The 72089-nt window shown below is 41.8% G+C and overlaps 1 protein-coding gene across 3 annotated transcripts; it reads left to right on the top strand.

Moving 5' to 3' along the window:
• Positions 1 to 13954: 13954 nt before the first annotated feature.
• On the top strand, positions 13955 to 70062 carry LOC124064908 (nuclear factor of activated T-cells, cytoplasmic 1-like). 3 transcript variants are annotated; one of them, XM_046399769.1, is made up of 11 exons: positions 13955 to 14553; positions 14674 to 14851; positions 18123 to 19215; positions 20779 to 20938; positions 29558 to 29760; positions 32711 to 32883; positions 33859 to 33999; positions 42599 to 42654; positions 44605 to 44737; positions 51126 to 51767; positions 69730 to 70062. In XM_046399769.1, exons 2-11 carry the CDS (start codon positions 14731 to 14733, stop codon positions 69783 to 69785), a joined length of 2778 nt encoding a protein of 925 aa, XP_046255725.1. In that variant the 5' UTR covers positions 13955 to 14553; positions 14674 to 14730; the 3' UTR covers positions 69786 to 70062. The 3 variants fall into 3 exon arrangements, with proteins under 3 accessions (XP_046255725.1, XP_046255724.1, XP_046255726.1); XM_046399768.1 differs by having other exon boundaries at positions 13955 to 14851; XM_046399770.1 differs by lacking the exons at positions 13955 to 14553; positions 14674 to 14851 and adding an exon at positions 16538 to 16928.
• The last annotated feature ends 2027 nt before the right edge of the window (positions 70063 to 72089 follow it).

The following is a 72089-nucleotide window of genomic DNA, read 5'->3' as shown; positions in this document are numbered from 1 at the left end:
GACAGGACAAATATTGAAAAATGAGGATGTCTTTTATCAGCAAAATCTTGACAATGTTAATTCACACTAGATTCACTTAATATTAAAGTGACAGGTAGTGAAAGTGAAATGCAATAATGACTGTGTTCCCCACCAGATTTTCCAAGGCTCACTTTTGAGATGAACCATATCAAAGTAATCTTTTTCTTCCCCTCAATGTTGAAAAAAATTTTTTTCTTTCTCTTACATTTCAGTAATAATAAAAATTTCCAGTACTCACACTATATCACAGTGACAGTACCTTTGTATCTCCTCTTGTGATATTTCTTCAATTTTCCTGGAGGCTATCAAAGTGTGTGATATACGTTCAAATAAAATAATTATTTCTAAGGAGGCAACTTGATGTTATGAACAATGAGTAAATTCTGAAAATCTTATAGCTTGCAATGAAGGGAGCAAAATAATTTAGTACATCATCAAGCCAGCAGATGGCAGCAACAACACATGAACTGCCATCACCATGTACATGTGAACCGAACTAAAGACTGACAGCCTGACATGTTTCATTTCTGTCAGACATCCGCTCTGTCAGGGCATTGCAAGGCTACGCAATCTGCAAAGTGACAGTCTGTTTAAGTTATTAACACACCATAATATTCAACAAAGGCAAGCCTGTGATAGCAGGTGAAAGGTAACAGTTGTATGTGAAAGTAAATTCAATCTTTTAACTTTTTATCTGATTATAGATTCTAAAATAGGAAATATCCTAAATTATTTTGACCAAAAGATATCCAAATGTTAATGGAGTGTACATCTTTTGAAGTCATACGTACCAGCGTCATGTTTTGCAAAATTTTTATAACAGATAAAATTTCCTGTATGGAAGCTCACTCGTAATTTTGTTTTCAGAAATGACATTGAGTCAAACAGTTCAAAGGGAATTGGGATTTGACAGGGAGTGGATACTCCTGATAGAAATTTATTTGTTATGTAATAGTGTGTGTGTGTGTGTGTATGCCTGTGTGCTTGTGTGTGTGTGTGTGCGTGTGCGTGTGCGTGCGTGTGTGTGTGTGTGTTAAAGATTGAAACAGATGTCAAGGTTGACTAAACTAAATGAAATTTCAAGAAGGAGCATCACGGATGTTTAGATTAAGGCTACAGACACCATAAAACCTGTAGAAAATATTCAGATTTTCTGAACCGGTTGGCATATTATTACAGACTCTTTACTTGGTGATTTTAAAAGATCTTGCTCTTGTTTTCTCATCTTTTAAACTTAAAATATCTTCAAATATTTATACGCTATAAGCTTGTAATAATCTAGTTTTAAAAATTGTCCCTTTTGTCAAGAGCCAGCTGTCGGTATGTTTTATTTCTTCTATGTTCCTAACAACTAGGTTAAAGTCAATGTCAAAATCTAATCATTAATCTGTCCCTCCTTCCTTGTCTCACTTGTCCTATTTGTGTTTGAGTTTGGATCATATTGGATGAATAATGCTACATTATTACACTGTAATTATTCCAGGTCTTTGAGTTATTGTTAAAGTGAACCTAAGTTCCACTGTAAATGTTAGTCCTATCCTGGGCACAATGGGCTGTCATTTGATCTGAAACTAACTCGTCGTGATGGATGGTCGCTGTGTGGCATTCATACAAGAAATCCACTAGTAAATTACTCTACCTGTATCAGTTTTGCATGGATTCAAATGCATGTTGGGTTTCTTCAAGTTTCCTCAAGTAGTTGACATAATCAAAGAATCACAGTGATGAGTACCACTTCACCACCCATACACAAGCATTGACAGTGACCAAATAAGCAAGTCAGCAATCTTAGAGTTGTACAGTATATTTACTGCACCAAAGTCAAGTTATTTTTAGGCAGTCATTTCACAACTTTACACCTTGGAAAGAGTACAGAGGTCTGGACCTCAGTGACCTCAACTGTACAGCCATGCTCTGTGCTGTGGTTATAGGAGGATCAACAATTGATGTCGCAGCTAAGTAAATAGTTTACAGAGACAAAAACAACTTTTAATGTGAAGTGGTCTTGTTTTGGATTACCCACACTGGTGGGCCCATGAGGAACTCCCTGTTCCTCAGGGGACATCAGGAGCTTCATCCCTCTGAAACCACATTATGGTACCATGACTGAGAAGTAAGAACACATTTGCTCCATGAGTTTTGTAATCATCTAGACACTTTTAAAACAGCCACTCAGCAACTAATGTGAAGTTAGGACACAGATGTGGTTAATGTGATGATATGTAAATACTTTTCGGGACTAATTTTTCCACCTTAAGGATCTTGGAACTCCATAAAGCCCATAAGACAGGACCCACACACACACATGCACAGAAACACACACACTACTAATGTGTTCCAATGGTAGAATGATCTAGAGGCCCACCGATGCAAATTGGGAAATCTCATTCGTCTGGAGGTCTCTTCAGTCATGGCCTGGCATAGCTTTCTGGGAAGTGCGGCAAGCCGAGGCAGTGAGTCACTGTAGACGATGGGTCAGGGTGGTTTCAGACTGCTGGAAGAGAGTTATGTTGGAGGGGCCAGTATGGAGTGTGTATTCTCAGCTGGGGTAACAGGGATTCCCTCTGACAAGCCTTGAGCTTTATTTTCTTATGAAGGGAAGGGGAGTTATAGGAAGGTGGGTGTGTGAGGGTGATGATGTGTGAAATTATATTGTCCAGATGAATTTATACATTCAACCACAACTGTAAGAGTAAAGAGAGCCATTATATTTGACAACAAACCTTTCTTGACATGTGTGCACACCTGTGTGTAGCATACATAGCATAGCTTTCTGTGTACAAACAATTGCTTGTGCACTTGTCCATTTCTCGGCATACTTGTGTATTTTTCTTTGGCAGCATTGTGGCTCCTGATCTCCTTTTACTGGAGGATGATTAGGGACCCAGACCATTTCCCAGAAGCCATAACAGTTACGTAGATAGAGGTAAGGTTGTGACACATGGGAGCTGCTGAGTAACACTGCCTCCTGGTGCCAGAACTGACAAGTTAACAAAGCATGAAGGCATGCAGACTTTCACAATCTTACATGTTCCACTGTGGATGATGCATCATATTCCATCATGCATGTAGATATACTGCACAGCAAGGCAGGGGCCATCAATTCCATTTGTCCAGGGGTCAGAATTTTTCAAAGCAGACAGTGTTGGGGTGCAGACTTTCAGACTGATACAGAAATCCACTTAACTAGAAAATGCTTTCGGACCGTCACCAAGGAAGCACTCAGTGCTCAATACAAACTAGACAGCTCAGCTAATGAATGAGTTACTTCAACCAAAAGCTCCACTTCGGGATCTCAGGAAGTAAGCAAAAATGCTAGTCTGAGACTTAATACCACAGTTAACCAACAAAAATAAGCCCAAGTGACTCCTTTTGGGTGTAGTAGACAAGTGTAGTGATTCTCCAACAACTTTGCAGTTAACTCCTGAAGTGCTGTGCTGTCAGCTCCAAAGAATGGTCAGCTTGGGAGCCAGGCAGTTTTGATGGTGGGTCCACAGAGAAGAAAAAATAATCTGATTCAGTAGAACGAGTGAAACATGTATTACGGACTATTTGGCCCATTGCCAGAGCTTGGCAAGCCAATTGATGAACAGGGCCTCTGTTCGTACACACACACACACACACACAAAAGCAAACACAGTTCCTGTATATCCCATCTGATGCTTTGGATAAATTAAACAAGCATTGCACAATATAATTAGTGATCTCTTATGTACACACAAATAACTACAGCCATGCCCTGTTAGAAAACACCACAGTGTGCATAGTGTAACCTGCACTACGAACACACAACTTCTGCATTTCAATAAAAACGCCCAGTGCCATGTAGGTGGGCATGCAATCCCGCCCTGCCCTTTGAAAGCCAATGCAGCTGGGGCTAATCCTGGATACACTTACTTGCTTACACAGGACAGGAGGAGAGTATCCTGTTTATTGTCTGAAATGTGCACTGCTGTTCACCTCAGCTTTAGTCTGAATGTTTTATTAAAACACAACATCCACACAACCACAGCACAATCCACATTAGACTCTTGATTTTCTTTGCAGTGTTTACTTATTGGAAAAGAATTGGGGTTCATGATTCATCACATTTTGAGTCACTCTGCAAGAAAATATGACAATGTTTTAACTGAAAATGCTGATTTTCCTGTGGGTAGCAAATATGACTTTAACACTGGCAGCCGCAAGTAAGAAACATCTAAAATGTTTGAATCCCAGAACCCAACAGTGCTAAAATATAAAATGGTAATTTGTAAATTGAGACTATTACTTACTGAACTTGTGCTTTCATTATAAACCATGCAAGTTATCAGCATGAACAGCAGCCAGTTTTCCTACTTGAGTATGTTTCCTGGAGAGGGATCCCTCATCACATGATTATACTATTTGGTTTCAGCTCAGAGGGTCCAAACTGCAACATCAGGGTATTCCTCCTAATTGGGATCACTGTCTGAGGTCAGGAACACCACTGTAGGATTCAAGTGAAAAGCACACCGCCAGATCAGGTTTCTGCACGCTTAGGGCTGCAGGCCTGAAGGGAATGACTTCAGATGGATCCACAGTGGGGCAGCATGTTCTCTCCCCAAGGAGCACCACTTTATTATGTCTGGTTTCATCTGAGCAACTGTCTTTTAATGCTGTAAAATGAGAAAAGGAAAACTGCTTCTACTCTTGAGCTGATGTGTGTATGAATCTTTTGTATGAATTCAGCCACTTGTGAGTCATTATCGACTCACACATTCAAATTTGGCCTGTGTCTGCTGTGCACACTTAACATGTGCTTTTAAATGCACGTGTGGTTGCTGTTAAAGCTTGTAAAGATCTTAAAAAGCAGAACACAGCCTGATGTAAACCTGACATCCATCAGTGCAATCGGTACACAGGTGATGTGAGGGATGAGAAGGTCAACCCTCTGCCTAGGTGGCTGTCCAGTCCAACAGTATCACACTATGTGGTTTATTACATTCTCACCCCAGCTGTATCAGAGCCCAATGGGGGTGAATCAAAGGAGAAGGCTGACTAATAACACACTGAATCACAACATTTTTACAAGGGTTTGTGTGTGCTGTCATTGCATGCACGTGTTAAACAGTGAGTAGTACCAAGTATAAGAGCACTATTTAGATGGCAGTTTAAGATGGATAAAAGGAATGCTCAGTGAGAGAGTTACAGAAGCTCTGGAAACACAGGTTAGACAAGATTTGATGTAAGAAGTTTGGCTTCCTTTAAATCTGATAAGACAAATGTGTTAGCAAACATTTGCCTATTTACACATCTAACAGACACAGAGCAACATGAGCATTCATTTGGAGTCACGCATCTGGCAACTTGCTGCTGAATGCTCCATTGTGTTCACTGGCTAGTTGCTAACTGCTAACGTTGTCTGTCTGCTGTATGGTCCTTGGTACGGTGCAGTGTGTTTTTTCAAAACGGCTGTTTCCTGCGGAGAGGGCAGTGAGAATAAATCAATGCAACAAATCAATACAAGTTGAAGATGATAAAACCAAAACCATGTGCTGAAAGACACAACAGCGGCATCAAAGAGATTATGGAGGCTGTAGAGTTGGATGATGTTTTTCTGTGGGTCTGATTTTAAGCGACACCTTGTATACAAACAACAAACAAAAAAGAAAGTATATTTTTTAAGTCATGATTTGCATGTTCAAATTCCTTTATTGTATAGCTTAGTGTATGTTACAGTTAAATAATTTTGGTTATACATTATGTTAAGGTTAAAAAGGACAACTAGCCAATTTAATACAATATGGCAGTACTTTTGCCTGTATATCAAAATGCCAACATAAAAACTGTAACCTATGCCACCCATATGCTGACCTCATAACCTTCTGACCTCCCCAGTCACACCAGTAAAAAGAAAATAATCCCTCCCAACTGGCAAGCTGCCATGGTATCCAAGCAACTCACACAAACAGCAGGAAACAGAAGAGGGGGTCCCTTCTGAGGGGCCGTGATAAAGGAAGGCATTGACTACAGACAGGAAAAGCAGAGAAAAAAGAGGAAGAAGACAGGGGTTGGTCCTTCAGTTGACCCCCCTCTGCGTAAATGTCCAGCAGGGATTATTTTTCTTGACTCCTCGGTCAGAATGCCTGTCAGCCAATCTTAGACTAGTGTGACTAGCTACAGCACTGTAAGCCAGGATCGAGCTATTTTTAATCATTTTATGACATGTCAATACCAACACCAAGGACAGGTCATGGAATCACAGTAACAGCAGTGTGACCTGCCTCGAGGTTTCTATGGGTCTGTACATGAAAGACTCAGTAAATCATACCTCTGCAGCAACACTGAAGGACCTTAAACTTCATCTGACAGCTTCCTCCTGTCAATCTGTTGTCAGACATGTGGATTCCGCAAATGGAATATACTCATATGGCTTATGTTAAACAAAACTGGTAAAGAATGCAGCACAGTTACCTGATGGATGGAATCTTGTTTCAACTTGTCCCTGAAAATCTGCTGCTGTATGAGTGCACTGCATGTCTGCTATATGACCAAGTTATAAAGGGTGCAAACACATGTAAAAGCTTGAGGGAATGTTAAGCTGATTTGACAAAAGCATCATGCAGTCTTCATTTTAGCATTGCATAAACCAGCCAAAATTTAAGGATGAAACAGCACAAGAACGAATATAGTGTGCGATATAGCATGACACCTTTAGGCACATAAATTATTAACAGGGACCAGTTACTTACTGGACTGGATTATTAGATCCTATATTACAATAGAATATATTGTGTGATTTAAAGTGGTGCTTTAAAGCATGACTTTAAACAAATCGACAAAAGAGGACAATTTTCAATTGCCGATTAGAGCATCAGCCTCCAACAAAGCCTACTTTTGAGTAAGCAAAGTGTGGCCTATTTGCAGTGCTAGGAAAAAAGGTCACCAGAATCAATAGGTTTACCCTATTGGGAGTGGTAACTCACACAGCAAATATTGTATGTTTTATTACCAAAGACTCAGGAGATATAAAGTCATTTGAAAACTGAAAGGCTGATATGGTGCCAGTAGAAGAAAGGCCATGGAGTCATCGAAATTGCCTCTTTCTTTTTTTCCTCCTGGGATAATATTGAGTGTGCCCAACAAATTTCATGCTAGTCAGATCAGTAATGACAGAAAATTTTATTTCTGCAGCCACAGATATACCTCTGCATTTTGACTACAGTAATAAAGGAATGAAATGTGATGTAAAGTAGTTATTAAAGAGTTATTATGACTATTTCCACCCCTATGAAGAAAAAAAACAACAATTTGCAGTTTTGTTAGGGGTTATATGCCCAACTATTTATTTGCTGGGAGCAGTGACTTGCTGGAGCCTGGATACCACAAGGTTAGAAAGCATCCTGTTAAGACTTAACTTGGCTTTAGTACAGATTAAACAATTAAGATAAACAAAGGAGGTGCTGATAGACAGAGTGTTATCATTAACAATTGATTCACAGCAGAGTTGTCAATAGAGGGAATGTTTCATCCTCACCTGTAAATGATGCACCAAAAATCAGAATGAAAAATATAAAGCAGTTTCATTGTGTTCAGAGTATTATTCAGTCATATAGAATGCTACATCACAAGGCAGGAATTCTCTTTGCTGATTGGAATTTGCTGAGCGCTTTGAGTTTTTCACTGTATAAAATGTACATCACTAAACCTCTTGTTCTGTCATCTTCTCGTTAAATCAGTGGAAACAGTGACTGCCTGTGACAAATCACCTCTCAGTATTTAGTTGACAAAATGATTCAAGACGCAGGGTGATTGAGCTCAGATTTGTGAGTGACCCTTTCGCATAACCAGGACCCTAGCTGTGCTGGACTATATAAATGTGTTTTAATGTAGAGCAGCCAAGCTGCAGAGCCCTGCAGTAAAAAATGGCCTTGGCATATATGCTTGGGTTTAAATCATTGTAATGGGCCTGAATGTGACAGTCATAGGCTAGAAAAATGAAACCATCCGCCCTCATAATCCCATAACCATTACTGGGATTGCAACAAAACTGAATGGATACACGTTTCGGTACAGAAAAAAAAAATAAAATAAAAAAAGATTATATCATACTGTTTTGTTTGAAACTGACAATATGGCCCTCCTCAGATGTCTTGCCTGAGTAATTATCTGTGCCAGAAATGATGTAGGAAAATGTTGTCTCATAGGTCATATGTCTTTGACCTACAGAAACTGTTATTGTCCACAGGTTTTGAATTAGCTACACATGTGGGTAAGATACAGTGCCCATGGTGGAGCTCTTATCACATCTCACTCTGTCAGCAAAAGCAGTTGTAGAGAAAACAACACTGACAGTGTGCAGTAATAGCTCATTAGTTAAAAAAACATGTGCAGATATTTCAGCCCTGGGGAGCTGTATTTAATCTAGACAATAACAAACAAGCATTATCATACTTTTATGATTTTGTTTTCTTTCATGATCACTGCAGACTTGTATTCAGGGTGTTGTATTCTGGATGTATTGATGTTTTTTTCCATAATGTCCCATCATGTTTTTGCCCTTTTTTCTCATTTTGATGGTTTTAAGGGTTGACTTCATAATAAAGCACAGTGACAGGACATCAGCCCACAGTGGTTGGCAATAGTTTTAAGTATGATATTAATCTCACTTATTGTACCAAACTTGCAACAGTGGGACTAGACCAGACAAATGTTAAACAAAGGAACTATCTGCTGTATAGCATGTAAACATCTATGACAAAGTACCAGCCTCACATTGTTCCTTCCCTATTTTCTGCCAGCACAGAATCTTAGTCAATGGCCGTGTGACAATGACGGCCCGGCTCCTTTGGTTTACGAGCCAGACATGTACGTTACTTCCTGTTCATAAGAGGAATCTCTGAAAAAAGCCAGTAGCTAAACATACAGCACTGTCCAGACATGCCTAAGATAGCTCCAAGCAGTTCTCCATTGTGAGCACTCAAGTATGCAGCTCCACGCGTCTAAATACTAACAAAGAAAAAGGAGAAGTGAGGAAGTGTGTACAACCGGTTGTGCGTGTGTGCTTCACTCATGCCAAAGGATGGAAGTGGCCGCAGCCACTCACAGCTTACCTTCATTAACCTCAGACTTCTCCATTCATCACTCATAATAGACTGCAATCAAATAAGATGACTGGTTATCACGTAGGTAGCTGCGATAGCTGCCACTGATGCTGCAGGGTTAAACACGGCTGAGTAATGAACTTGTATCAACAGAGTGTACACAAATGAGTGTTTATAGCTATTAAAATCTGCCTGATTCAAGTTATGGCTCATAGAAAAGCGTAGAAGATACATAATAATAGTGTAGGGAACTCAAGACGCCAGTGTGCACATTTCTCCGGATATGTCAAACATGAATTATATGTTGTAAAAGGAGAGGATTAACTGTGCAGCTTTGAGGGAAGGGCTTTAGTTTATAGCCTTGAATTTTACAAAGATTCACCCAGTGGTCTTCTTTACATGTCTTGTTCGTGTCAGTGTTCATATTAATATCTGCCTCAAACTTTTATTTCATACTGGTGGTATTCTTGATATCTAGACAAACAAATATGACAACACTAAGCTCACAGCTTGGAGAGCCTTAGATGCGAAAATGTGTACCTGTCAAGTTTTGGTCTGTCTTTTATGGAGAGCTTTAAAAAAAGGGTTTCTGGCCATGCCAAGATGGAGCCAGACTCCTGGGCCAAACCACTGGTAGTAAACATCGTAGAGACTGGCATTAAGTACAGCACTTGTACTGAAAAACCTACTCTTGTCACTTATTATAACATCAGCACTGTTGGCAGGCATTTCCAGTCTCTTGAGTTGCACTACACTGAGACAATATACCAGCAGGAGAAAACGAGAGGTGAATCTGAAGAAAACAGGAGTGGGGTCTGATCTCTATATTTTATGATACTGAATTTTATGTTGTTGTGTGTATCACAAATAGCCTTGGTTCATCCATCCATACATTTTCTATACCACTTATTCATCAGGGTGGTGGGGGGGCCGGAGCCTATCTCAGCTAACTATGGGCGACAGGCGGGGTACACCCTGGACTGGTCACCAGTCAATCACAGAGCCAACACACAAAAATAGACAACCACACAGTCACACACACACACACACACCTAGAGGCAATTTAGAGTAGCCAATTAACCAAATGTGCATGTTTTTGGTATTGTTGGAGGAAGCCGGAGTGCCTGGAGAAAACCCACGCAGACAACAGGGCAAACTCCACACAGAAGGGCCCAGACCGGGATTCAAAGCTGGGACCCTCTTGCTATGAGGTGGCAGTGCTGCCCACCGTGCTGCCCGCCTTGGTTCATGTGATTGGTTAATTTATTCAAGAGAAACTGCCCTTCAAACTATATGATCGACTTAACCAGAGTCAAGAAGCAAAAAATTTGCGATCTTTGATTTTGATTTTAATTTTATTTACGGTGTGTTTCAAAAACAGCATTTCCCAATTTAACGAACGAAAGTAAGTAGGATAAATTCATTCTCTGAACACTACAAAGAACCTAATGCAGGCTTTTATAACTACATGTCTACACTATTGTAATGCTGTTCTTTCTGGTCAACCAAAGAACAAAATAAATCAGCCGACAAAATGTAGCTGCATAAGTGCTGACTCAGACCAGACGGACAGCATTTCAAGCTCTACACAGTTTACCTGTACGTTTTCCGATTGATTTTGAGATTCTTTTATTAGTACATAGGGCACTACATGGCCTTGCATCAGACTATATCTTAGAAATGCTTTTAGTTTATGTACCAGGAAGGCAGATCATCTGTTCCTCTCTTTTAGCTGTTCCTCAAAGCAAAATGCAAATATATGATGATGTTGCTTTCAGTCATTACACTCCAAGCTGCTGGATCAGCCTTCCAGAGGATCTGAGAGGAGAAATATTGATACTTGAAAACATTAACTAAAAACCCATCTGTTCAGTCAAGTGTATTGTGTGTGTGTGTGTGTGAGTGTGTGTGTATACATATACATACATACATACATACATATATACTTTGAATGGCATTTAATTTTTTGAAAGATGTCTTATCAATAAAGTTTGACAGATAGATTGATTAATGTGAGAACATTAAGGAAAAAGAACAAAACACATCAGCAGCAATTAGTGTAAATGTAAAAGCAGTGTGTCTGTTTACAAGACCCAAGCAATGATCATCCTCTGTGAAACACACGAGCAAGGCGCAGGCCACTCATAAATCTGAGCACAAGACATAAAATGTCCCTGATGCTCTCCACAGACATGTTGCGGCCGCTCGGTCGTGCAATGTCACAGGGCCAGATGTAGTAGCACTATAAATTATAATCTTACATTTCCAGAGAAGATGTAAAGCAAAGGCAAGTTCTTCCAGACACTCCACTGGGCACAAACTTTACTGACAATTTTACTTACTGTAAAGATAACTTCTACAGTAGTGCTGTCAAAGAAAATATACAACACCAAAAGATAAGAGACTGGCAGCAATAGCATGAGTGGCGCATTATACAGGATACAGCATAAATTAAAGTAATTCTATAAAACCAAAATGGTGGAATACTCAAAAATCACATAGAGAAACTTCAGTGAATCACACACAGCAGGCTTATATTAGCTGGCCAACCTGTGGTGACTCTGTAACAAACAGGGAGAAAGAACCAATACCTGATATACTGTGTATTCAGGTTTCTTATTCACTGCCGTTTAGGACACACTTTGGATTTGAACCTCTGTTATGATTTGGCCCTTTCTGCATGTGCAGAAGTGTCCAACGCTGCAGGGTTTATTTTGGCAAGTCAACACAGTCTCAGTATGGATGTTGTTTTTTGTTTTTTTTTACATAAAAAATCTTACCTCATATGTAGTTAAACTGTAACAGGGATTTGAATCTTAGCCTGAAACACACTGCTAAGACACAGTCATACTTATTAACTGATCCTGAGGAGGAGGTTAAGTTACTTAAAGCACAGTTACTTCATGTGAAGCACTACGCCGTCAGGTCTTTAGCGTACACACGTCTTTTTACTGAAGCGTAGACTGCTCAGTGACCCGATGGCTATGTCTGTCGCTTCAGAGATGGTCTAAAGTGCTCTGACTGTTGTTGACAGACACTGTAGCTAATGGTACTTCACTCAGTAGCACAGAATCCATCAAGATAAGCCCTTAGACTGCCAGTGACCGACGCCACACCGCAGGGTTTTAAAATTGTTCAACAACTCGTGTGAGCCCATCCCACTGACAGTGCCAATCAGTTGTGCAGCTACTTTTTTTCCTACCGCTGGTTTGTATCATAATTCATCTCCTAAAGTATGTGATGCTGCTTTTTCATCTTCGAGCTCACACGTGCAAATCGGCCAAGCCGCAGCTGACGCCAGCTGAGCTACTGTAGGCAAAGAAAACAGAGCGTACTATTACTTTCCCCCCGTGTAGTCCTGCTTACTCTTGCCCCACAGCCAGCCTGCCCCCAAAAGGCAGTCTGCTTCTGATTATGTGTGATCATCCTCAGGCTTGCCAGCTACATTTCAGACTCTCCGGAGGTATTTTTTTTCTTCAAATCTGGCCCCCATTCAAAAGGAATTACACTGTAGCTTGTCTAAGCCGTTGTTAATTGCAGTCACGGCAGCTACCAGCACTCAGTGATATTCCTGGTCCGGTTTTTATATGGATCTTTGTACTTGTCATAGTCATTTCCATACTATTTGTGAGCTACATAATGGCGACTCTATATGCGGTGTGTTGCAGTTGAGAAAAGAGGATTTCAATGGTATACCACTCATCAGACTTTGATCATTTTAAATGGCCCATCAAGTGTCATGACACACATCATTACAAATTAAAACTTAATTCATTGTAAGCACACAGTGTCCATTATTCTGCCAAGTATGCCAGCATTACTGCTGTGTTATTCTTGCAGCTGGTGGCGCAGGATGAGTGGCGTTTTAATGCTTGGTCATGTATATCAGCACATACATGTTACGTACACTATACATGGGCTATCCAATTTAACCATATGCCAACAACTTTCCTGCATTTTCGCCCTTTTGCATCAGTTTATGACAACAAAGTCATATATATGGAAATTCTTACTGTTTTTAATGGCAATAGGAGTGCAATTGATGAAATAAGTTGAGCACAATCTTTGTGCCCGCAGACTGACTGGGGATGGACTTAATGCAAAGTCGTGGAAAGCAGTGATGAGGAACATGGTCTGTTTGTGCTGTCAGTGGTGCAGGACAGTTATTTTGGGCTGATCTAGGAAACCGTATTTCCCTCAAACACAAGGAAAACACATTTGGAAATGAAATTTGATAGCATTCGGGTTCTGATTTTTAACATGGAGATAAGCTGAATGTTTGAATAATGTTGATGATCATATAATAACATGACTGCTAACATTAATGAGCAAGGCCATTATGGTATATATCGGAGGGTGTACTTCAACATGATACTTCCTCCCCCTGCCCTATAAGTCAAAGGTCATGGTCAGTTACAAAAAAAAAAAAGAAAGAAAACATGGGGAAAATGTTATTCTTTGCTTGTACCTTAATACACAAGCAGCTGCTCAATTATACTAAATTTATATAGCAGGAAATCTAGCAATCATGCTAAAATTGTTCAGGCTTATTGATAATCCAGAGGGACTACCATCTAGTGAAAAAACAAGGCGGGAAAAACATTTAACCATATAATTTTATCCTTTAAAATCTATGTCAACAAATGAGCCACTGTGGTCATTAAAAAGAAAATTGTCATGCCTAAAATTTCATGACAACCATCATTGACAGAGTGTGCGAAGTAAAGAGTTGGAAAGTCACAGAACACAAACTAGCTTGATTTTGTTATATATTTGCATTTAAAAAAAACTTTCCAGAAACAAAGAAAAAGACAATTATATCAATAAGCCCAAGGTGGGAAAATAATAGACGAAATACCCTGCGTTGTTTAATTGATAACTTAGATCCATTTGCATCCATGTAATTTAGAATAAGACAGACTATTCCTACCAGGTGTTACGGATAGTTTAAGTGGCTGAATTACATTTTTTTTACAATGGAATTATGTCAGTGGGTGGGTGATGTAACAATCTTTTTTAAAAAGTAGAAAAAATAAACTTTGAGGCAGGGTCTCTCCCAGTTTCTTGTTGTTGTTCTTCTTCTTCTTCTTCCTCTCTCTCTCTCTCTCTCGCTCTTTTTCACGCACATACAAACACACACATCGCACGGACGCACCCACCTCCCACCTCCGTCGATGGGATCCCTGGGTGGAAGACATCATCAGGCGGTCTAGGAGGTCGCAGGAGCCGGTCGCGTCATCCCTGGAGGGGCGGCGCACTGACAGGAGGACGGAGGGTGTTTTCCAGCTTTAAAAGCACCGGAGCCGGCCCCTCTGACAAACCGCGCTGCGTCATCGACCTGGGGAGACTCTTGAAAACCTTCACTGGGCTGAAGAGATTCAAACTCACCTCAACCACGGTCCCCTCAGCAGCCTTACCTGCGCCGGTCTCCAGAATCACTAGACCAAGATTTAGCCCGGCACGATAGGTGCGCACTGGTCCGCGTTGTGGCTTCCAGTTATACACTCGCTTTGCTTTCACTTCACTGCGAATTATGCTTTTGTTTGATGGTGTATGAAGTAATCTATCAGCTTGCTTGCATTTTTAGCATCGGCGTTACTTGTTACAGTCTCGCAGCCTGAGAAAGTTGCGCATCGCTTGTTGAATGCAGGATACTTTCTGCCTCAGCGTCAATTCCAAGTTCAGCTTTGGAGCAACAGCCGGTAAGGAGCGGGGACTCCAGTTTCTCACCTTTCTCGCCGCCGATATGAAGTCCGCAGAAGAAGGTAAATCCATCGCTTCAAGTCTGATTTCATGTCTCAACCAACTCAGATATAAATATTTTTTTATCCCAGTTTACTCCTTTGAGTTTAAGATATGTTGACACCAGCTGCTGTGATCCAAACTGGTACCTTGTGCACTACTGTTCAGCCTAGGTCAAGCTTTTTGCAAGCTGATGTAGTTAAAAAAAGAGCTGCCAGTTTTGGAGTTTAACTGCAACATAATGAGAATTTTGTAAATGCTAACAACTAAAAATAAATAAATTCACCTGCAGATATCTTGGTACAAACTTGATGACTGACTGACAATATATTGTTATTTGATCACTTAAAATTATTCATTTTGAGAAAACATCTTTGAATTATTCACTGGTGTGATTGCTGTTTTTCCAAAGATGTAAGAAAATGAAGGTCAGACACCTTTTTACTTGATCTTTGCTGTGTGTCATAATCAAATTAGCACTCACTCATGTGCTGAGTGGCAAGCACCCATTTTACATCCACACCATTAGGTGTCCCCAGCTGTCTTTGCAGGTGCTTCTCATTACAAAGAATGTTGATGGGGTTATGTTGTTGCTGTTACCTGCATGACAACTTTGAATTTTGTTTTATGGTTTTAAAAAGCTCCCAACACACAGTGAGGTCAGAGGTCAGGGGTCAGCAGTAGAAAAGCAACGTCAGGAGTTGTCTAAGATTCTGTGGCTTGTTTAGGGATGCTGTAAATTGGAGGATGATTCAGCCTGGATTTATCATTAAAAGGGAGGTCTTTATTTTTTCTTTCTTTTTTGAAGTTCACTCAGCATTTATGGTAACAAAATTTGATTTGGTCCATCAGAAATCGTTGACAGTCTGTCTCTGTTAATTCACAGAGTCTTCCAGCCCTGATGTCACTGGCTTTTTGTGGATTTTGGGAATTTCATTTTGTCTTTGAGGTTTCAGACGGACGGGTGCGGGCTGTATTATTATTCCTTTCAGTCCCTCAGTCCTAGGCCTTATAATTGGTAACAGACGTATGTGTGTCTCGCTCTGTGCATGTGTGTGTGAGAGAGAGAGCGAGAGAGAGAGAGAGAAAGAGAGCTATGATCTGTGTGTTTAAGGCTGCCGAGTAGCTTTAGGGTACAGATGTGCTTAACCACACACAGCTTCAGCAAAGCTGTTGTATTATCACACCTATACAAAAAACTCAGATGCACACATATGGAAATCAAAGTGCATGCACACACACACACACACACTCACATTCACGCTATACTATGTGTTTTGCCATGGCCATGTGCGATAAATGAAACCAAGGTTCTTAGTTACAGAGGCTTCAGATGACTTCTGTGGGCGACCACCTATCTCTCCCTGAGGTCCTGTCAGTCTGAACCCAGCCTAGACCACAATCCCCGTGGACAAACCATCCATTCTTTAGTCACACTGATTTGGTTTTGGGGAGAAAATGTTTTGCTCATGATAGCATAATTGAAAAAAATTGTGGAAGACAGAATGTGCATGCTATAATCTGTGTGATAGCCTGTGTTTTCAAATTAACTCACAAACAGCTTTGAGTTGTGTGCAGTGCAAGAGTTAGTCATTTGATTTTGTTTTTTTTAATTTTTTCGCTCCACAAATTATGACCTGGTGTAATTTTGTTAGTTCAGCACATGTGATGCGTGTGACGCGGAAAAGCCGCTTCAGAGTTTCAAGATCCTGCAGCTCACAAGAGTGAAAGCCCCACTGTGGTTGAGTGGGTGTTAGAAGAAGTCAACTATGTTGCATGGTAGTGCACTGATCACTCACACATTCAAAGTGAAAAGATATAACAGCTGCAACCCTAAGCAAAGTCAGTCAGGCCTGAAGTACAGAGGTGTGTCACATCGGGTGGAGTGGGCAGGAGATTATTATCTGCACAGCAGTAGAAGAGGGTGAACCACAGGAGAAAAGCATCAGAAGAGACTGAGTCGAAGGCATACCGGTTTTTATGTTGAGAATTAGCGTATAATCACTGGGGCGGAGATGAGTTTCCAGCATGAAGAGCAAGAGTTTGATTTCAGCTATATGTTCGAGTACAGCCAAGATGTCCAGAATGAACCTGAGACAGGTGGGTACTGAACAATAATGAAAGGCTTCTTTTCTGTTTTGTATGTCCTACATACTGTATTATAGAGTGTGTGGGCACTGCTGTGTACTAGGATCAGTAACGGAAACACTTGTTTGTTTCTGTGCAAAAAGGCTGTCACAGGGTTGACAGACCATTTTTTATTATAGTGCTTTAATAATGCTCTAAAGTCTTTGATTTATGTTTTCAATGAAGAAATTAGACTTTTTCAGATATTGTGTTTGGTGATCGGCGCTGACCACTTGGAAAAGGTGTCCTAGGTCTCACTGAACTTGTGAAATATAGAACTTGTTTGAGGTGCATCACATAATCACCTCTAAAAATAGGCTCAGATAAACTAATTTTAGACAGCCACCCACATATTATGCGGTGTGTGACAGATTCATCATTTCATGTGATCCACAGTATTGTGGTTAACAAATATAGCACGCTGCATCAAGGGGAATGCCCTTTGCTGGGTTTCAGACTGAATGGGATTCATTCTTTGACCACTTTTACTCTTATTGACATTATCAGTAAAAGGCAGACATGAGGTTTAAAACTGTTGACACAGCAGCCAGCTGCTACAAGGCTAATTGAAGAGGCATATCTGCTAGGCCGCATGTCTCTCCACTGACTGAGTTTGTGTATAGTTGCACTCGTTAGCTTGTGTTGTTTCCTTGTGTGCTCCCTTGGTTTGTATGTGTGCCACGGTGTGTAATGCTGCAGCATACTCTCTTTGACTTAATCACAAGCTCAGAGCGATGTGAGTGCTGTCAGTTTTCCACAGGGGAGGGCCTAATTCACTCAGTGAGTGATTCAATCAATCAAATAAAGCATCCATCAGTGCTGCTGGAGGAATTCCTGGAGAGTACATATGACAGCAATGAGTGCCAAATAGAGCCTGAGATGAACTGATCAAACAAACAGAGTGGCTCTGCAACTCGCGACTACACAGCAACCACATACAGTAACTGCTTTGAGATAATTGCTAACCTTTTCCATATGTTTACAAAATAAAAAGGAGGTGGTCATTCGTTTTATTTCAAGATATATTGATAACATTTGTTTCAAAGCATTGTTCTGAAATGGTACAGTTAATTACCACTGTAATGTAATTGTTCTGAGCATTTGCAGTGGCATTTTGTCATATACTACACTTCCATAGACTTAAAATACGTATTTTTTTCTTTTCAGATGCATACAGCTATACTCCAAATGTCAGCTTGTCCCTTCCACTGGGCATGGGCAGCCCCTGTTTGGCGACTCAGTACCACACATTACAGTCCAGCCCAGTCATCTCAGTTTCTTCTTGTCACCAGACAGGCTACAGTCTCCACAATGATAACCACACAGCATCAGGATATTGCCTTCCCCACGGCCTGAGACCCAATGGGGCTCCAGCCCTGGAAAGCCCTCGTATTGAGATCACTGCCTATAGCCAGTATCCTGAGGATGAGGTAGAGGAAAGCAGCAATGAGGACCACATCATTAAACGAGGCGTTAACTCCATTGTGACGCTGACACTGCCGAATGCAGATGGCTACCGTGATCCCAGTTGCCTCAGTCCTGCAAGCAGCATTTCCTCTCGTAGCTGTAACTCAGAGGCATCATCTTATGAGTCCAGCTTCTACAACTATGACAACTCCCCACAGAACTCCCCCTGGCAGTCTCCCTGTGTTTCTCCCAAAGGCTCATCCTCACTGTTGTCCTGTCCACATGCCAGCGGCCCTGCAACTTCCCCTCACCATTCACCATCCACCTCCCCTCAGATAGGAGCTGTGGCCGAGGAAGGTTGGCCAGCACAACCTCGTAGCTCCAGGCCTAACTCCCCATCCTACGGTGGAGGCAGTGCAGGCAACAGCAGTGGTATGGGGAAGAGAAAGCACAGCTTCAATGGCACTCCCTACCATCAGACACCTTGCTCACCGATACAGTCACCCACTCCATCCCCACATGGCTCCCCCAGGGTCAGCATCACAGATGAGAACTGGCTCGCCAGCACCAACCAGTACACCAACTCTGCCATTGTGGCCGCCATCAATGCTCTAACCACAGATGGAGTGGTAGACATGGGGGAGGGAATCCCAATCAAGACAAGGAAGACGATGCTGGACCACTCACCCTCCATGAGTCTAAAGGTAGAGCCTGGTGGTGAAGGTCTTGATGGGGAGCTGTGCCAAGAGGACTACCCCTCCCGTCTGACCCTCAAGAAGGAGAACTACTGTGGAGGATTTCTGGATGTGCCCCAGCATCCGTACTCCTGGTCTAAACCCAAGCCTTACCTCAGGTGGGTGGAGCTGAAACACTTCAAAATCGCTGAGCCAGTCAATCTAAAATCGGCCCAGTAGTCTTGCCTCCAATTGCCTTTAGAAAACAATGAAGCATACTTATTTAGACAGATTTATGTCTTCTAACATTCACAGCGCAAAGGAAAATCAGTTCTCCCACTAACACCGTACTGTAACCCACTCCTATCTTTTGGTTTCTACATTTAGTGTTGTTTATTTATTCTAAGGACATGATTGTTTTAGTTTTTAATCTTCAGATATCCAAAGGTTGCATGCTCTGTACTTCCAAAAGAGTTCTGTTTGAAGATCTAAACTATTTCATAAATCATATTTCACAGGGAGGAGTTACTTAGCATGTGTGTGCCACCGTTTCTATAGCAACCCACACACAAACATAAGACCGCATATAGACTGAATGGCATGCATGCACGCTCAAAATTTACATATGCACTCAACTATACAAAAGATTTTTGACTTGTGTGCTTCATGACATTTTTTCCAAGCCAATAACATTCTTTCCTGTCGGAAATCAAGTGTTTGATTAAGATAGTGAGCTACAGGAAGTAATGGTGACAGGCCTGGCTGAAGGGGAAGCAGTCTGTGGGTTAATCAGCCGGCTCTCTGCTCTGGTCCGTCGCGCCATCAGCCCCTCTCTCTTCGTGTAGCTAGTCTGATGTCATGCACTGACTGCGCAGATAAAGCCCTGCGGGGGGAAATCAGTTCGTTTTGGGTCAACAAACAGCCCACAAGTTCTATAAAGATGCCAGAGATTGGTTTCAGTTGAACCACCCTGTAGGTCAGGGGTTTGCGTTTACCCGGCGTCCGGCATAGAGAAATATTGTCTTGCACATGTTTGTTTTGGTTTAGCTATCTCCAAAGCATTCACATGGGACACTCTGACTCTCCATCTCGAGAACAATGCTGTTAAGAGAGGCCAGCTGCAGCTCTGAGAAAGAGGTATCATTCACCAAGTCAGGGTGTGCTGCTGACCTTATTCCATTGTATAACTCCATTGTCTTTAATACTAGTATAGTGGGCTGTGCTTTAGAATTTTACAGTTATCAATTAGGAATGGATTGTAATAGTATCAAAGGGCAGGCTGATTTCCTGATTAGTTTTTGTGCCCAAGAACAATCTGTCATCACACTTTCACTTTCTTAATTCCTTGTGCCTGTTTCCACGTGTCACACCAAAATACAAAATGCCCTTCCATGTAGCCAGGACACATTCGTCTCTCCTTTATTTTTCACATCACGAATTCCTCCCCAGGCCAAGGAATTACATATGGCAAATCCAATGTGACTGCAGCTTTAAGGATAAAATACAATAAAACTGAGAAAGGAAAAAAGTCTCCCTCTACCTAGAGATGTAAAACACAGCACTTCCTGTTTTTCAGGAAAGAACAACCGGACACCAGGCATTTAACACAAAAATGTAGCTCATTTACAGACCAGATAAAAAGTTTGCTATTGTGTTTTACATTATATTAATCAGTAGTAGAATTAAAAAAGGAAATTTTGTGTATTTTATATTAAAAATAAAAAAGTTCTCTGTTACTGCAGCCCATCTCTGCCAGCTCTTGACTGGCAGCTTCCGTCCTGCTCCGGTCCATACAACCTGCAGATCGAGGTGCAGCCAAAATCCCACCACAGGGCCCACTATGAGACCGAAGGCAGCCGAGGGGCAGTGAAGGCACTGTCTGGTGGCCACCCTGTTGTGCAGGTATGTCACTAACGCTGTTAGCCTGTAAATGGTTTTTGAATCAGATTTGTTATATTGACTGCACACAGTGCTGTTTTACAAGAGGCAAGATTAGCCTCGTGTGTTCAAACTGTGTAATAATTTCCGATCATTACAGCATAAGTGGTAACACAGACACAAGTGCATGCTGATTAATGACACCTTTTTTCTGTCCAACAACAGGCTAGTGACATGGATGTTTGACTGTTGTTGGCTCGATGACTGCATATAGTCATAGAGAAAAGCTATGACATTTCTGAGTCTCTTAAAATGCATTTTTTTTATTGAGTAAATTAAGCATAGTTTAATTCAGAACTGGGTGATTTCCTTCCAAACCATTATCTGCAAAAGATTTACAGCTTATTCTGGAGAAACAGCAGAGTTTCCAAGTATAGTTTGCATCAGAAAATTAGAAACTGTCATGACAAGAAGCTGCAAGTCAGTTATTTTTAACGTTAAACTACTCACTGTGTCATGAGATTATCATTGCTAACCTGTCAAGTCACTTAAGCAGATCTCAAAAGCCCTCAAGCCTTTTCTGTTACTTTTGACGCCAGCACTGCAGTGTATACACATCACAGTCTATACATTTATGTTCTTGTATGCTGTATTATTAATGTTCCCTGAAGCTAAAAGTCAATCTACTGCTGCAAAAGCTCACCCTGACGGGCAGCAGTGCATGCTGACTCGATTAGTATAGAGCAGAGCCATCGCCTCTTACTATTATATTTGGCGAACACCTTAAGAGCACACGTCATTCTCACCAACTGCACAGCACAGAGCTCCTTTCTCTGCTACGCTGTCATCACACTGCATTGACATCTTGGTTTACTCAAGGTGGAGATCCAGTGGTGTGTATGCCTGTCCTCGAGATTAATGGGGTCAATTTGTCTTTAATGTCGTCAATTCAAATATAAACTATATTTAACCTAGCAATTGCAGGGGTATTCATTGCTGATAATTTTGTTATAGACTTGAAAATGTTATGTGGCACATGTTATATTTATCATGTTGACAATGCAAACACTGACCAGTACACTTTCAAGATGGTGGTCCATCCCTGTGACATACGTAGCATTGGACGCTTTTAGCGCTACAGCTGTTTTGTAAATAGATGTTGTCAGCACATCCTGGCCTGCTCAATGTCAGACTCACTTGACAGCTGTTGGCCAATGTAGTGTTATAAACAGGCCTGTCAACCTTCAGGTTTTCTCTGTAAATACAGGTAATTATTCCCCTTCATTGCAAACCTTTGTATATCGACGTGCGGGTGAATCAACATTTTACCCTCTCCGCCTCCCCATGAGGCCGACCACACTCAGCTTGTCATGCACAGCTGAGGCTGGCAGGTGAGACTAGTTCTTATTTAGTTTACACCACTTTCTGCCTTACTGCAGGGGCCAGAGTGAAAAGTCATGAGTAAGCATCCTGTATGTTTTTGCATATAGTGTTGTCCACATTTAGATTGATGACTTGGGTTGTTTTTTTCATGTAGATAGGTACTAATTCATTGCCCAGCTTGCTAGGATGTGGTAGTCATGAAGAAAATATGATGAGAGCTCCTTTAACATCACACCTCCCCCCTACTTGCATAGCTCACTCTTTACTCTTACTTTTTTGGTCGGGTGCGATTTGTGCCTCTGAGTCATTTGAGATATTTTTCATATCAGAGGAAATGACTGGAAGCATGGCAGCTGGCAGAAAGATAAATCTATAAGGATCAAGCAATGATGTGTACATACTAGAGGGTATAGAAAAAGTCAGTTGGGAGTACGAAATCTCCCATAAAACTTAACTCTCTGCTGGTCTTTCTTGTATTGTTGTGTGAAATTGTGTTGTTGTAATCTTGGAGGACAGGGCATGCTGTAGTCCCCAGTGCCCTGTGGTAACGAGTGGCAGGAGCTGCATGGGTGAGGTGCAGTCAAGGAGAATGAGTCAATAATGACACAGGGACATGGGTGTAGGAAGCAGCTAAGGAAGTGTGTGTGTGTATGTGTGTGTGTGTGCATGTGTATGTGCGCTAAAGACTGAGTAGAGTGAGTAGAGAGAAAAAGAGAGAAGGGGCAAAGGGAGTCACCAGGCAGCTGGGGCTTGGCTGCCCCTGGAGATGCTCTGTATCCTGCTGATTAGGGCCTAGGTGGCCTGAGGTTGGCTAAGCACGCCAGTGGTGGGGGTGTTGGTGTGGGGGGTGAATAGGAATCAGAATCCCAGCACACATCAGACACCACCTCCCCTTTCCATGCACCGGTGCCTCCCTACCTCCCCTGGGGACCTGAGGATGTCACTCCTTGTGAATTGTTCATCCTTCAACCATCTCCCAGACCCACACCAGCAGGGCTTTCTCAGATGAAGCCAGTCATCCACAGCTGTATTGTTTTTTCTTAGCTTAAGGGTGATCAGACACGCGCGCTGTGAGTGATGGTGACATGTGTGTTGGAAAGCAACACTGAATGAAAAACAGTAAGAAGAAAAACATGAAGGGATACACTGTCTCTACAGATTATGATGTCCTCCGGGTAGACAGAAACTGACAGATAGTCAATCCAGGATGCTCGAATGCTCATTTACAGTTGTTTTCCTGTTATTCAATAACAAGGAGAGGTGTTTTCTTGACAAACTTGAAGGAAAGTTTAACATCTATAACGTCTGACATCATCCTAAACTGCAACAGATTAACCACTTTACACTCAGTGCTGTCCATGGAGAGACCGCGGGATGGTTGGGTGGAGAGAATGGAGTGTCTATACTCCAGCCACACATGATGAAAACCTTAAGATTTGGGGTTACCTCGGCTCAGTACCCCTCTGCTACTTGCCCCAGCTCTCTGGAATTCTTGTTCGAAATCTCAGTCATTTATTCTGGACTTGAACTCTATCCTTCCCTCAACTTTTCTGCATCAACAACCTTTCAAACTCCACCAGTTGGTTCACTTTGTGACCCCCATGACTGCTTTTCCACTTTATTTACTACAGCAGACCACACCGCCATTAGGGGGATATGGTTTACTTTGTCGACTCCTCTCACACTGTCCAGACGCTCACTTCTCTCCCCACAGCAAAGCCAAATGTCTATAGGATGATGATGAGCTGTGCCCAGGGAAAAAAAAAAGCAACAACCTGGATTACTTTCACTCAGAACAGCACCGTGACATTGATTGATGGGTTTTTCCGAAGACTGGGAATAAAGTGGATTTGTGCCAAATTATTTTCATTGTGAATATAGGAAACTAAGACATGATCCGGCTCTGATCTGAAATGTGGGTTCAGTTGAAGATGTTGCAAAGGCTTTCAGGTTCAACCTCAGGAAATGCACATCCGCTAGGCCCTTAGTAATACCAGAAAGCAACACCTGTAGAATATTAAACCTATTGCGCAGCATGGAGTGCAGTCCTGCATATGGCTAGTTTGTATAGGATAATGACTGGCCTATAGGGCTTTCCCCCACATGCATACACACACTCTCACTCAGTCTCTCATTAAATCTAAAGCAGCAACAGACATGGTGTAATTTTGGCAGGATGTGGCCATCGTCCCTATTAACATGTGCGTGACTTAATACCCATCTCCCTTCCTCTGCAACTGTACGTAATACACATCAAATTTGCACCACGACAACATGAAAGACCTTGGCAAACATGTGCTCGGTTCTTTGCATGTGCGGTTTCACCTTGAGATCCGGTGTTTTCTGGCTGCGTAATGTCTCAAAAGAAATCCCTGATCCACAGCACCGTATATTGTAGCTGCTAATTGCTCATTAAATGTACCGCTGTTTCTTGTTTGATATTCAGAAGGGTTGATGTACCCTGTAGTGCTGTTAGAGCTCAGTCAGGGCTGTTATTTGTTGCCCAAAGGGGTATTTATGCCACTCTTAAATTGTGGTTCTCCATCTGCGGGGCTTCCCTTACACTGGTATTGGGCTACCACTAATTACCAGTTAATAGTAAGTGGAAAAATGGAATTTGCATCGTTTTCACTGGTTTGAGGTGATAACCAGACAGCCCACAGATTTATGAGGTTAGACGCTGGTGGTAGTTGTGTTATTCAAGGGGGCACAGCAGTTGTTCATACATCAACTTACTCAAATTCTCTGTAGGTTTGGATGATATTTCTTATGGCAGGCTGTACTGGTAACAAAGTCATTCTTTTTATATGGAATTTGGATCCTCACTGGTCTAGACATGGGCTTGTGCTTGAAACTCTGCCTTCAATGACATAACAGTTCAAAAAGTACTCAGTTCAAAATAAACTTTGAGGGATATAGCTGTTTGGTTGCTTATAAAAGGACCAGCTTTTGAAGCTATGGAAATGCAACACATATGCAAAGGATTGCATATGTTGCCTTATGCGTTCAATATGAGGCAGCATAGAAATTATCAGGGCAGGGAGGTGATGGAGTAAAGTCTGGAAGGAGAGACAACTTGGATGAGTGTACATTTAATTGGGTACAGCAGATGCTGGCTGTGTGACTGTCAGCACTTGACAGAAAGAGAGGGGAGCGTGATAATGGGAAAAAGCCTGATTCTGCTGTTGTATTTCTCCTCCCTTACTTTACTCTCCCCTCCTCCTCTGCTGCTTCCAGCCGTCTTCTCCCTCTCTTCCCCCAAACTCTCTGCGCCACGTGGACCTCTGCGAGTCATGACATTTCTCCAGGCGGTGATGAAATCACTGCAGAGGGATAGAAGGCAGCCCACTGCAAGCCTGTAGAGTGTATTCACACTCAGTTTCTATCCAGGCCAGACACATCTAATTTACCAGCAACTCATTATTAAACATTACATGTTCAAATCCTTTCTTTGAACTATTGAGGTCAGATGCATACAGCCTTGAGAATGTCACTGTTACTAAAGAAACTGAAGGATAAAATGTGCTATTAAAAATATATACTGTTTATTAATAAACTGAAAAAAACAGACCACCATTATTTCATCACAACGATTTTAATTGAGTTAAGTAAGGAAATTAAGAAAAAAAGAGAAAAAAAAAACTTTAGGGTCTGTGCTCAAGTGGTTGAAGCTTTCTACACTGATGATGGAATTGTAATGTTCAAAGCGACTGGGGGATGAATGGTGGAAAATGGATGGGATGCACCCTCCTCTCCCTTTACAGCTCGACACCCCTCCACATCTTCACAACTGATCCAGACAACGCAGCTGCATACAATTACACAATTAATACATCAGCTGCCATTATCCACAATGTTTTACTTGAGCCTCAGCTATCAAAAACGGCTCGTGCAACAGTGGCTTGCGGTAAGAGGTGTAAATGGATCTAGCTGACACAGTGGCAGAAGTTGGCACCCTGAAACAGCTGCAATTCAAGCCTTGATTCAAACTTGGTTTAGATTATCTCCAAATAAATATACAGTATGTATGCCAGAAAGACTGCAGTTACAGCTAGAAAAACTCATCTGGTCAAAATTAGCTTCACTCTGGTCCACCCTTATGGCTGCATTAGACACAAATGCAAAGCTGAGGTCACAGGTGTGTGTGTGAAACCTCTGTCATCAGCCCACACTTAAAGTTTAAAATACCCCCCCCCCCCCCCCCTCCCCCCAATCATATTCCCCCTCTGAGAATAAAATGAAGAAGTAAGTTTTGCGCTCTACTTGTGGTGTGTGTTTGAGTGAGATTCATAGGAATTATGGAGAAGCTAAGGGAGAGGGTCAGGGAGCACATATGGTAAAGGAATCGGGGGAGGTCGCTCGGGGGGTACTAGACCGCCTTCCTTTGCTGCTGGGAAGACCAGCGTCACTGAGAGGACTACCTGACCTCATTAATCACTTCCTCTTCTCCATGAGGTCACAACGACTTTCAGTGTAGACGCCACCATCATTGTGCGCTACCGCAAGATGAGAGAAGGGATAAAGACCCCAACCCCCACCCCCTCTACCCCACATCTCTTGCGGGCCTCCTGACAGCCACGTGGCAGCTGAGGTAATGGTTGGAGGTCACCATGAGATCCAAATAAGTCTACTGAGGCAAAGTGACAGACGACACGGCTTTGTAGTGCGACTGCCTGTGTTTTATTAAATCATAAGAGGACGTCATGCAATTTAACGCTCCGGTGTTTCAGATTTGTACCTCGTGCTCCGCCATAGTGCTCTCGCGAGTCAATACACAAATAACTGGTAGCATGTGTGGCTATGGATAATTACCTCTGGTGACACCATAAGTAAAATATAACAAGCAGAGTGGAGTCTGCTGGTGAGATCACCGCATAGATGAAGTGGCCCCTTGGGATGCCAAAACTTCAAGAAGCTCCTGACCTCGGCCTAACTCGCTGATGACTAGCATGTGTGACTAGCTCACAGGTCAAGACAGCTGCTAGAGACACTATGTGGAGCTGAGGAGGAAAATAGGACTGTTTGAACTGGAGATGAATGGCAGTCTTAGCTTTACCACTCCCTTTGCCCTCCCTTGATATCTGAATCAAAGACAAAGTCAGATAACTACTAGTGCTGAGATTAATGAAACATATGGATACATGCTCCACTCCAGTGACTATTCACATTCTATTTTTATTCAACTTAATTGATTCTGTAAATTCTTTTACTGGTAAGAAAAAGAACACATCCTGTTCCTTGTCAGAAATCCAACAGATCTGTCACATTACAGACTAAAGGTATTAAATCTTCAGGGTTATTATTGGGCCAGACAACTTTTAACACAAAATCCAGACAAATTTGTTCTCAAATCAAAGACATTAGGTGTCCATGAGACTGTACCACTAATTTCCACAGACTTTTAATGACGTAGCTCTCCAGCACTCCGCTAACCTTTCTCCTTCTCGGAGCCCCATCCCTGACCACCCTCAGAAAGGTAATTATAAACCCATTAATCAGATTATGTCATAGGTTACATGTGGTTTGCATTTTGTTATATGACTCAGACTGTTAGATAAACAACAGGGGTCTTTTATTCCATTTGACGGTACCACTGTTTTCATGGAGCTCAAAGAAAATTGGTCTGAAGCGATGCTCCGCTGGTGTGTGCTGGGGTAATTGACCAATTTGTGGGATTTTTCAGATGGCCGTGGCTTGGTGAGCCATACTCTAGAGCAGGGCTGATCTGGAGTAAATGATCTCTCAAAGTAAATGTCACAAGGAATCAACTAACCACCTGGGTGGATCCACTGAGGTCCACTCAATGAGATGTTAGTCCTCTCAATTTTCTTTTGGTTTTAAAGAGATGGATTCTGCATTTTCTCTTGGAGAGATTTCTAAGTCCACACCAACATCTGCCCCATGTCCATACTGCATGGCCACATTGCGCTGCAGAGAACAAGCATGGAGGTCTGCAATGTAAGACTCCACCAGAATCCACATTTGACAAACATTTGGCAAATTATTTTGGTCAGAAATCACTCACAAAGTATTAGCTGTCATTTACCACACTTTGGAATTTGCAACCCGTGTGTATATTCCTTTTTTGGGCCATTACACACTTGCTTAAATCATCAAATAATGTTTATCTAGACAGCTGTCAGAAAATGATCCAGGTATGCTGAATGCTAATTGGCAGCTACATTTATGTTTGAAGTCTCGCTGAACCAAAAGTCAACAGAACTTTTCAAACTATGCATGACTGTGGAGTTTTTCTTCTTTTTTAAAAGATTTGATCTTTTTTTATTACTCGACCAGCAGCAGCTAATGGAGGTCTTCTCAAGGAAGTGGTAGTTGTTTGAAGTGGTGGTTCTGATACAAGAGTCTCTTTCATCACAGTAGGACACAGTCTCTAAATTTTAATGGAAATCATAATGCATGTTCATAACTGCCCAAAGGCGAAGGGGCTGGATCCAATTTGCATGCCAAGCTCCATTCTTTTTTTTGGCATTATTTGCAATTGGGTGTAAAGTTTGATGAATTTCACAGCTACCATACTTATACAAGGACATTAATTGTACTCTGAATTTATGTGATGCTTGATGAAAATGGACAGAAGCAGTGGTGAACATAAGCACATGCCATGATATTTATTCAATTTTATTTACAGTAATGGTTTTAAAGTATCATCTATCAATCATCTATCAATGAATGAATGAAAATTTACTACAAGGAATTTATTATTACTCCAATTATTAGTTTCATAAACTGTATACACTGCAAGCATTGTACCTTGATGCAGACCTGAGCTGATTATCCTGATTTTGGATTTTGTCTCTGTAAGGGTCACTCTCCATTGTTGACTGCTTGCTCTGGATGTAACAACAGCACTGAGATTTTAATGAAGAGTGAAGTGATGGGAAGCCAGCTCCTTCATTGTGTCTTTATACCTAGGAGATCCTTTCCTCAGAAACATCAAAAACTTTTTTTTTCCCCTCCCCTAAAAGAATGTAGAACTGGCTGAAAAGGGAAGAGCAAAGACCATTGAAAAGGGTCTCTAACCTACAAAAAAAAAAAAAAAAAAAGAAAGAAAAGCAAACAAAAAGAAAGGGGGCTTATATTTGCAGCCCCTCTACCATGTCAGAGCTATCATTAACGCCCCTTCAACTACCAGTAGCCGATCTGCATTCAATCTCTATTTCCTAAATGAGGGGTTGCCTGAGATGGAGGTCTTAAAACCTAATGTTGCTTCTCACCTGGGTCCCTTTGTTCTCCTGCCAGCTTTATGGCTATATGGAAAGCGAGCCACTCACCCTGCAGCTGTTCATTGGCACCGCAGACGACCGCCTCCTGCGACCACATGCCTTCTACCAGGTCCACCGCATCACGGGCAAAACCGTTTCCACCGCCAGTCATGAAGTCATGCAATCCAACACCAAAATTCTGGAGATCCCTCTGCTGCCTGAAAACAACATGAGAGCCATGTGAGTGCTCTTAGTCATTTATAAGTCACCTATACATCTTTTTTTTCTTTCCACATTTTTCACTTGTAACCCCAACTTTAAAATACACCTACCCAAACACACACTCTCTCTGCACCTTCCTCTTTTCTTTATCTTTACAAACAGAATGCCTAATGATAGGTGTTGTGCAACACACCCTTTTACATAGGTCTTCAAAACTGAGATTTGTGTTTTCGCCCCAAGAGATGCATGATTTCTAAGAAAGTGAAATAAGTACACACTGACGTTATGGGTGACTTAATTTTGTCCAATGACTGCAAGGCTTACAGTTGATAAATATATATCCAACCAGAAGCCCCCATGGAAGTCAAATATTTTGCACAAATAAAAATTTAAAAAGTCATGAAACACTGAGTGTTCCATGGTTCATCATTATGACCTAGTCTCATTACGATAGGCTTGACCAATATTTGCCAGCTACTGAAAGGAATACTGCAACCCAAAACCAGGATCATAATTTCACAAATAACAGTGCCATTCAGTCCATTTGCTATACATATGCAATATTTTCCTTACTCTCTCTTTTTTTTGTATTACATCTAAGGTAATTAAATGTAAAATCAATGCGGAGAACATCAAAAATAACTGAATGACTTTTCCCAGATCTGATGGTTGTATTTGATCCTTAGTGGCCTTCTCTTGCAAGCTTAATCATTAAGCTTTTTGAGTGCAGTATATAAAATATTTTATCAAGCTTTTCAAACTTCATACAAATATAAAGTATGTGCCATAATTATGTGAAATTGCATATTTTGTATTGATAAAAATTCCCTGTCAAATATATGCACCTAATTCTTTCACAAACTTGGGGAAAACACTGGTATGTAATCATACGACTATGAGCTCATGTTAATGTTGACCACAAGATGAGCGAGCTAACAAGCTAATTTACTCTGCCAATTAGAGTGGCTGCCTACTCATTGCAAGTTCTGGAGGTCTGTGTGCTCTGTCAGACATAAACTTTGAGAAAGCGTGGTTAGGATCACATGAAGAACTCTCCTAAATATAATCTTTGAAAGCTTTGAAAATATTAGCATCCGTTTGCTAGGCTGAGCTAAGTCAGCCTTGGTCTCTTTCATCCTCCCTCCAAACTTGCTTTAATACATGGGGCTGTGCTCTGCAATGTGTCCAGGCCATAGCTCCTGTCCTAGGGCTCCATTTAGACTAGGCAACACTGAATTTTTTGGACTGTGGCCCAGAACTCTGTGTTATGGATAAAACCGCTGTATCTGAACATAGGTTACATAAGGCCGTTACCTCTTATTGTACCTCGAGTTTATTCTTCACTGTTGTAAAATTTTAAAATGCTTGCATTTTAGGTAAAAGAAATCAGTAATGTTTTAATGGGTGCCTTTTTTGCCAGGACATATTTTTATGTTTGTTCAAATGCAGGAGACCTAGATATTTATAGAACATTGGAGTTTCCTGACTGGACATTGGCCTTCTTTGGTTGGATGATTTTAACATTTGTACTGTCTTGAAGTATCATTTCCAACAATACCGCATTATCCCTTTTACTGTATCATATTTAGGGGCAACCCTAAATTGGCTTGACTTAATGGGTCCCTCAGGATGAACATGATATTATAAAATATATTCAAGAGGAAGGTTCTTTTCCCCTTTGTCGTCAGCACGCTTGCTAAAGGAAGAGGAGTGTAAGCCCTTGCTTTCTCCGCCGACTATCTGAAAGGTCAAAGACGAAGAAAAGCCTTTAACTGTCGCTTTCCACTGAGCTGTTTAACAGTTGTCTTGATAACGCAGAATCCATCTCTGTGCTCTCATGCCAGCAATCATTTGCTCCTTGTGTGGGATGCAGACAGTCGAGAACTGCAGTCAAACTTTCAGACAGTTTCAATCTGTCTTCTTTCCTGTTATAGGAAAATTCGTGTCATGCACATAAAGCCAAATCATAATGTACAATCTAAAATACTTCTTATCATTGAGGTAACGCAATACAAGGTAAGTTTTTGTTGTCAGTACAGTTACTATGAAAGAGTTGTTTATGGATCCCATATTGAGCATGGCTTATGGCAAAGAATCACTTTCATCTAGTATAAATATTTCCTTGTGGAAGATTTAACTGTCCCATATCTCAGGTTATATGAGCCATGAAAACTGACCACAAATTCATTCATGTCCATCATCTTGTGTTTGTTTTAGATCTATATGCACGGCAGAACACTTATGTCAAGCAACGCTGATAAGGAGGATGATGAGGATTTTTCTTATTTATTGAAAACTGTCCAAACCAAAGTCAAAGGAAGAAGTAACTTGGTATAAAATCTGACATTTATCGTGTTCCAGGAATAGTGCACAAAAAGCTACCACGTAAAATAACTGAAATGCCAAACCATATCCCATTCATTTTCCTTCACATTTTTACCAGCCACACTAGTTTTATTTAAATTCATGAAAGGCCACGTCTGAAAATGAATGCTTTTTTTCCACTAAGAAAAGGGAAAGAAAATTCACCCCTTTAACTCCCAAACTGTGAAATGGGGACTGGAGAGGCTTGGTGCACTCAGATAGTAATGAACTGACTTTCAGCATGCTGACTGCAGCTGATGAAACCTGGTGTGCTTAGTCCAGAGGATTCCTCCAGAGAACTGCTAACTCTTGGACCACTGTGACCCTTTAAAAGTGATGTGATGTCATTAATGTCCAACTCTGTCTTTGATGACACGCTGGATTAATAATGACATGTAATATAACAATGTCATGCTCCAGTGGATTTATAGTGCATGATCTGTTATACCAGTGGGGACTTCACTGTCAGTTTTAATGGGCAGCAACTCAATGTCTAAGTTTAAACTGCCAAAGTCAAGAAAATCCACCTTCCTGTCACCTTGTTTGTACAATGTTATTTTTGAAAAAAGGTGTAAAATTTTGCCCGTCCTTGCCTCTCTCCCAGAATTGATTGTGCAGGGATCCTGAAGCTGCGTAATTCAGACATCGAGCTTCGCAAAGGGGAAACAGACATCGGACGCAAAAACACACGTGTAAGATTGGTGTTTCGAGTGCACATCACCCAGCCCAATGGCAGGACAGTGTCCCTCCAGACTACTTCGAACCCCATTGAATGCTGTAAGTCACACTCACACAAGCAGGAATAAACTCACAAACTGGCACGCGTTTTCCCTCAGGTCTCCAGTGAAGCAAAAGGTGGCATCTATTGTTGTAATCCAATAAACTGAGCTACTATTTTACTACCCGATGGAGCAAATTCAATGCCTTTGCTCCCAATAAGCTTTATATGATCAAAGCAATTTGCCAAGGCAATAGATGCATTGTACATGATGCCAGACACATGTGTTATCTATCTCAATTTCCATTTTATGACTGAACGCACAAGTTATTGTGCTAAGACTAGCCCATTAGCACAGGTTCCACAAAGGTCATTTGCCAGCCTCAGTTTTGGCATGGTTGAGTGAGCACATTGAAAGAAACCTCTGTTTCATTGTTATTCATTTGTGTATATAGGTGTGATGTTATTTGCACCCAAGGAAGGCAATTAAAGTTAGATGGGGAGACAGAGCTGGCGTTGCAGTTTATAGTGGATGCTAATCCGAGTTGGTTCATCATTACAAAAAAAGGTTTATTAAGTGTTTTTTTGAGCAGTTTTGTTTGCAATTATCTGTTATCCCGTTGCATAACTTCAGAATAAGATCTAAGATATGCGATAATATATGTGTCCCTATCTGTAAATCTGGTCACTCCCAGAGGCTAAAGGTGACTAGCTAGAGCATTTATAGAAAGCAAGGACAGGTGGTTGGCTGTAAGGTGCTTAACGGAAAATAATGAGTAAGGATCTGACCGTGAAAATATTGTTTTCAGTTTCAGTTCAGTTTTCCGCCTTTTTTAATGTCATTTAAAGAGCAGCTGTTGGCTGAAAACCTCTTAGCTAGGGATCATGAAATCATCATAATAAAGTTGATAAGCCTGTTCCCCTAACCAAAAACTGCTGTTTTATTGGCTGTATGATGGACTTGTGCTTCTTGGTGTGGATGGAGATCAGGCTGCATTGAAATGTGTGTGTGTGTGTGTGTTACCCTCCAACAGCCCAACGCTCAGCTCAGGAGCTTCCCTTGGTGGAGAAGCAGAGTATGGATAGTTATCCTGCCACCGGAGGCAAAATGATGCTCCTGAGTGGCCTCAACTTCCTCCCTGACTCCAAGGTGGTGTTTGTGGAGAAGGCACAAGGTAAGCTTTCGTCACCAGACCATGTTTACTGCCTCTCATTTTTCCTTCTTAATATCTCTTTCAAATGTCTCTCTAACTCTCTGCCTCCATCACTTTTCCGCAGTCTCTCCTCCCGTCAAAATAGAGCAGGCCTTGCCAGAGAGCCACATGTGGTGTGCATTAGGCCACTATATTTTTAACCAAAGCGTATTTACATTTGTTGAAGTTTCCATTGCCTGTTCACTGGTGCTCGCCACAAGTTAAGGAATGAATCACAACCAGGGCATGTGCAACGTCTCTTTCTCTCACTTTACTTCTCTCCCTCACTGTATCTCCCTCCGTGACTCCCCTGCTTTTGACATTTAACCCTCTTGCGCACTTTCACTACCGTAGCTCCCTCCCCCCATTTTAGCGAATGCTCACCCCAGCTGCGCGTCACAGAGTCATGGTTAAGAGGCTATTCCCTTTTTTTTTGGGTGCAGATTTTGCAGCCATATGTTTCCTCAGTGTGTGGGAGGGAGCAATGGTAAAAACATCACTGATCAAGTTTGCAAGTGAATGGTCATTTCCTTGATTGCACCCAATAAATCAAAGCAAAGGTCAAGCACAGTGATACCTCTGAAGTCTGATGAAACACAATGTTGCTGCTAATGATGATGATGAGCAACAAGAAAGGAAGGATGAGGGAGGCAGAAAAGAATCTGTTAGCTCTGATAGTATCCATGAACTGATTAGTCATAAATTCATAGTACTGGTGACAGTATAGAAAACTCTAAATGCAAAAAAACAAAAACACATTCACATCATCTAAAACTTTTCCCCTTCCTAGACCAAGGTCTCCATCAGGGTAGTGACCAAAATATACAGCTAATAGCAGGAGTTAATCTTCTTTGCATGTATTAATGAATGAATGAATAAATTACATTTTTATGACTGTATTGTGCATACAATATGTCCAACTCACATGGGCTTCCAAGATTCAAATTTAAGATCCACACTGCTACGTACAAATTTTCAAAAGTCTTAAAATAAGTAAAATCCCACTCTAAAAGCTGTCACGATCAGATCTTAAGACATTTGTTGTGTACAACAAAAGTCACTAATAATTAATGAGAGCAAATACTTAAAACAGTCCATCATCTCCAAAGTCAGCAATATTAAATAACTATCTCAATATTTGATCACTTGCAAATATCGGTGCTGTGCCAGACCAAACTGATACTCATCACTAAAACATTTTTGTATTTACAGTACCAAAGAAGCTGAGATCTGCTTTCTGCTTTTCCCAAATCACATTTCAGTTGTTTACTTGCCAGCTATGCTTGATTGCACCAACAGCTGCCTGTGGACCACCAGGTGATTCAGGTGGAAAAGCAACACTTAGAAAAGAAAACAGTTAGTAAACTGCTGAAAGTTCATTACTGCTTCATCAAATCTTGAGTCTCAACATTGGGAGGGAAAAGACAACAGCTTCAATGATCTCACTGATTTATAAAAATATTCTTGAAGATTACTTAAAGAAAAGGAAAACAACCTAAAAAAAGATAAGATAAAAGCTAATATCTTACTGTTATCCACATTAACATCCTACTTACCTCACCCCTTAGGGTTAAGGGTAAAGCAGAGATGGGGTGAGAGGATGTGGGTAACTTGGTAATATCGGGTCTCCCTCCTCCTGGCTTTACTTAGTCATGGAGGGGGAACCCCAGGAGGGGATAGCCCATAGATATACACCTTCACCTCTCCACCCCTTTGCTATTTGAGACTTATGACCCCTTCTAAGTTCCCTTTTATCAACCGCTCTCCCCCTTCCTCCCTGTCTACCCTAGATTCTCCGTTTCCTCCATTTCTCTCTTTTCACTCCCTCATTCTCTATTCTTTTTACCTCTATCCTCGATACCCGTTAAAGACATTAGTTGGTATGAGGCTCTGCGCTAGCGGGATCCCCACACTCGTGCCTGCCATCGACATTGCAGTGGTTTGTTTTCCGTCTCTGTGGTGTCGAGAAGAAGAGAAGGAAATCGAAAGAGAGGTTGTCTGTCTACTACTTAGTCTGCTTTTATGTAAACTTTAATGACCCACCACTTCCAGGGTCTCCTAAGTCAAAAAGCCCATTACAGAAAAACCTACATAGTCTACACACAGAAACACACACATCACTCACTAATGGCAACTATCTATGAGCAAGTTGAGTGTGGAAAACTACTTATGTTCCAAATACACTGCAAAATATTGTCTCTTGGCATTTTTATCAGGGAATCCTGCTGTTTCATGAAGGTTCTCAGACTTAAAATTTCTCTGATTGTTGATTTAGAAGAACCAAACTGGGATGAGGGGGAAAAAAGAAACCAATAAAATTATAATTATATTACAGATTTATTCTATAACTTAGGTTTTATTTTCCTCTGGAAAAGTTCATGACTAAATGCACCCATGAAATACAGAGCGTTGCACCGCAATAATTACTACTCACAGACATGTGCTTACACACACAGTGGGACACACACGCCTATGTACAGCCATGCTCTTTGTACAGCACAACACCAATCACTGCTTTTGCCACAGTGGTGACAGCCATTACTATTGCTGCCATCAAAGGTCAGGGCGGCTGCTCACTTTCCAAAATTGACTCCAATAAACACCTTCCAGAAAATTCCACAAATCCTTGGGAGCAGCAGATTTTTGAGTGTCCCAATCAAACTTGTGTGAATAATTATATACAGTTAAAATCATCCAAGTTGAGTCAGCGAGAGATCACACACAGCACAAAAGCCCATTAGCACAAATGAGATGGTCATAAATCATAAATACAAGTATTTATTTTAACTGTTTCCATTTGCTTTTGCACACTGAAGGATGTAGCTGCTTTTAGCATAAACACACCCAGATGCCTGTTTTGGAATTGTCTGCAGATTACAATTCATTACTGAACTCGTAAATAATGGATGACATCAACATTAGAAAGATTGTCCCATTAACAGTTTCTGGTTAAATGATGAGAACAGAGACACCTAAAACGACTAGTCCCTGGCAAATCATTGACACTGTTGCTCCATGTTACCACTTTAGTCTGCACTTTTTCTGACCAGGGGTAACTGGCATAATCTAAAAAGAAAGAGAAAATGAGAAAATGATTACTAAATTCAATAAATGTCAAGCTAGTTTAATAAGACATTCATGGAAAAAGCCACCAGGAATGAATTCAGAAATACATATATTTTTTTTTAGTTAAAAATAAATGAATCAGAAGACACATAATAAACCTGAAGTTATGAACTTACCATTAAATCTGAGTTCAATTTAAAGTTGAATTTTTAACTTTTTATATCAGCATACAATGGGAAACAGCACTGTGTGCTGAAAGACATTTGCAGCAGTCTGTCTTTCGCTGTTGCTGTAATCTTCCTTTCCTTCTCTCTGTTGCTTTGATTATCTGTCTGTCCCCTCTGAGATGTCCTCAGTATCAAATGAGCTGAGCTCATGGCTGTTGCCACTGTGGGGGACCTTAATACGCCTTGAAAATAATTACTTCTACTTTTCAAAAGCCACATCCATCCCCACTGCTCCATTTTGTCACCCACAGGATAAGTGATGCAAACTCTGTGCATCCACTGCATATGTGAGTGTGTGTTTGTTGTTGGTGTGTGTGTGTGTGTGTGTGTGTGTGCGCGCACGTGTGCGTGCACTACTGCTGGTAGCCTGCGGGCCTGTTTGCACTGTTCAGCAGGAAGTATTTTCAGTGAGCCATCCGCAAGGGATTCCCTGTAGAGGGGTGAAACGGAAAAGACGAGACCCTCAGAGGGAAGGTAAAGAGAAGAGGAAGAGGGGATGGAGAAAAAGACAGGACTTCCTTCGAAATCCTGATTGTGACCTTGTGTGCTAAGACACTGGAGCAGAGAAGTGATGGTGTCTCCTGTTTAGCTGATGAATGCCAAGTATAGGATCTACTTCTATGTGACAAAAAGGCATTTGAATTTGTGTGTCTTTTAGAAATAGAGTTTATTTATTCCTTCTATGGATGAATAAATTCAGCTGTCTGTTTTTTAAGTTCACATAGCAGGGAGAGTAAATTAATTAGATTGTAGCTGGATAAGGCCTCAAGTTTTCTTTCTCACCCAATGTAAACATTATTATTAGCACAGTTATTTTTGTTGACATGTATTTTTAGTAGGCCATATCTGGGTGCTTTTTGTTTGTTTGTTTTTTTCCTGCAGTGAGAAGTTGAACCCCTCAGTTTGCCACACTGTGAGCATTGATGAAACTTTCCATTTTTTTTTGCATTGTTGCGCTTTGTTCCGTTTCACTGTTATTTTGTTATGTGTATGTGTCGAGGTTGTGTCAGTTTTTCGGTTTGCCCAAACCGCTCTTTTGGCACTAGAGTAGGAAGACATACCTGGCGCACCTATTGCAGTGTGTGTTCTGGCTTGCCCTGCTTTCCATGGATGGAATGAGTGCTAGAGGCAGGGAAAATAGAGATAGACAGACAGACAAACACAGAGAGAGAGACAGAGAGAGAGAGAGAGCTGGGGAAAGCCTACACTCTGACTCAGAGGGGAGGTAAGGGAATTCCCTGGTGAGCTGGATAGTTTTTACATCTGGTTGGATTGGAGCGTTGCCTGGAGCTCTGCAGCACCACGAATCCTGGGTTGCAGCTTCTCCACCTCTGCTTCAGGCTGGTTGAACTCACAGCCATGACTAAGATAATTCTGAGCTACAATACAATCTGTAACATTAGGACTGCATGGCCCACAACAGTACCCCTATGTTGTTACTCTTGTCATGTGGAAACTCCTCAGCAACAGGCTGAAATATTTGGGTTCTCATGCTTTCATAATTCAAGGAACATAGGCCTTACAGACTGTGATCTGAGTTCATTCAAAGACTGTTTATACTTGGTTGAACACTTCTACCTTGGGCAAGTCTAAACACCAGACAAATCGGTCGATGTATTGTACTTCTAGCATTATGTCTAGACTGTCCTTCGTCTTTAGGCTAAGATAACCTGCATAATGCTGGCTCATACTTTTGGCCTTTGGCAGTCTAAGGTCAACCTCCACCCCTGCTTCAAACCAGAGAAGTATGAGTTAGAATATCCTGTCTAATTAGGATAGTATGCTGCACCAAAATCAATGATTATATATAATAATATTTGTAGGTTTAAGAGAAGCCCTCAGACACAGTTGTAGGGACTTATTCTCCTATGCTCCTTTGCCATGCCCCATAAAGTGAAATATGCATTAACATCTGCATGTTTTAGATTGTGCATATGGCAAATTAAAGGTAGAACAGGTGAATCTGGGTGAAAGTTAAACACATAGGATCCAGTTTTACGATGGAGCTTATATTAAATAAAACTAAAAGCTTGCCTCTCACCCTCAAAGCCTCAGGCATATATTGAAGATTCATCATCAACAGGCCAGTGCACCACTTTTGGAATAATAGTTTTGGGCAAGCCTATTCATCAAAACAGTGGAGAGAACCTGCACAAATACCAAAACAGCACCTACGTATATACAGTATACACTCCTCTTCTGTGACCCTCCTTAGGCTCTGATGTACTGTGCAACACGCCATGGAGAGCAACCAGCTTGATATTAATTAAAAAATCTGAGTGATCTTCCTGTCATCCCTCTCAGTTAGATTATTTTTACTCATATACTCAATGCAACATAGCTGAATGCTTGATAAAAGAATAAAATCTGACTCCTCTGGCTGCAGTTCTCCTCAGCCTGCACCCACAGGTCAAGTCAGCTCACGCTTTCCCTGTTATACACCAAGAATAACCCACTTCCTGACTATAAAACCATCACAAATCTACTGTCAGGTCATAATTTATACAGAAGCCTCTCGGTCTGAAGCAGACCCCACCTTTCTTCAATTTCACTAGTCCTCAGATTGGCAGAGGTCAGGTGCTTCAGAGAGGAAAGCAGCTGTACCTCTGCGATCAGTCACTGGGGAACCCCTTTGGCCTTTTGGCTTTGCTCCTCATTGGACAACAAGGTAATTGGTGTGAAAATGTGTGTAAAATTACTGAGCAATTTCAGTCCAGGTAGCAGCAGCTGAGGGGTACTAAAATGGAAAATAAATTTGTATGTAAACAGGAAGGACAGAAAAATACTCTGGAAAAGAGACATAGCTGCAGAGTACGTCTGGGTTGTTTCACAAGGCAACCTCCGCAATTAGGCATGTGAATCATATTTTCCATTCTCAAAAATACTTAAGTCAACTCTGTTTGGTCAGTGGAAGTTGTTGTGCTGTATACCACGCTATTTTGAAGGAAAACTCATGTCTGGAAAGCCAAAACCTTCAAGGTTATTGTGAGGACAAAGATATCATCACTCACCTATCTGTGACTATATATAAAAAAGTTAGTAGTCTAATTGGGATGTGCTTGATTAAAACCAAAGATTATTATTTGCTTGAAAATATAATCGGTATCTGCAGTGGTTGTTTGCCTTTGGATGATCACCAGATAGATTTCCTACCAAGTAAAGGACATAGTCCCTGTATGTTTATCATTAATCAAACTGCAGTCAGTGAAAATATGACAAATGAAAGGATTTGTTTTTGTGAGATTTACTATAACAGCAACACTGTTGCTGTGTTGTTATCTTCATGTTAAGTGTTGTCAAGAATTGAAGAGATGACTCCAAGGAGCCTCGCCCTATGTGGTCTAATTGCCTGATGAATGAGCATGTTGTCCTGGCTGTCTGTGTTGGTGTTGGTCTTTGTACATCACATTTGTACAAGTGAGTCATGTAGAGCAGCAGACAGGCGGTTGGTTTACCTTTGAGCAGATGCCTAAGAATATCTTTGCTTTCTTATTTGTCTGCGACCATTCATTTCTCTTTTTAAATGTGACTGGATTATACCAAGACTTCTGCAGGCACAGCTCCTATACCACCTATTGTCTCGTGCTTCCCCCACTTATCATTCAAGTTGAAGGCCAGAACAAAGGTAGAGGATACTGTGGCTGCATGTGTGCATGTGTCTGCATCGGTCTGTGTGTGTGCATTACGCGTGGGTGGAATCTGCGTGAAGGAGGAGGTGTTGTCGGGAACAGAAGCATTTTGCAGATGTTGCAGGGAAGAAGGAGTGAATGGAAAGTTCTGTGGTTATCAGTCGTACAGCGCTCTGACTCGCAAAGGTATACTGTGTGTGGCCCTATCCCAATTCAGTCTCACTTTTAGATTTGTTAAGTCTGAAGTAATAATTAAATAGTTTGGGCAGTACAAAGTGATTGACAGGTATAAAAAGTGAAAGAAAAGATCAAGAGGGAGGTAGAGAGAGAAAAAGAAGAAAAACTTGTTTACTAGTAGAGGTTGGGGTTGACGTCGTAGTCTAAGGTTTCCCTCTTGGAGTGTCTCCCAGAGCGAAGGCGGGTGAGATTCCCTCTTGGTTCCCCTAGACGTAACATGAGGAACGCTCATCTCTGTTTGTCTCTGTCTCTCTCCCTTTCTCTGACCTTCTCCCTGTCTGTGCTCACACTAATTGCCCTTCCATACTCATAGCCACTTCACAGCATTACATGCCCCGTTCTTTTAAGCATTGCTATCCACATGCACAGTGTCATTGCAGTGGCCCATGGCAGTCCACATCATCTCCATTACAACAAGGCACATTTCTCCATATGCAACTCTTATTTCCCCCAGTTCACATAGAAAACCCTTATCTGATCTGTTCACCGTCTGTTTTTCTCTTTGCCTCAATTTTAATATGGCCATTTTGGAAAGAGATATCTACTGATGTTCACTCTCTGAATAATAAAACTGACCACCTGCCCCCACTACCACAGCTCACCAATAATAAGCCAACCGTGACCAGGTTCCTTTATTCTTTCACTCACTGCATGATTTAAAAAACATAATCCTTTGAAAAAAGAAAACACAGTTTTACATCTTCCAGAGCTGCTAGACTTCTGCTATCAGTTATTTGGAAACTCAGTCTGATTATCTTATCTGATGGTTTCCTGTCCCAGAGGCAAAGCACAGCATTTCAGCAGCAACTGTACTGGTATCCACAAAGGCCCAGCTGCTGACTACCCCTGCTAACATACAGTAGCAGTGCCACAGTGCCCATGCTTTTGCCTCACATAGTGTGCCACTGATACAAAGCCTGTTTTGTGTCACTTCTATTTCTGACAGCTCTAATGAGTCATCGGCTCCAAAAAAAAAAGAAAAAGAAATGGCACTGTGGTCAGTGCTGATTGCCCTAGCAGAGCCCAGAGCATCTGTTCACTAAGGTGTGGCATGAAATCACAACAAAAACCTTAAGAATGTGAGCTGAACTTCTGCAGGCTCTCAGCAGCTGCACTACAGGCCTTTTATTGCATGGCAGCAAGAGAAACCTCCTTACCACAACAAAATGGAGATGAGAAGAAAGAGAGAACAGAGAGAGAACAAATAAAAGCAGAGTGGTGTTTCAGAAAAAAGTTGAAAAAAAAATAACTAGTGAAGCGCAAACGTAAGACTCATAAATTCTTAACTTCATGATCATTTCTAATTTTAATCTTTATTTATATCTACTTAAAATGTTATAAAATAATGAACAATCCTCTCCAAACCAAAAATAACTTCAGTTCATAATGCGCTTGTTAAACATTTTATTCTTTTGTCTATAGATGGGCATCATGTGTGGGAGACGGAGGCCAAAGTTGACAAGAACTCTGTCAAATCTGTAAGTACCCCTTGCGGACATGACTCACTGAAAATGCTCCTGCTGTCTTCAGTCCCCCCCTTCCCTTGACACTTTCTCCTTTCGTCTCTGTCTCCTCCTCATCTGTCCCTTGTAATGATGTAATCTTTGCTGAGGCATTGCGACTTGCAGCATAGACAGTGATGATTAGCCCATGCAATCCTGAATGGAATTTTCACAAAATCTCTGTACCCTAGCGGAGTAAACAGGGACCGTCATATTGTTTTTGCATCTCGAAAACACACACACATATTACAAAATGTCAGTACAAAAATACACACACACATACACAGCACAGAGAGACTTTCAGTTCACTGCAAACTAATGCGGCGTGGTGAATTGGACAACACCTCATCTGTGCCGGGATCAAGCAGTGGAGGGTGGATTACAGCCCTGCTTTTCACAGTAGCAGTGAAAGAGCGGTAATGAAAAAATAAACAAGCGCAATCATTTTACTCACGCTCAGTTTCACATTCAGATTGTATTAATATAAAACAGAGTGAAAAGAAATTGTGAAGAAAGGCAATCAAGCAAGAGCTGTTCTTCTTGCTGCAAAAAAGCTAGTTGTGTTCTGAAGTTAATTAAAATTTCCCTGCGGTTCGTTGTATCCGCTTTTAGTGTGAGGAGTCAAGCACAGGAGCTCCGAAAACCTGTTTGCTTGTGCATGATGACAGTATGTTTTCGATTGCTGATGCCTTTCATCAGCGGCATCTCATTCACCCCCCACTTCCCCCGTTTCTGTGTAAACTAACCAAGGCAATTTACACACAGGGTCTGAAATAAACCATTTAAATGGTGCAACTTGAGGTTGTTTTTGTCCTTGTTATTGCTGTTATTTCACTCAGGTAAATGACTTAGTTGCATCAGTGGGGTAAATATGGACTCTGAAGTCTAATTGGCCTGTAGGGTTGGCTGATGTGCTATAGCTGGAGTCCCAGATGCTGGAAAATTAGCGGGCGTGCGAGGCTCGGCCGGGGGTGGCGGTGTGGGGAGATGAGGTCGATGAAAGACAAATACAGCAGTGTGTTTACTTGTAGATCCAGCAAACAAGTAGGGAAAGACAGAAAGAGAGCACTGGCCCCCTTCTTATGTCAGTTGCCTCCAGACTACCTTAAATTGCTCCAGCCTGCCTGACTGTGTTTTTATTGCCATGCGGAGAGTGCTAACTTTCATTAGTTAGGACGGAGAGGGAAAGCCATGTGCACACACACACACTTTACACACTCAATCAACCACCTGCAGTTTTTCTTTGTCGTCATCTGGAGGACAGACCGGGCTGAGCACACAGACCCCTCACCTCCAACCCCTCACCCCACAGCTCCCTCCATCCACAGTGATGACCAACAAAAACCTGCTTCCTGTCAAAGTTTCACAGTCTGGCCCGTTTTGGCCCCTGCGAGAGTGACAGCCATCCCAGGAATTAGGCATAAACACTCAGACAAATTCTCTCCATGTTCCCCTGTCAGAAAGACAGCAGTTGAAAGTTCACATCCGTCCAGACTTGCCAAGGTCTGTCGTGGGGGGAGGGGGGTAGGCAAGTCTCTCCACAGGGAAGCATGGCTGTGTAAACAAATAAGCCGGGTATCTCTCTCCTCTCGTGCTGTACGGGGACAAAGCTAAAGCCTGGGGGTTTTCCTCAAAGACAAACATGAACCTGGACCAACCTCATGGGCTCTACTGCTGGGTCCACACAGTCCAGACCAGCTAATTTAAACCAATTTCTGTCCGAGCCTCTTGGAAACAGTAACTTAAATGCAGGCCAGCTGCAAAATAAACATAGCTGTTGACAATATGCTGCAGGAAGTCATACTACACACTTACACATATTTGCAGAGTGACATGAAATCAGATGACAGTTAAAGTACTGTTATTTTTGATGGTATCAACAGCTGTCTTATGAGGGAATATCTTACTGTCTTATTTATATTGTAGAGTACTCTTGTTGTGGAGATCCCGCCCTACAGGAACCAGAGGATATCCAGCCCGGTTCACGTTAACTTCTACGTCTGCAACGGCAAGAGGAAGAGGAGCCAGTACCAGCGTTTCACCTACCTGCCTCCTAATGGTAATTATCAAATATTTCCCAGCTTATAATTGCCAGTGACATTGAAAGACATGAATGCTTTGCACAAGCTGTGGACTCTTGACCTCAATCTGCTGCAGTTTACTGCAGCCGTCAACAAGCCAAATTGCTAGTGTTTTGTCGATGTTTTTGTGCCTGGCACCACTTGGCCACAGCTTGTGAAAGAGCACAAGATGTGAGGGGTGTGTTTATTCAGTAGTGAGACTGCGTTCCCCAGCGATGAGGTGTACCTGCTGAGTGACAGAGCCTTCGAGCATTGTTGAAGTAGAGAAGTCAATCCCCCTGGCGACCTGACTTTCACTCCCCGCATCACACAATGCCTTCCTGATTCATCAACACACCTATGAGCTCACAAATACACAGCCATGCACACACACACACACATGCATGCATGCATCTTCCTGGCAGTGCTTGCCGTGTCGTTCATGTAGCAACCTGAAAATGCAGGTAACATGTGTGCCTGGCCCTCAGTGTTTATAGATGACTCTCATGTTGGAATTTGAAGAATGTATTGCTGAGAGATTAGAGAAGAGTTCAGCCTCAAAATTACAATGTGAGCTGTTGACTGTTCACATTGAGCACAGGTGGAATATCAGCTTTGTATCACTTTCAGCCATCTGGCTAGAATACTGTTATTTTATCTTTGTGTATCCAGGGAAAGTTGACTGAGTATATTTAATTTTCTTTCAACAAAACAGTGCTTCCCATTTATAGTGCTGAAGTCTGTTTGCTGTTGAGCAGTTTTACTAAAACAGGTCGGAGTCACTTAACAACTTCTCTGGCGCCTGAACAATAGTTGCTGAAGGTTTGTGATGTGATGATTCCGCAGCTTTCCCCCACACATTGTCCCAGCTAGTTTAGGGATTCCAATCAGAAACTCTCAATTTACAAGACCCACCTCGCTCTCGTGATACCCAGTGAAATCTATTAGATCAAAACACTGGTATCTTGTTTTCATTGATCACAGTCTAATGGGTCTGATGCTGCTGGGAGAACATGCTGTGTTTATCAGATGTGACATTTAGATTATCAGCAGATGTATTTATGGCCACAGAAGGTAAGTGATTGGGATTTTGGATGAGGCTCTGAGAGAACGCAGAGCAGGACCCTATTTGGAGATAGCTGATTATATGATTGTGCATTATGGGTAAGTAGACCAGTGTGCGTCCGACAGACCATTTATAGCATATCCATTTCGTATATTGTACTTCATCAAAGAAAGAGACAGAAAGAGATGTAGAGACTTCTCAGCCTCCACTATGCATCTCTAAGTCATTTCCCTAAGCATAAACACAGCTCTAATTAAAAGATGACTTCTTGTGTTCTCTCTTTCACTGCCAAGTAAACCACAAGTACAGTGTGGACCACACAAGCAGGGCCAATGTCTTCTCAAAGGAGCGTAATTAACACACAAGCTTAACAGTCAAAGAGATCATGAATCACAAGCTATTGAGTTCTATTTTGAGATTTAAGACACTTTTGATGACACTCATTAAAACAGACAACACAGCATATTCCCAAAAACAAATAATCAGTCTCTAAATCAAAAAAGTAATCCACAGTACACGAAGTGCAATATTACAGCTGTAGTGGATAACAGCTGTCAACAAACTGCTGAATATGAAAACCCTCTGGGCCAATAGAATCACAAGAAGAGCTGCAACTTGCCATACCATTCATATGTTCATACATTGTCAGTGTGATTTGAAAGCTGTTTTAAAGTCAGTTTAAGTGCTGCAGCTGTATTTAAAAATGTACACAAGCATTGAAATATACTAGCAGAAATGTAAGTTTTTGATTTCTAATTCACGATGCTACTGGCATAGTGACTAATTGCTGTTCAGTGAGTGTAAATAATTCGTAATGAATACAGTATAAAGGTTATAATCAGTGTAAACAGGCGCTCAGTGATGACTGTAAAGCATTCGTGGTTTCAATTCAGCAACAAAGAATGAGGAAATCCTAGTGAAGCTGTTTGCTTTTGAGGGTTTCACTGTGTGTGTCAACACCGAGAGAAACAACTAGCACTGTGGCCAGGTAGTCGGGGTGGGCTGGGGAGGAGGACACCCACACACACACACAGTTGTCAACACTTTTTTGCTTGCTTGTATGAAAAGGCTCTTCCGGCCTGCTGTCCCACTTCAAGCACAGTTGTGGTCACTGACGTTGTTTAGAGAGAACATTTCTTTCACACTCTGGTGTCTGCTCATCTATAAAAAGGCAGACCCAACCCTGAAAATAGCCTGACTTGTTTGAAACAGCGGAAGGATGAAGCAAACACTCTGGGACACAGATGCTAGTGAAAACCACCTTTATTTTCCATTCAGGTCATGTGACCATCTTGTTATTCTTTGACGCTGATGCAAATATTGTTGGCTCTTGAGCACTGATGCCTGCATTTGAAGAACTGAACAGATCAGGAGAGAAGAAGTTTCACTCTGCTGCCTACTCCACTCAGCTCAAATCAGACATATAATTTTAATAGAGAACGTATTGTTTCAGATATGTCAACAGATTGTTATCTCCTCTCAACCTCATCCTGCATCAAATGAGAGATTATATCAGAGGCAGTCTGTACAGTCATAGCTGCTCTCACTCTTACTAGCTGACAGATGAAGATAAGCCTTAGTGATATGAGTAGAGGGGTGCTGTAGGCCTGTTGAAACACTGCCATAATAATACATTGTGAATGTTGAAAACAGGATTTGAGCCATTCAGAAACATCCCCTCCAAAATTTGCCATTTGCAATTTAGGCTATGTCAGAGAGCCCATAGTCCCATAGTCTTTAGTGCACAAAAGAAATGGACCATTAGCTTTCAACAAACAGAAAGGATAATTTTAAAGAACATATTAAATACATTAAAGGTACATAACAGTTCAGCCAGTCGTGTAAATTTTTTGCTGGTCAGAAACGTTCAGTATGAGGTAAAGCTGCCTTGAGCCCTTGGATCAAGATGACATTTGATTTTGAGATGTACCATCAGCAGCATCTGTGGTTTACTTGTCAAGCCTAAGTGCTTTTCTGCAATGTTGAGATGTACATACAGTACAGATGTCCTTGTCTGGCTCCCGGAATGAGCCTCGCTTTTTCCAAGCTCCCCTCCAGTCGTTCTTGCGTGAGTGGGGACGTGACGTGTTGCTCTTCAAATCAGAAACAGTTTTCACCAACCACATTAAACAACAAACGCCAAAAAAGTGCTGGCAATGGCCAAAGCTGGAGCAAAGAACTTCTCGGAACCCCTTTATTTTTACAGGCCGTTTGGAGATTCCTCTGTAATATCAAGTTCTATTCTTAACGCAAACGGGTGCCGACTCCCCCCGCTGCACTGGTTTGTGGTTGGACTTGGAGAGGGGAAAGTCAGAAACACGTTGTGTGACACATAAAGGAAAAGCTGATGAACTACACATTGTTCTTTTTTTTTGGTAAATATTTGCACAGTCATGTTTTTCCAAAAATTGGACAAAGACTGGACTGTTTCTGTCAGCTTTGGGCTTTGTCAGATTCACTGACAGTACACTAAGGCCCTGGGTGACCAGATTGCCTACACAGTGGGACATGGTGCACCAGGTACATTTGAGTTAATGAACTACCACCTGCTCCATGTTAAATGCCACTGCAGATTCATGCAGTTAGAACAAGATGAGTTCAGCATTTCTGTAAGAGCAGTAGCCCTGACTTTTCGCAGTGGCATAATAATGTCATATCCCAGCCAGCAAATATTGGAAATAAGAACGAAAACCTTCCGTAGTCCAAATCCCCCCTTGCTTAATTACTACAAGTAGAGAAGGTCAACCACAGAGGATAATTTGCAATTCTTCACAAACCCTGTTTGTTTGCGTTCCCTAATTAAATGCACTGATACAGGTACAGAAAACATCTATGTCAAAACCCCCATTCACTTCAGAGGAAACGAGTGCTCAATAAAATACCCAGATCAAGCCTGATCAGTTTAATACGAGCAGACAGCGGGGGAGACTGCCAGAGATGGAGAGAAAACCATGTGCAGAACATCAACTGTCTGTGGGCCGTAACCCACAGGTTGGGAGGAAATAAAAGCCAGCTGAAGCTGGGACTCGTCTGGTGAATCTGTTTTCTCAGCTCACATACAAAGAAGTGGAAAGGAGACACAAAGATGGATCAAGCTGGAGGGAGACCTAAAGAGGAGGGAAAAGCTCGGAAAAAAAGTTGAAACATTAAAGAAAGGCAATTAGTCCAACGTGATTTGATTTCCTATTTTGCCAGTCATGCTCATAGTCAGAAGACATACAGGAAAATAACACTGACAAGTTACCTCACTGGGTATCAAAGCCTGGAGCATCCTCTTTCAAACATTCACCTGTCTTTTCCAACTGGATTACAAAGTGTGACTGTGAAGGACAACAGTATCCCATCCCTTCTGAGCTACTGCTGATTCACCCTGTGTCCCTAAATGAAACTCTCATGTTAAATCTTGTGACTTCTTACATTAGATTTATTGAATCTTAAGAAAGGCATCCATATGAAGCCACAATCACAAACAACAGACAATTTACCTCTTTCCTTTCTCTGGTTTTCTGTGATGTAAATCATCAGGAGTGCACGATGTATGCACAACTCATTTCCTTTGGAATATTTTAAGTAGAACCTCAAAACCATGACAGAATATCTCCTTTTTTATGTTGTCACTCGTATATCTGCTTCAAGAAAATTTTACATACGCATAAAATATATGTTTTCAGGATCCAACAGGTTTGAAGATAATTTAATATGACAAATTTAATAAAGCAAAAGTTCAAATTGTGTTTTAATTCGCACACAACAAGGCAGTTTGTGAACTGAGACTAAAATGATCAAATCTGGTTATGACATTTTGAAAACTCTGACATCACACTCTTGGCTCCATGACACTTTGCCATCCATTCCAACTAGAGAGTAGGCATCGAAGAGAAAGATAAGCACCGAGGGAAGTGACTGTGGATGTAGTGTGAACCATGTGACTCGCCTGTTACTCCCCAGGCTGTGGATCAGAGGCCCATGCATCATGGGACTCGCCTTACGATGCTCCCCCAGACACCAGGCCTGGTCCCTGGGCTCTGAAAGCAGACAGGGCTGACGTAAATGTGCTCCCTGCTCTGCGTTATCACTGCATCGCAGCTCAGCACCCCAGAGGCCGCAGGCGGGATTAATGTCTTTTCAAATCCAACAAAAATAATAACACATTGATAAACAGCCTGTTATTCGTATGACCCACGATTTCTTCATATATTACATTTGCACCCTCTGCTTTTACTGTGTCTCAAAGGTTCTATTGTGTACAAATGCAAACTCTTATCCATATTGACATGTGTTCGCCTTTGAGTAAATGTCACTTGGATCAAGTGGAGCCAAAAACTCTTAATGGTTGGCATCAAACACTCACCACACCCATTAACACGTTTTAACAATGTGTAGAAATAGAAACAGTGTGTCCATTGTGACTCAGAAGCCTTTGCTATGCATCTGGGTATCTTAACACTGCCCTATTAGTTTTGTGCTGGCAAAGTCTGAGCATATAATAGGCCAGCAATGGACTTTTTAAATGTGGATCCATCTCTCAACATAGGCCATACAGTTGTGTTGTGAAAAATTCAATGAAGTGAAAGTTGTTTTCACTAACTACACTTTACAGTGAACGGCAAGCATGTGATACCTGTCAGTTTGAACTAATCAGGAAACCGTGCAGACAGTCTGCACTGGATTAGAGATTAGAAGAGAGGAGGCAGGATGATCAAGTGGGGTCACTGCACTCTCTTGCATTAGCTGAGGCCTGAAGCTCCTGAAACCACAAGCACAGCTCTACAGCCTCTTAAGGAGCTCAGGCGGCCTAATCAAAATCAAATCATCGCTTTTTTTCCACTCTCTCCCTCTATCTTTTGGTCCTGAGAGAAACAATTACTGCTACAGCGTAGAGGAAGCCGAGGGGTCCCGGGCTCCTTGAGCAGCAGCAACAGCAGAAGCCCAGTGCTTTAAAGTAGTCTTTTATTGGATATCAGAGCTGGACGAGAGTCCAAAGAAAATAGGTCTTATTCATGATTAGAGCCAGCTGTGGCTTTCCACACTGATGACTCATCCATTTTTCTTTCCCCCCTATTCTTTTGCTTTTTTTCATGGTGTGGTAAAGAGGGGTGGTGGTTGGGAGGCAGAAGGGTTTCTCTGTTCGAGAACTCAGCCAAGTTGACACCAAGCCCATATCCACTGGTGGTTGTTTGTTTGGATTATGGAGGGTATCGTGGCCACAGTTGTGCCTGCTCACTGCTTTTCTCAGTCTCACTCGTGCACTCATTGCGCCACGTGGATTCCCTGCACGTTTTGTAATATCTCCACCTTTCTTTCTACTTTTTTTTCCCCAGTGCCGATAATAAAGACAGAACCCAGTGATGACTATGATTCTCTGGGGACTGCAAGGCTGCCCATGCATCCAAAGCCCTATTACAACCAGCCCAGGCTGACTCCTATCATGCCTGTAGCTGATCCTGATGCCTGCCTGGTTGGTAGCTACCCTCCCTGCCCACCTCGCCATGCTGCCATGCCATCAACATCCCCCAACTCCAGCCCAACCCTGCATGACCTGTCCCCTGTGGCATACAGCAAGTGCCTCCCCAACAGCCCCAGCCATGCAGCACCACAAGGCTCCATGGTGCCCCACATCCAGGACACCGCTGGCTGCCCCAGCCTTGCCCACCCAGCATCGCCAGACCACAGCTCTTCCCTGGGGATGCTCCATTCCCAGGGTAGCCCCAACCACCTCAACAGCCCGGGGCCTCATGGTTACCACCCTATCTATGCCAACAGCAGTCCCTCATCCTCCCCGGTATCCCACCCTTCTACTCCCGGTGGGACTGCGGAGAGCCCGTTGGTTCAGGCCTACAGCCCCACTGCACAGGCAGCAGTCAGTTCACCCAGCCTGTTACCTGAGGATGCCAGCCCCCCTTCGATGGCTATCACTGTCAAACAGGAGCCCCAGGAACTGGACCAGATGTACCTAGATGATGGTGAGTTATAATAAACAAGGCGTGCATACGCTGTCTGCAAGTTTCCATTTGATAATCATTCGAATAACGAGAGGCATTTTGTTTTCCGAGATGAAAGCTTCTTTTTATGAGCTCTCTGTCCATGCCAAAAAAGGCTTCTTATGTAGCTCATTACATTTATTTAACACCTTTTGCTTATCTGCAAGCCCTCACACATAACCGCACCCTGCCGCACCTCTCAGTATTTCCTGATGAAATTGTGGCAGCAGGTTTACATCAGATTTGTTTAATTTTAGACCGTGCAGATTTATTTGCTTTAGGTGTAACGTGCCATCCGGCTTACGTTGTCCATGCGGCTGCTTTACTTTAAAACAGTAAATTACCTTGATGGGATTTTGAAACAATCTGTCAAAACATCAGAGCACCAAGGTCAGCTGGGGTGCAGCAGAACAAAAACAGCGGCACACGCGGAGCGAACCAAACTGTTGACACAACGACTAATGAAGGAAGCAAAACAATGGGTAGGGGTTTCCTGAACCCCCCCCTCCCCCATCTCTTTGGGAGGGATGCTGGGAGGCTGGTGGCAAGGCTTTGTTTTCCCGTCTTTTCCCCATGGAGTCAACACCATGCGGCTGTCGTCATCAGGGAGGCTGTGGGGTCACTCGTCTCCCCCTGGCAATAAAACCAGTCACACCCAAGGGACCATATGGTCAAGTTTATTGCCTCCTGTGTCCATCCCACATTCTCTCTGTCAGGTCACCAACCTGTTATCTGTGTTAGCAGAAGCTGCACTTGTTATTATATATATTCTTAGAACACACCAATGGCATTGCGCCAGTTTGAAATGTTAAAATCCTCCTGCATCCTAATGGAGGTGGGGGGTAGACAAGTCCACACTGAACTCAGGAATATCACCTTTCCTGTGCACCTTTTGTTCAGTAAACTGAGGTAGCGTCTGTGTGTGTGTGTGTGTGTGTGTCTGTGCGCACACTTCACTCAGCAGCTCTGGGAGTAGAGGGGTGATAGGCATGAGGGGACCAGGGGAGTTTTGCTGTGGAACTGTAATTGAGTTGAAACACAGTTGTCAGCATATCTGTCGGTCCTGATGAGTCCCATTAGTCTTCAACCTCATAAACAGACAATACAGAGACATGGGGGATGTCTGTCTGTTACCAGCTTTATTAACTGATTTTCAACTTTTTCATTGCTTTTTTTTTTTCTTTTCTCTGAGTAATGCCAGGTGCTCATTTGAAATACTTTTTTTCCCCTCTCCCTTTATGGCAGGCAGAGGATTTCATTTCAGCAGTAACTGAATCAAGTGAAACTGTAGCTTTATTTTGCATTTTGTAATAAGGGGTCCTGTTCCACCAACAATATGCAGTACACCAAATGTACATAGTAGTGCTAAGGTGAAATCATTTAACCTTGTTTCCTTTTCCCACTACTCCATCCACTGTCACTTTAGCAGCCCCAATAATTCTCAAACGCAGTGGCCAAATGTATTCAGCCAGTGATTACAGGTGCATTAGGGACACACAGGAATGCGTATTGATTGACCAAGGACAGTGAGGCAGCCCCTTGAAAAAACCTCAGTGTGCTGCCCTTTTGCATCACCTCACGTCTGTCGAAGTGTCTGTGGTGAGCTCCCGGAGTCCTTGTAAGTGTGTGGTGGTAACAGCATACTCCAAAGGCATCTACTGCTCCCAGCCCCGGCCCTATCCCAGACCCCTCAAATGAACCCTAAGCAGAAATAAATAAGATCGGAAGGCATCTTGCAGGGCGTCCTGCTCCCCCGTCTGCACACATTACCTCCGTATGTTAGCGAGCTGAGCCATTAGAGAGGGAAGACAAGCGGATGACCTCACCACAGCAGCAGTGATTTAACGCCAGCCATGTAGAGTAGCGTTCCTCCCCTGCAATTGGGGGCTGGTGATTTGGAGTCTGCGGGAGCACACTTGATCTTCCCCAAGAGTGGAGTGCCTCCCACGCTCAAATGCTGAGGCCTCCGGCTCTCATCAGCCAGCGGAAATGTGTCTCTCCGGCCAGGCCCAGATTTTACGCAGCCCTTGAGAAATCACTCAACTTATCAACGGTGAGCTACTGTACCGCAAGGAGCTTGGTTAGTATTGAGGGAGTCTGAGATGTAAACCCCCCTGACTGCCATATAGGGTCTCCATTGTAATCTGCTAAACTCTTCCCTCTGCTGTGATAGAAGCTTGCTAACTACAGTGCAAGACACGAGGCAGTGATTCTGGTGAGGTTTTAATGGAAAGGATCCAGTTGGCAGACAGATCTACTTTGAAGCAGTCATTTTCAATCAGTGGCATATCGGTTCTCACCTGTTTCAGTCTGACATCTCTGGCATACGGATGCAGATCAGCGTGCTTTAGAGAACCGAAACAAAGAGGAGGATGAAACACCCAATGCTGCTGGACAACTCTGACTTGTTGCATTTTTGGCTCACTGTCATAAACAACACATGGTGGGACTCACATAAAACCGAAGTTTTCAGACATTTTGTACTTACTCACAACCCTCTATCTTTACTTTACAAGGCAAATGACTGTGAGAAAAACGCTAGTCAAATGACATCACTGTGTTTAACAATAGAACAGATGAAAAACACTGTCCGCAGCATTTACGGTAGCGTTGTTAGCCCTGATACTAATTTGGCCAAAAAAAGAGATGCTAAAATGACGGCATGCTTTGTCACACGTCTGAAGGCACAGTGCTGGTGATATCATACCCCCTCTTGTCTCAAACAACCACTTACACGCATGTCCATCTACATACACACACTTTTCATTTTGGATTTGGCTTTCTTTTTAAATATAGGAAAATGTAACTCACATGACTTATTGCAAACCCCTCACTTTGACCCCCTCTTCTGGTGTTTTTATGTGTTTTGCTGTGGATGTGTGTGTGTGTGTGTAAAGAGCAGAAGTAGCATGCTGGCCCTCAGTACGTGTTTGTTCCTGTGAGGCTGCTGCCGTGTGTCCTCTCTCATTAGCTGCTGCTGTGATGGGTGATATCATGAAATTCAGCACACAGCAAAGGAACTAGGGCTAATCAGGGGGCCAGATTTCTACCAGCTGCCTCTCTGGGAAACAGAGGGCCCTTATTCCCCAAAATAAGAAAAACACAGAGTGCAATGCAGCCACTGCCGATTTCTGACATTTGACATATGTGCTCTGATTGCCTCAAGTTGCAGGGTAGCTTTCCTTGTGATTGTTTCCTCCTCAATTCAAAGTTTGTGCATTTGAAACTACCAAGCTTGTTTTCTCTCAGACTGAAAACAGAATTGTTGTCAGTCCTCCTTTCCTCCTTCCCTCCCTCCGGCAACAAAAAAGGCATTCTAACCTTCCTGAGGATCTCCGTACACCACTGATGCTTCTGAAGGCAACTCAAGGCTTTCCTCATGGAAACTTTAACACATCCTGGCAAGCTGCCCAGACCCCAGGACTCCGCAAAACCCCTAATGATGATTGAGAGCGCGTCCGCACCACGCTGAAAACATGCTGAGTCGCTAACATTGGAGTGTGCCGCAAGGCTGGCCCTGGGATTGGAGGGGAGCTAAAGAGAGAGAGAGAGAGGATTTTTGGGGGGTGTTCATTAAAGAGGAGGTTGAAGTGTCTAATGGGACTCACTAAAGCCAGAGCCGCTCCTGTATGTTTAGACAGTATGCATTTGTGTGTGTGTGTATTTTAGTTGGTGGAGTCAGCGAGATGTGGAAGCACTGTTAGAGCCAGACACGGCTGCTGCCTTCACAACACTCCACCTCTGACCCTGCGGCCTTTTGGGAGCAGGTCAAGCTCCAGCTAATAGTGCACAAAAAGAGGGGCTGTCTGCCTGGAACACAGTCTCCTTCTAGACATAGTGATATTGACGGGTGCAAGATGAAGGGTGATGGCTTTTTTATTATTTATGACTGCAAAGAGGATGCAGAGTTTTTTTTTTTTTTTCTTTTCGCTGTTATGCATTCTCATGTTGGGAATCCTGTTTTCCTGTCAGTTTTTTGACATGTTGGGGTATAACTGATAGTTTGGGCGTGTTGGAGAAGTTTTATGGACATAGAGAAAGTAGGAAAATAATTCTAATAATTAATGGCCTTCTAGAGACACTTTCCTCCTAAGCTGTGCTTCAGTTTTTGGATGAGCAATGAATTTGATGTACTTGTGGTGGAGATTGGGTACCATATTAATTGATCAATTAGCTTATAAAATTTTACTTAAAGACACAAACTTATTACTTGATCTTACAAACTTCTTAATCAGTCATTTCACAATGGAAAATAGGAACATAGCCTAAATTTGTGGTGAAAAAACAAAATAAACAATCAGTCTTCTTAAAAACAACATTAGTTTGCAATATAAAGTGTAGGAAGTTACGCTATAAGTACAGCACAGGGAATACCATGACATCTTCAGAACATAAGGGTAATAGGCCTACCTTTACCGATGAGTGGAGGTCCTCTGGATTACCTATGCAACCTCTGTTTCCCCTTACATCTTTTTCATCTCTGTCCCATTGGCTCAACATAAGAAGCTTTAGATTTGGTGGTGACCATGTTTTTTTCTTTTCGACACATATTGTGAAACCCACTCATTTTTAGATGTTGTTGTCCAAGGTTGCTTGCAGTTCAGCAAATAATTGGCTCTAAGTGCTTACATATGACAGTGGCAACGGGGTCATAGGATTAGCGCTTTGATTTTGAGCTCTTTGTAAAACCATTGGGAATATTATTAGTTTTGATAAGTGCCGCAAGATGAATCTGTAAGAATTCAATCCATTCATTACTGCAGCGTGCTGGCTTTTATGCGTGTGTGTGCGAGCCAGAGGATCTGGTCTGGTTTCAGTCGCTCCGTCATAATATCCACAGTCACTAAGAAAGAATGTGTCTGCTGAAAAACTGCAGCTAAATTATCTAAACAAATTGGGTTTCTTTTGTGTCTGGGATCTGATACATGAGCACATTTAGATTTTCAATGGGTTTAGTGTTTATTTTGCCCATATGTCACAAATGTGTGCTGCTAATTTGCTCCTGTAAAGATTTGTGCCTTATTTTCTTCCATTATTTATGTGCATGGAGCTGAATTACCTGGCAATAACCTGGCAATAACATGGCCTTCTTAAGGTAAAAATACAAGTTTGAGCGTATTCACTAAAGCTATATTCCTTCAGTTCATCATACGTCATGCATTTCTTATAGTTTCTCCTGACACAGCCGTTTAGAGGCTCGGTTTATGTGGCGCACATTCTGAGGTTTAGGAAACACTCGTTGAAAAGCCACCGAGCCACACGGATCACAGCGGGTCAGGACTCAGACAGGGCCTGTGGTTTGGCTGGGATCATCCTGTGTACATCTGTGATCATGGAGCTACCACCTCACGCCAGACAGTCTCATTACTGAATCATAATAAGACAAATGTCAGTGTGGTTGACTGCTCTGACAGGATGATCGGAGAGAGTCACTTTCCCCCAAAAGGCTGCAAAGTTGTTATCTGTGCCTCAGTGAAGGCTATGTTTAAGTAAAGCACCCTCAACTGCTTATTTTAAGGCTTATTTGTCTAAATTTAAAGGTGAATTTCCACTGTTTTATGCATCAGGTGTTCAAAAGGCAAGAGGAATGTTGGTTTGTTTGTGATTGAAAGAACAGTCTGTAATCCCCCCAAACATCACTGCATTTGTCGTAAAACACTGTTCCTCTGTGGAGACAACTGATATTGAGGCAAGCGACCCAAACACTGCACAGTCACAGAAACCATAAATTTGCCATGAATCATGGATATTTCCTGCTGGCATTAACAATATGAACACATGCAGAACTCATACAATCCAGGCACATAATAAACACCAAACAAGCACCACTGATTTGCAGAAAGCCACTTTTTTTTTAGCCACCTTTTACTGGAAGGTCAGCGGTCAGTATCCGATTCTGGACTACATCCTTGGAGCTTGTAGAGTTTCTTGCTCAAGGACACATAAGCAGTCACAGACAGTTGAATGTGATTCAAAGATGAAATTCTGCAGTTGAACAGAATATCCTTATTTGCAGAAAACTTGCCCCTAGCAGTTTCAGTGTTTTTGGTTGGTATTTAGGGGATGTAAATACCTGCGGCATCAGTAAACAGGAGCAGGTCTCCATCCCAGACCACTTAATAACAGCTCCCCATCTGAAATTTGTTAGCTCAGTGAAATAGTATCCTGTAGCGACGGATGTCAACAGAGAAGTCTGATCCAGCCGGGTGGGATGGGGAAAGCCGTTGGGTTTTGCAACTCTTGGCAGAGTTTGTCGTCTCCTCCATGTGCAGATACCTCAGAAAGAAGAGGGTGGGAGAGATGGACAGAAAGAGAGAACTACACTGAGAGGAGCAGGCGCTGATATAAACTTTGAAAGACTGAGAGTCCTAGTGGAACCTGCCACAAGACCATAAACCAAATGCACATGTCCCCTGTCTTAGTGTGACAGGCAGATTAATGTAAAATGCAACTGTCAAAAAATGAAATTGTCTAAAGCAATTCTAATCCTGACATCTTCGCTCGTGTCTTTCCCGAAAAGAACACTTGAAGTCTGATATCTGATGTCATAGCTTACAGGCCTAAAACTGGGGACAGCTGTAAGTCGTGAGATGTGTTTTAGTGTTTTGAGATTTTGGGGTCAGGACTCTCTCATCATGTCCTCACATCCAGGAATATTCAGTGAGCATAAGAAGCAGGTCAGCCATAGAAATAAAGGAGAAACTGACACAGACAGACAGACTAAGAGAGAAAGAGGGGAAAATCTGAGGTGGAAGAAAGTAGCATGCAATCGTGGTGATTTTCCCTGGCTTCTCCCACTACTCCTGCTCTTCACACACACACACACACACAGTACGTGCTCTCTTTCACAGCTAAAACTGTTGAAATCAAAACACTAAAAGTCAAAGAAAGATAAACACAGCAGAAGTTAAAGATCATACTTTCTCCCTCTCCCACCAGTGGCCACTCACAGTGCAGAGACTTACCAATCGGTGGGTGAATGGGTTTACTTCAGGGGAGGGAATGATCATAACCACTGAACTGTAAGTGTCCAACTGTTGACATGTGACCCATGGCAGTTATAAAGCTCAATGGGTCCCCCGGCTCTCCTGATTGTACTCAGTTGAGCTCAGTTCCTCTCAAAACAACATGTTAACAAATAGGGAAATCCTTTAACGCTTAGTAAGCCTTATTTATAGCATGAAGCACTGAGAGACTGAAAGATGAAAAACTACAGCTGCGCTACACAAAGCTCAAAATTAAGATCAAGTTCGAAAAGGCCACAGTGCTTTTAAGTAGCTGTTGTGCTGTGTTTAGCACTAAAAAAAATGCCAGCTTTCAAATGCTCATGACCTTCAAATTAATTCAAAGTAAGCCATATTGCATATTTAGCATAATTTAAAAAATGTAATAAATTGTTTATTAAAATTTAAAAAATAAATAGAAACAGACATTTTAAATGTTTATTAATATATTTCTCAACAACAGTAATTCCTTCAGTCAGCTGAAGAATCACAATATAATAAATTAACAACCCACAATGTACAAATGATTCATATGTATGGCTTTTATAATTAAATATGATTAAAGCTATGATATACTGTGTTGCCAGTCATCCTCTAATGAACTGGTTGCACACACATTTTTCAGGACAGATGAATTAGTGATTGTTGCATTCTACTTAGGTCCTGCTATTGTGGTGTGTTGTGGTTCACTGTTACTGTTAATGGAACTGATGAGTTGATGTAACACCAATTACAAAGACTGACTAGAAGGGATTTTTCACAGGTCCATAAATTCATGTTTAAATTGTCCTTATATCTGCATTATAGTGTGCATATTGAATATAAATATCCTGCTTATTAATGCTAAATAATTGGGGTTAAGGTTTACTTAAAATGTTTATATGATGTTATCAGTATTATGACTAATGCTACATAGATTAAACCATTAATAACCTTAACTTTTAAGATGTGATTAGGCCTTTTGTTTGATATTCATTAATAAGATAAGATGAACTTTATTGACCCCACAGCAGGGAAATTCACTTGTGATAGCTTGTAAGTCATCAAAAAAGCTTTTGCAAGTAATTCATTTATGAACATATTAATAACTTTCCATGAAACTCAATAAAGGGTGCCTTATTAGAAGTGAAAGCGACAACTTATTCCTCTGTTAGAAATCCATTGGACATTGTAGTACTTGTGAAGAAGACATTTGTTTCTGCTCATGTTGTAAATCTGCCAGGTCAACTCTGCAGCGTTGGAAAGCTCAGCTCCCAAACACAGTGTGAGTGAAAATGTCACAGACATTTTAATTAAGCCAGTTGGATTTACTGCATCAGAGAGTAATTATAGCAGGTTCTCACTTCTGCTAAGGTATTTAAGTGACAGGTTCACTCCCTAAGCCCCAGAAACTGTTAAATCTATTTGACTTGAAGCAGCATGAACAGAAGCAGGTGAAAATGTGTGGTGATTTAGGCTATAGGTGACAGCAAATGTCTCTCACCTGCTGTCTGATATCTCTGACTGACAACTGTACAGCCTCCAGATGGATGAAAGTTCGTCTGTCTGCAAAAATCAAAGTAAGGTTGCAGATGCTGGAAAGGAGATAAGCAGAACATTTGCCAAGATCTCCTCTGTCCTACCTCCAAACAGGTCCACGATGTGCCCTGAGGTGACCCCCTCCTCGGTCTCTTTGAATCCCTGCAGGCGTTGAGGATTTAAAGTTGTAGGGCAGCTTTAAGGTCAGCAGACAGAGTGTTAATCAGATCACACTCTGCTTCAGTTCACAGTCAGATCACAAGAGCTCAGCGGGGATGTTGAAAAGAGAGAGGCCATGTCCTTGTGCACAGCTGGAGCTTTTTAAGATTTAGTTACCTTTAGTATAATATTCATTGCATTTTCTCTGACATTAGCTGCAGAAACTGTCCAGTTCACCAAGATGTTGGATCGGTGGAAATGTTACTTTCATCCAAGCATGCTTTCCAAAGCTGTAAAACAAGCCGTAAGAAACTAGGAGTGCCAGTTTGAGCAGGACTGCCCTGGAGTGTCCAGTGTGCGGCAGTTCTTGTACTCAGATGGAAAAAAAAAAGAAGAACGGAAGAGTCTGAAAGCTATGCTAGTGTCCCCTAGAGGCCTGGCCGCTCCTCACACCAAAATATACCAAACAACTGACCAGCTAAAAGGAACAACTGATCAGTTTTGACATCCTTAAAGAACAAAACCTTTGCTGCTAACAAAGTGCTGCAGAGGTGGGTTAACAGAGGGCCATGATGATCAGAAACACACTCACAAGCAGACATGCACATTAAAATACAGGAAGGAGCCACTCTGAGCCATCTCTCCATGATGGATAGTGAATAATAAAGCTTGCACTGAGGTAAGCCATTTTGGACACAGAGCACACAGTTTCTCTGTGTATAAATAAAAGAAAACAACTTTGAAATCCCACGTAACAGCTGACAGGCCGCAGGTGATTTAAAGAAGCACAATACAAACGCAGCCATAAATCGTATTATACGCAGGTGCACAGCCAAATTCTCACTCAGACGGCTGCGACCTACTGAAGTATGATTGTTTCAGTATGCTCACATTTTTTCACTGTGTGCCATTTTCAAAACCAGTGAAATCTCGAGCGGTCTGCGTCAGCCTCGACGGCAGCATACGTTTCTAATTCTGAATCAATCGTGGCAAGTTTATCAGATGGCTGAGTTATTTTACCATAAACCCATTGGTAATGAGCCATGCAGAGAGTTTTAATCTGTCTCCTTTCATAGCTCAGTCACAAAGATGTTCGTGTTTTACTCACTTCGGTGTATTTTCAGGCTTGGATGTTTGCTTTATGCGGTTATGCTTCACTGGTTCCATGAAACTGCTTTTGATTTCTCACAGTCTGTGTTCATCCATACACACTTTATGTCAGAAGCTCTTAAGCATCCTACTGTTGTGTTTGCTTTTGATAAACACTGTGTGGAGTTCTGTTGTGGCAATCTTCCCCTGTAGCTAAATACGTACTTCACAAGTCAACACAATCAAACTAAACTCTGTAATCAAAATAACCTAAGCACCATTTTTGCAGCTTAGCACGTGAGCATCTGCACTGTGCTTGTTGACATTGCCTGTCAGTCAGTGTGGGTGGTGCTGTGACATCCTTTTCTATTTCAGTATTTCAGAATTAGAAAAACAAACAAGCAAAACAAAACATAAACTACTCACTATGCTCATATGCAAGTCCAGCTGTTTATGTGCTCAGTGGTTCCCAACTTTGGTCTCTGGACACATTACAAGTCATATAGTTCTACCAACAAGAAAAGGAAACATATCAGTCTCTCTAATAAAATTAGGTTGATCGTTTCTGGTAAACTCTTTGGGGAAATGAAAATTAAACACAAAGAACATTAACACAACTGGTATCAATTCACATGAATTTTAGAAACTTTTTGTAGCCATGCTGACAATTTTAAGCACAAATCATTTTTAACAATATATATTTATGTATGTTACTGTTATTGTTTGCATTGCACAGTGAACCCACTGTGCAACGATTTCAGAGAAGTCAGTGATGAGGGCACAGGAGAGCAGCTCCGACCATGTAAACACCTCCCCCTCATCCTCCCAGGAGACCGACCTCTAGTGAGCACACCCGCCGCCTCCTGGGCCCGGGAGGAAATGAGAGGAGGAGGAGGAGAGGGAAGTGGCAGGCTCACAAAGAGAGAGACAGAGTGAGGTGAGATAGGGAGAGGCACAGCACACCATACGAGATCAAAGACGAAGGTTATGCTCTGCCGCAGCCAAAATAAGCACATCAGTGGTGGGGCTTTCGCTAAAAGTTGTTGTCTTTGGATTTCTAATTTGGGATGCCCTTGTTTTATTGTTCTCATAGCATACTGGTTAACTTGGCCATTTTCAAGAGGTTTTAACCTGGACTAGGCAGACAAATAAAAAATCTCTTGGGTCAGGTCATTAGCTTTGGCAACATGTCAGATTCAGTGGACTACAGAGAGCCTTAAAGCATGTCCTCTAAAAAAATGAGGCACATCAGAGACCCACAGGTGGAGATTAGAGCCCAGCTGCGCTTTGTCTCTCCACATGAGGCACAGAGAGTATGTCATCATTGTTTCTCAAGCCTACTCAGGCTCTCTTATCCAACTGAGCCAGAAGCCCTGTCTAAAAACAGCAGCAGACATATTGATTGGAAATCTCTTCAGTGACATCAGAGCACTCACTGTTTACACTCCGTACTTTATTTCTTATTTTCTCCTCAGCCCTCCGAAGGAGCTATTGGATCATTCTTCTTTTGGATCCCTGCTCTGGCGCCCTTTACGCTGCTGAATCAAGTTTAAAAATCATCCCTCTGGCTTATATATAGTAATGTGCAGTATTTCTAGTGGTGGTGGTGGTGTGTGTGTGTGTGTGTGTGTATTGTCTTTGCATCTTTACTACTTAGAGACCTTTGATTTACAGCTTTTGTTCTGTTCTAGTGAATTTTTCTGTAAGTTGATGATTCACATCAAATTATTGTCAGTAGTGTCTTAAAGTATTCATTTCAGGCTGCATACTGCCTTTACAATCTCCAGGGATAAAGCAATTCAGCCTGTCTGTTGCCTGACAGGCAAGATGCAGGGCAAGCGCAGTCCACAACGCACTCCCAGCTCTAGTTTCTCATTAAGCTTGTTGCTTTGAGTTCACTGTAATAATTGAAGGGCTTTCAGATCAGTGTGTCAACATTTTTATCAACTCACAGTGAGTGAGGGAGACATGTCAGCCTCATCCCCAGAAGAAATGATGCCCTTGACTTCGAGTCCAAATCAGAAATTTCATGACATCAGTGTTCACTTCAGCAATGTGAGAAGATGGCTGGCTGCAGCCCACGGCACAGCGGTGTTTCCACAGCATCAAACAGCTGCCGCAGGCTGGTTGTAAACTCAGCTTTGTTTTAAAACAAACCCTCGCTCTGCAACACTATCTCTCTTTTTTCCCCTTATTCTCTATCTCCTCTGTCAGTTGTGGAGTCTGAGTGGTTCCACATGGGAAAGCCCAGGGCTTCACACATCAGCTTAGCTGTGGGGATGAAATATGCTGTCTGTACATATCATCACATCATTAGGCCCAAAGGGATCCCTGCGATGGATTAGAAGCTGTCTACCTGCAAGACTCAGATGAATTTATGAAGCACTTTATCATGATGAAACATTAGTGGAACACTTTGTCTCTTTCCATTTGTGTTTATCTGTAAGAATAATGATTGTGTCTCCCTGCATTTCACTCATTCTCTTTTAGTCTCTCCATCTTTATTTCTCTCTGTGTGTCATTCATGTGTGTTCTGACCTTTGACCCCTCCCTATTTTTGACGCTGCCTGTTAGCAGCACAAGATGAGTGACGTTGTCTGAGCCTCTCTGTCCAGCCGCTGGAGCCCTGTGTGGGAGGCAGCAAATTGTCCATTAAGTGTTTCTGCTGAGGCCGAGAGAAGATTTGATATGGTGGGGAAACAAAAGTAATATGTACCAGGAAATTCAATTGTCTCTCTCAAGCAAGTTTGAACTTTCGTTTGGCTTCCCCACCAAATCAATTTCACATGAAAGCAGTTCAGACAAGGTTTAGCTTTGAGTTTGTCTTGCAGCCAGTCTCCTTTTGCTCTATGTGAGCGCCTGCACATATTTAATGCCAGTGTTTATCTGTGTTTACACGAAAGAGCTTACGTGACTCTGACTCAAATGCTGCTGAGAGTCTGAGTGCCACAATAGAAGGAAGCTACCTCCTCCTTCTCACAAAGCTGATGTGCTACTACAGGAGGTACAAGTAAGCTAAGGAAACAACCGCTTTTGCTACAGTGTGAAGGTCCTTGACCCTAACACAGCTGCGGTTTAATCATGTAGTGAAAGTGAGAAAAGTTCAGGAAGGTGCCATCCGCTCCTTTGGCATCAAGAGACTCCGAGGGAGAACAGAAGTCCCCGGCAGGAAGCTTCCCTTACAACCGTAAGTTCAGAGGTTGTGTTTTGGATAGTCAGCTGAGGGAAGCCAGGGAATGGTGAAGTCACTCTCTGCCAGGGCATTGCTGGTCAGACCTGATGTGGCAGAGGGTGATTGTGTTGCCTTGAGGCTGCGCGTCTCACCAGACCATAGGGCATCCTCTGTTCTCTGAGGAAGCCCGACTGTTATCGAACCCCAGTGCACAGAGCTCTCCTCTAACAATGTTAGCTAAATCCCCAGTGCAGGTCAGGTTCACACTGAACTCTGAGAGTAGCCAAATGAAGTCATAAGGTCCAGGCTTGTATTACTGAATCAAAAGGAGGCCACACTGCAGCACCATAACTTCATCAACATCAGTCATGAATACTTAGCTATTTATATTTTTTAAGCTGTTTCTTTAATACATGCACAAAATAATTTTGTCATATCATGAAAATCAAATCAACTTTTGATTGGTTACTAAATCTTAGGGCCCCGACATTTTTGCAGTGATTCATGTAGGTTTGGTGCTGTGTTTATTGGTGGATGTTTTGTGGTTGGAAAAACTTTTTCATCTTTCTGAGAAAAAAAATAAAAAGAACAGAACTATAATGCAGGTTATTTAAGTCAATTCACAAAAGAACAGCGACTCTGAAATTGTTGGGTTTCTTTGATCAACATGACAAATGAGTTAGCTGCTCCCAGCTACACCCACAGCAGTTTCTGTGCAGACAGTACACAACATCAATGCGACAATATGTGAAATCTCTTGGTCAAATGGCTGGAACGGTGAAAACAAAACAGCAATTGTCAAATCATCTTGCTATCTGACTATCATAGCCTGTTGCAGACATCTGAATGTGTAACAGTCCTTTTTTAAAAGCATCGCACACCAGCTGGTGTTCCAATATCCTGGCTCATACTATTACAAACTTCTTTGGGGTGTTTTGGTGTCTGTTAAGCTTCCGAAATCATAAATATATTGCTTAGATTGTATGTTCTCAGCAGTACCTGTAGTAACATGCCCACGCCTACGCAGCCCCTTGTGTTTTTAAAGCTGTGCTATTTTTGGTCTAAAAGCCTGCTGGGCCTTCTGCTGCGGTTGGTCCCAAACAACCTGTCACACACGACTAAATTGTTGCCCACCTGTGCATGTCACATAAATACTTTGATAACTGACAACGTGCAGTTTCAAAAAGCTGACCTTTACTGTAGCAAATCATTCTCCATCATAGGTGATACAGATGGTTATTTTAGCGAGGTCAACATTCATGCAGCCAGCAGCCACACTCAGAGGAGATGGGGGTTCAGCTCCGAGCCACTGCCAAGAAACACTGGAAGGCTTTTACAAAGGAGCTGAATTGTCCATTGAACAGCTCAACACAGCTGGCATCACAGTCATATTTTTATGTCACTCTCACACCTGCCTGAAATAGATCTCCCAGCTGCCCAGCCCTAAGTATAAGTCCTGACAGGTCCGGGCTGTGGTTTACCAATCACACTGGCACCGCGGCTAATAAAGGATGTCACTTTGTTTAACTAAGACTAGCAGGGCACCTTTTTTTTCGTCAACAGGGGAATATTTGGAGTGTAGTTTTCCGCTGTTTTTGTTTATTCATTTGAAGGTATCCTCTCAGTTACAGCTTTCCATTATTAACATGGGCAACTGAAAAAATAAAAAATAAACTATATTTTAAGTGTTGTTGAGAGATGTCTGGTCACAGAGAGTTCATTTATGTACATAATTGACAATAGACATATGATTTGCTTTTGCAACAGCATATAGAGGGCACAAAAGTGGTAAATTACATGAAAATACTACAACTAGCGTTACAAGGCCTAATTTACGCAGGAGAGCTTGGACTAAACCTCTGCCCATCCATATTATGCAAGGGGTTGAATTTTTGGAGCCAAATTCCATTTTGAACAAAATGTTCCCCAGCTTGTCTGACTCCCTTCTCTTATTCTGCATATTTGTGGTTATCTAGTCACTTCGTGGAAGGTGAGACTCAAAGACGAAGAGCTGTGATGTGTGAGAGGAAAAACAGACAGCTATGTACTGGCAGAACTGTGAAATCGAATCCCTGTTCCTTTGTCTGTTCTTTTTTTCTTTTCTTTTTTTTTTTTTAGTTTTGGGGGGTTCTTTTTGGCAGAAAATCTAAACTTTTGAGCTAAATAAAATCGTTCAGTAATCAACAATCTGAGGGGTGTTTCAAGTATGTGTGCTCATGCATTCATTCTCAGTCATTACCTTCATTACCTGCGTGTGAGTTGTCGTCATTCAGGTTTCATCACTTGTTCTTTAAAATTTTGTTTTCATTTCCCAGAAGTTCTTGCACTTAAGTAGCGACATGAGCTAGCCCATTAAACAGCTATATATAGCAGCCTGGTGTTGTGTTGTGGTGTAACAGTTGGCCACATCCTGTTTCTGAGATTCTCACATTGTCGACACAGTACATAGATGAAACACAGTGGCCAGTGGTTTGCCTCTTCTCTCTCTTTATCACTCTGCTCTTCAGAATGGAACATCACTGGGCATGACAATGGAAAATATCAGTTGATATAACACAGAAAAATAACACTGCAGTTAATATGTGGGCGAAGGAGACGTCACTATTTTTTGTTTTTTACAGAGACTGAAAAGATGAAAGGAAGCCTCTTCTTGCCATCAAGCTGTTGGGTTTTCCCTCTCTTTCTTCAAAATTACCTGGAGCTGTTTTCTCACCTCAGCTAACAGAGAGAGTGACATTAAAGTTTGATCATTTAATTGTTGCGTGTGCTTGTATTTCCTTTATGTCCTGCGATGGCAGAGCTAAAAATAACCTCAGCGTGTAAATGCCTGTTTAGCCCAGAGTGGAATAGAGATGAAAACAGTCAGCAGTGTTGGCACAGGTTGGGTTTTTCCAATGGGAGTTCCGCCTGTTTAGGGAGGTGAGTCCCAACCAACCTGTTTGTGTGTCTACGTATGTGTGAAGAGGTGGGTGTTTGACAGCATATTGGAAAGCAGGGCATGCTAGAAAAAGCGTGAGACCTACTTCTCTAAAAAGTGCAGTGTCTTGCACATTATTTATTTTTATTATTATTTATTGCATATTATTTATTTGCATATTTACTTTTGCTTCCATTGTTGCTGTTAAGTCCATATATTGCTGTGGTGTCTTTACACTGTATTTACACTTTTACCCTATGATCATTCCCCATAGATCAGTTCAGCTGACATTAGTACAATTATTGTACAATAAATTGTGAGGGGGATCAACGGTTAGGGTGTCGGACCCGTAACCGGTGGATCGCTGGTTCGATTCCCCGTCCCGGTGTCCATGGCTGAGGTACCCTTGAGCAAGGTACCTAACCCCCACTGCTCCCCGGGCGCTGCACGCGGTCGCCCACTGCCCCGGGTTTGCTGTGTGTGTGTGCACGTCACTTGGGTGGGTTAAATGCAGAGCACGAATTTCGTTGGAGTGAGTTCCCTCCGATGACAAAATATGTCACTTTCATCTTTCATTTCTTTAGAACCTTAGCAATAAATATGCATAGCAGTTAACAACATTCATATGTTTGGGTAAGAAACAGAAGTGATGTTTTTGTCCTGATCAGTGCAGATGTACCATTCACCAAACAGTATCTAGTGATAACAAACTGAGTGGGTGGACTTCCTGTCTCGGCTCCTTACTGCGGATGGTGGTCTAACCAGACTCTGTCTCTTGCTGTCTACATCAGCCCACTTTATCACAGCTAGCTCTGTAACTGAGGAGCTTCTTGTTTGTGTCGAACCACAGGGCTCAGGGTCCTCGCCATCTTCACAGTCACTTCCCTCTGTTTTGCCAAAGAACACAGAGCAGATAAAGGCAGGGGACTGATCTGTGTCTGCCTGAGTGTGGGAAAAGCACAGGCACAGGAACTAGAGCAGGAAAGACATGACGATGACTTGAAAACAGAGATGTGTGTACGGGACTGATATGACTTTTAGAGGCTGGTAACGACAATGATATGTTTGGATTGCAGCTACTGATATTCAATATTTTTCATATTTCTTGTGTGACACTGTTGATCGTATTCTGTATCCAGTAAAGGGTTACATCTTCTTCTCAAAGTTTTAAGTGTTCTCTGTAAAATAATGAATTAAATCAAATCGGATGTGATGTGATTGCATGGATGCAAAAATAAGATCTAACACAAAACCTCCACCACGCATATCCTGAGACAAAAGGAGATATTAAATACACACTTTTCTTTTTCTTACGTTCTTATGTATTTTCTGAAATGTACTTTTTTTCTACACTAGAATACTACCTTCCCCTAGATTTCCGCTCTGGTTTTTTCAATTGATTTGATATTTGCAACATACAATCACAATCCTGAACAGATCGGCCTTTAAAGCAGATATGGGTAAATCAGTAAATAAAGCAGGGACCACAAGAGGGCCCTCATCATTTTATACTGCGCATTTGTGGTGCACATTCCAAAAGACATCTTAATGAAAGCTGAACTCCATGGATTTAAATTTGAAAAAGAATGACCAAAATTGAAGCAGCATAGACTAAATCACACTGACCTTTAGTTTCTAGCCTCAGTCATACCTCAAAATTGTAACCTATCTTGATAGCATTTTTCATTTGATGTTACCTGTCTGGCAGGCACCCACTTCCTTCAAACTGCACACATCCAATTTGCAAAACAGACTTTATGTTATTAAGTTCCACTGACATTATGTGTTTTAACAGGCTGAGTGGTATTAAGCATGAGAGGTCTACTGATTTTAATGTGTAAATTGTGTGGTGCGACCCTTTAAATTAGCACACACTGACTGACGCAGTGAGCCTGGGATAGTTTGCTGGGGCCGTGGGATAGTTTTCCACATTGCTTAATCCAAAATCCAACCTTCCTATCACAAACTTCACCTCCGTAACTTGTAGACCACCTCTCTTTATTGAATGTAACAGTGTTTTAGTATTTTTGTTTGGAGCTTATGACTAGTTATTAATGACCTGCAACCTCTCTTTTCTTTTCACAGTTAACGAGATAATCAGGAATGACCTCTCCAGCATTTCCGTGCACACTCATGCATAGTCGTCCAGAAGTCGTCTGCAGCGGTGTGGGCACAAACATGTGCAAACAGCAGCAGCATCAACAAAATGAGGACAAATAAAACCCAGAGATCCAGATGATGAAGAATAATGTTTTGACCAGGATCTCCGACCTGATCATCTCTGCCATCAGCTCCTTGTCCCTCAGAGACTCGCTGCACATTCACATTGACAATCACTGGCAAGCTCCATTTGAATAAACAGATGAATGTTGTATTTACAAAAAAAAAAAGGGAAGTGAAATCAGGGGCAAAGTATACGACTGCACTTGCCTTAATTCACAGCAGATGTTCTTTAGTGGACCAAACAGCTCGATGAGACTGAATTACTTCCATCATTGACAAATGACAATCTTCATTTCGAGTGTGATCTGTATGTTAGTGCATGGACAAGCTAATGGGACAATAGGTGTCACGGTCCATAAATTTGGTTAATTTGTTCGTGCAGTCAGTCCGAAAACAACCAAATTGGTGCCTTACAGCAGTGATACTGACAGCAAACAACAGCAGTGATCACACAAATGCAAAATGGTTCATTGTAATCCAAAGTGGAAGTTTTTTATATGACCTTTTTGTATCATTTCAATGATTTGTTTACAGGGAAACAGACTTAGAGGACAGAAAATGTTTGGGGAGTATGTGAATAGATTAGAATTGTATTTTTTCTTGCTTTCTCATCAATATATCATGGTTCATTTATACTGAATGTTATTGTATGATATTCCTTTTGTATAAACATGTATTTGAAAATGTACTTATGTATGCCTTATGCATATATCATGCAATTTGCGATTTAGCTTTCCCCTTTTTTTCCCCATTCTTCTTCCCCTGATATGATTTTTGCCATTTCCGCTGCCCTGCATTATGCTTTTGACCTTAGTGCCTATTTTTTATCATCCCACCCCGGTCTTCCCAAACCATGACATAATGATGCACAGACAATCAGAGACATATATAGAACATATCCTACGACAACAGTTCCTGGTTTCAGGGGCTTGTAAAGGCAGGTATCCCCGAGCTATAAGACAGTTGAACAATGGTATGCTTACCTGCTGAAATTAAATGAGAATACTCCTGGGCAATATATTTACTCGTCTGTTACTTCTTGCACTGCAGGGTTGCTTGTAAATAGGCACAGGGATAATCTAAGGATGCCACAGTCTCAGTTTTATTCACCATTTGGGTGATTCTGATGAGGAGTTGGCAGGACTGTTACTTATTGTTGGCAATAATTGATCTGAGTAAACCAAAGGATTTTGACTTTGGTGAAATTATTGTCCGAGTTTCCTTTTCCTGTTGGAGACTTTAACATAGAGCGGCTCCCCATAAAAAAAAACAAAACAAAACAAACAAAAAAACAACATTATGCACTTTACCTTAGAAACAGAGCAGATATTCTTGCTTTCAGACCAAATATTGTAGACTGATTTCCACTGTCGTGTCATAAGCTTACATACATCAACTCTTCTTCCACACAGCTGCAGCCTTTTCCATGTTATCTGTCTTTTGGAGCATGCATGTTGTAATAATGTTTGGGATCATTTAGCTGTCAGTAGCTGACAATATAGCTTCCTAATGCATTTTTGAACATATAATAGCATGACTAAAGTGTATGAATAAGGTTTCTATTTTGTGCCTTAATCTCTTTCTTGGCTACACTGTTGTTGCAATGCTATAATGCTTTTTCTGTGTAGGCACAAGGTGAAACATATTTCTCTTTAATATGAAATATTTATGAAAAATGAGAAGTGTTTTAAGTGCATTTAATGTGTTCTCAACAATTAATTAATAAATGGTGTAATGGTGACCATATATAATCAAAGTTCTCAATTGTTTTGGCACTAAAGTTCATTTTGATTCTGTAAGCTTATGCATTTGTTGATATCATTGATATTCAAACATTTTCTACAAACAAACAACAACCTATTTCTCCTACTGAAATACGTGAATTACTTTCATCACTAAATCACTTTCAGGTCACTTGTTTAAATTTAAGTAAACATATTTAAGGTTGGACTTTTTTTCAAAAATTTAGCTAAAATGTACATTTTGCGTTAAAAATGTTTTTATTGGTTAGTAATAGATTCAGGCTTCTCACTGTTTTTTTTTCCCGTGAAATTATTCTAAAACCATTCTTTGACTGCTTTCTTTCACACATGGTCCATATGGCTGTGCTTTAGTTTTAAGGCCTTCACTGTAACTCAGTTGAGTGATTTTCTTGTGTTATATAGCTTGACCTGATTGAACCTCAGACTGTTCCAACCTGTACCTATATCCCTAGTAAAACC

This window comes from Scatophagus argus, chromosome 9 (assembly GCF_020382885.2).
Source record: "Scatophagus argus isolate fScaArg1 chromosome 9, fScaArg1.pri, whole genome shotgun sequence".
NCBI classification, from domain to species: domain Eukaryota; kingdom Metazoa; phylum Chordata; class Actinopteri; family Scatophagidae; genus Scatophagus; species Scatophagus argus.
This window is presented reverse-complemented; position numbering and strand designations above follow the sequence as displayed.

Excerpts from the sequence above, each read along its gene's own strand:
- LOC124064908 (XM_046399769.1), top strand. The coding sequence starts at position 14,731 with ATGCAGGATACTTTCTGCCTCAGCGTCAATTCCAAGTTCAGCTTTGGA. Across the intron at positions 20,939-29,557 it reads GTGGCCACCCTGTTGTGCAG|CTTTATGGCTATATGGAAAG; the intron begins GTATGTCACTAA and ends TTCTCCTGCCAG. Across the intron at positions 34,000-42,598 it reads GTTTGTGGAGAAGGCACAAG|ATGGGCATCATGTGTGGGAG; the intron begins GTAAGCTTTCGT and ends TTTTGTCTATAG.